Source organism: Phodopus roborovskii, unplaced genomic scaffold (genome assembly GCF_943737965.1).
Source record: "Phodopus roborovskii unplaced genomic scaffold, PHOROB, whole genome shotgun sequence".
In the NCBI taxonomy this organism is placed as follows: Eukaryota; Metazoa; Chordata; class Mammalia; order Rodentia; family Cricetidae; genus Phodopus; species Phodopus roborovskii.
In genome coordinates, this window is record NW_026125562.1 from 3,574,951 (window position 1) to 3,644,942 (window position 69,992).

A 69,992-nucleotide genomic window follows, 5' to 3' on the forward strand; every position below is an offset into this window, starting at 1 on the left:
AATCAGAAAATTCACACAGCCACCCTAAAGCCAGGGCACTGTCTCAGAGCTCAGCAGGATCTGGGAGAAGGGAGCCGGAGAATTGAGAATTGCCTTCAAGAGAGAAGAAAAGCCTGGAGAGCTAGAAAAGGGAGTGGGCAAAGAAGTGCCAGAGACCACTTGGAAGGTGGGGTACTGCAGGAATGTGACCATCCGTTCCCTGCCTGTCTGCTATTTCCCATCACCAGGGCTGACCCTGGGGCTACCTCCTGACAGAAACTGGACATGAGCTCCTGAGTTCAGAGCTGCCAGGCCTGGCACTATCACAGAGGAGCCCAGCTTGGAAGGCTGCTGATAGGGGTCTGTCCTGCAGGCTCCAGTGGAAGGCTCCCAATGAAAGAAGAAAGAAATCTGGAAGCCTAGGCCTGGGGCTTTACATCCCAGGGCTGTGGAGTAGGATGGGGGATGGGCCTGTAACAGGAAGTGCCCTGGGTGTCCTCTTTCGGCCCCATGGAGTCCTCATCCATCCCCCAGTCATCAGGAAACTCCAGTTTGGGAAGAGCTCTTCAAACTCCAGGTCCCTCTACGGCCAGCGGGGTCCCAGAGTTGGGGCTTCAGGACGTGGCTGCAGAGTCTGTGGCTCTCTTCTTCATGCTCCTGTTGGACCTTACTGCTGTGGCTGGCAACGCTGCTGTGATGGCTGTGATTGCCAAAACACCTGCCCTCCGCAAATTTGTTTTCGTCTTCCATCTATGTCTGGTGGACCTGCTGGCTGCTCTGACCCTCATGCCCCTGGCCATGCTCTCCAGCTCCGCCCTCTTTGACCATGCCCTCTTTGGGGAGGTGGCCTGCCGCCTTTACTTGTTCCTGAGCATTTGCTTTGTCAGCCTGGCCATCCTTTCCGTGTCTGCCATTAACGTGGAGCGCTACTATTATGTGGTTCACCCCATGCGCTACGAGGTACGCATGACCCTGGGGTTGGTGGCCTCCGTACTGGTGGGCGTGTGGATAAAGGCCCTGGCCATGGCTTCTGTGCCAGTGTTGGGAAGGGTCTCCTGGGAGGAAGGAGCTCCCAGTGTTAACCCAGGCTGTTCTCTCCAATGGAGCCATAGTGCCTACTGCCAGCTTTTTGTGGTGGTCTTTGCTGTCCTTTACTTCTTGCTGCCCTTGATCCTGATTTTTGTGGTCTACTGCAGCATGTTCCGGGTGGCTCGTGTGGCTGCCATGCAACATGGGCCGCTGCCCACATGGATGGAGACACCCCGGCAGCGCTCCGAGTCTCTCAGTAGCCGTTCTACCATGGTCACCAGCTCGGGGGCTCACCAGACCACTCCACACCGGACGTTTGGGGGTGGGAAGGCAGCAGTGGTCCTCCTGGCTGTAGGAGGACAGTTCCTGCTCTGTTGGTTACCCTACTTCTCTTTCCATCTCTACGTTGCCCTGAGCGCTCAGCCCATTTCAACAGGACAGGTGGAGACTGTGGTGACCTGGATTGGCTACTTCTGCTTCACATCCAACCCTTTTTTCTATGGATGTCTCAATCGTCAGATCCGGGGGGAGCTTAGCAAACAGTTTGTCTGCTTCTTCAAGGCAGCTCCAGAGGAGGAGCTGAGACTGCCTAGTCGGGAGGGCTCTATTGAGGAGAATTTCCTGCAGTTCCTCCAGGGGACCTCTGAGAACTGGGTTTCCAGACCCCTACCCAGCCCTAAGCAGGAGCCACCACCTGCTGTTGACTTTCGAATTCCAGGCCAGATTGCTGAGGAGACCTCAGAGTTCCTGGAACAGCAACTCACCAGCGACATTATCATGTCGGACAGCTACCTCCGTCCTGCCCCCTCACAAAGGCTGGAGTCATGATGGACACTTGGAGGGAAATAAGGCTTGGGACTGGTTTATGGTCTTAAGGACTGCCTTTTCCATCTGGCTGGGGTTTGGGCTGGGGTCTCTGGACTTAGCTTTTGCTTCGTGTTTCCTTGGTCAGGACCAGAGTCAACAGACTGGACATGTGGCAAAAGCCTTGGACTTGGCTGTGATCTTTGACTATTGGGGGAGGGAACCTGGGTATGGTGAGCCGGTGATGAGAGACAAGGGCCACAAAGGTGAGGTGATGCCTTTCTATCAGTGAACATGTCATGTCTCGGGAAACGGGAAATTTCCAAGGGTAGGCATTGGAGCAGCAGACTAGGAGCACAGTTATTCTGAGGACCACTGAGGTTTATTTACTTCCTTCTGGTAATAATAGTTCAGGGTAATATTTACACTGAAACAAGGCAAGGAATTGGCCCATATCTTCTCATTTGCGTACCAGGTTAAAAACAAAGACGAAAATACCAGGTTAAAAACAAAGACAAAACGGTAGCCAAGTGTTACCAGGAGTTAATAGATTCCTTTTTAAAAAATTAATGTATAAGGTTTCTCTTCGAGTAGACCAGTAGGGTGAACTCTTCTGGATTTGTCCGATAGCGAGGGAAAATGCAGTAAGAGCAGTGGAAGAGACAGAAAAACTCTCTGCAGCTCTCTCCTATTATCTTCCCTGCATGTAGGAGATCAAGTACGGGTCTTGATCTCAGCAGAGACAAACATGAGGCGGGCTGCCGCGTTCCTCCTCATCTTTTGAGTAACAGGAATGACTGGGGGGGGTCAGAGAGCTGAGGGTGGGGGTTAACCTTTGAACTGATAACATGGCTGGATACAGAAAGGCCAGGTAATCTATTCTGATCAATAATACTGCCAATCTTTTCTTTCCAGGACTGGCCTCCCTGATCTCTCTCCTCATGGCAGTGACCCACTTCCAGCCCCCTGGACAATCGGGTACAGGAGACTAAGGTCGGGCAAAGGGATGGGTGGGGTTTCCACAGCCCATGACATGCTTCCCTGTTCTCAAAATTAGCTTCTGTGATGAAGACTTAAAGGTGTCTCCTACCTGCATCCCTAGGTGGGAGCGAGGGCAGAGAGTTGGGCATTGCTGTTTACTGATTAAGACTATAGGAATCATATTGGTTAGTGTCCATGAAGGTATTTTCAATGGAGAGGGATTAATTGCAAGCTGGACAGGTTACCTATCTGGGACCTCCTGTCCATTCCACTTCCCTCAATTGAAAGGGTTAAGATAGAAATAGAAGGTGATGTGGTCTATATCTGAACAAATTTCTGGTTCATTGAACAACAAAGGGGGAAAGTGTGTTGGGGTGGAGTAGTTTCCCCTTTGGACAACTAATAAATTTTATGATAAAAGTTATATTGATATCAACATTGACTCCTTCAGTTCTATTCAATGCATAAATAGTTAAATGCCAGCATTCTCTGGGACACACACCGATGATGTGTGGTCTCTGCTTTCAAGGAGTTCATAGTCTAACTTGACCAGAAACTGATACTTTGGTAGAGCATATAGGTCTGATAAAGTAGTGCAGTATAGAGAATATATCCATGGTTCTGACTTCTGAGAATTCACTGAAGTGGTACATAGAGCCTCCATGCAGGTTGTGGAAAGTGTGGGGAGTGTAAACAAAGATCTCTAGAGAAGAAAACAACCCATTAAATTAAACTTGGCAAACAGCTTTTTCCCCTTTTGGACTGGGTACATTTCCAGGTTTCTGTTTTCCTATCTTTTGTGTGTTCTTCTAGTCTAGTGCCTATTACACTGAGGAAATCCTTAGAAAGTATATACATTGAGGAGAATCCTTTCATGTTCAAAACCATCTCCCCTCTCTTCTGAGATGAACTCATGCTGAGAAATCTTCTTACTGCATCATAAGGGAAAAACTTTCATAGACTTATTAATCCACCAATCAGCTAGTATACCCAGAAACTGCCAGAAGATGGCAGTGTGAGCCCAGTAGAAACAGGAAAGGCCTTAATGGGTGTGTGTGTGTGTGTGTGTATGTGTGTGTGTGTGTGTGTGTGTGTAAAACATTGCTTGACAGCCATTTTGTTAAATTTATTTATTTTTTGCTTTGCCCTCCAACCCTTACTTCACATAAAAGTTTTAAGTGCAAAGACAGTTCTAATCCATACTGAAATAACCTGATACTGAGATCTTGCTGTCATTAACTAATAAGTTGGGCATATAAGAAGTAAAACTTTCCCTGTTATTATGCAGACAATTTTCTCCACAACTTTTGCTATAACCACCTTCCAGGAATTTTCTAGTCACCAAGATGTATTGGTAAAGTTTAATATACAATCCTCAGTTCTTCAAAGGTGTTCCTGGAACAGCAGAATGAGACCATCATCTTGTCAGCTACTGTTGCCTACATCTTGGTATTGAGGTGACTGCCATCCTAGATAAGAACTTTAGATTTTCTGTTGTCAGGTGCCCTCAAACAATACTTTCTAGAGGCCTGGTAGAAATAGGGGTAGAGTTTAAATCGGTAGATGTTCTTACTGTGTGTTTATGAGAGAGCTGCTTAATTTCCCTGAGCCTATTTCCTTATCTGTGACGATGGGGACCAATATTACCTACCTCACAGGGTTGTTGTGAGGATTAAGAGATGAGACATGGAAGCACTTAGCCATACCTGGAAAATAGGTATTTAATAAATGTTGTGTTTTCCCTTTCCTTTTGCCCCCTTTACCCCCCAGAAGTGATCATAAAGGAAAAGCAGCCTCTTTGTTTTTTAATGGCCACTTGGAAATGAGTGGGGGACCTTTCAGACTTGGAATTGATAAGCATTATGGTGAAGTAGATGAGGTTAATCTTCTGATTAAATGGTTCTAATTAATTTTCACTGTATAGACCTTTCTGTTGGGAATTTGTATTTTAAGTTTAGTTTCTACTAGAGAAATAGTTCTAAATTTTAGGGGAAAGTTTCGGAGGCTGCAAAAAGGTGACCTTTCTTAAAAGTGGCAAGAGTCACTGCGGGACTATTTGTCAGTAAAGGTATTTTAGGATTACCTTCACAAGGTTATAATTTATTTACAAATCTTCAGGCAATACTAGAGAGATGACTTTTAGTAAATTTCCCTTTTTCAGTGGTTATATCGGAACTCTCGTTAAAGGAGGATACACTGGTTTGCTTCTGGGCATGGAACTACGTCTTGGTTTATATTAGAGAAAGGGAAACTTGGAAATGTTTGAATGAACGACACTTATCTTCCACGTTCTATTATTTGCCAGAAGTCGAGTGATCCTTTGCCAACACAGAAGTGCCAGGCAAATGTACAGCTCACAGAAATTCATACGTAGTTGCAGAAGGACTACTCCTAGGCCTAATGGGTGTAGCATGAGTCATAAATGGAACCCCGGCTGGGCAGTTTGTTCCCATCTCAAAGTTCAGACTGAGTCAACTTTGGATGAAGTGGCCAACACTCGGCTTTGGGCAGAGACCCAGGCTCCATAATCACAGATCAACGGGTTGCTTTTTCTTTTTTTCTTTTTCTTTTTTGGCCAGGGGGACTTTTCCCAGGTGAACTTTCCAGAGGGCTCTGAGCTCTCCTTTAGGAATCCAGTCTTCACCAAACCTCCTGTGCGACCTCAAGAGTGCACCGTGAGCTGGAAGTCCCTCTTTTTTTTTTACGCTTATCCAAGCCCGGGAGCTCAAGAAGTAAACGGGTGTTCAGGCTGGGAGGTGCGGAACGAGGGAACCTTGTTCCTCCACGGGAACAGCCCGTCTCTCGGCGACTTCCGCTTTCCGTACCTCTTTCGCTTCCCACCGCCACCGTGCTCTAACTGGTAACGGCCGCTGGGCGTCGCCGGAAGTGTCGTAAACGGCAGATATCCGGTTCTTCCGGGCGCTGGGGGAGCTGACGGAGGAGGCCACCGCCCAGCAGAAGACGCGTCTCAGCCGGTGTAGTCGTGGTTCCCGCGGTGTGTGAGTCCGGACCTGGTCCCCTCTCCCGCCGCCGTCATGGGCTGCACGTTGAGCGCCGAGGACAAGGCGGCGGTGGAGCGGAGCAAGATGATTGACCGCAACTTGCGGGAGGACGGCGAGAAAGCGGCCAAAGAAGTGAAGCTGCTGCTGCTCGGTGAGGGACTGGGGGCGGAGCTGGAGTCCTAGACTCCCGAGAGTCCGGCCCCGGGAGCAAGCTGAGCTGACAGGGGTCTGGCTAGGCCGTCGGAAAGGACCCCAGAGGGATCGGGAGGGGATGGATGCCCGGCATGGGGCGAGTTCTGGGCTTGGTGATCGAGGCCCCGGAAGGCGTGGGGAATTTCAGGTTGGAGAGGGTGTAACCGGACTGGCATGGTGCTTAGCAGAGTTTGGGAGTTTGGAGCTTTGAGGCTGGGTTGAGAATCCGGGAAAGGCTCGTAAAGGGAGGGACCAGTATAAGGGAAGGTTTCACACATTGGATCGGTTTGGGACGTGTTGAGGAGGATAGTGTATGGTGTCTGATGGGCCTGTCCGGGGTTTGTGTGAATATGATACTTGATGGCAGCATAAAGCTGGAAGGATTGAACGGTTAGAGAAGCCAGGACAGCGGGATCAAATAAAAAACAAACAAACAAAAAACCAAAATAACAAAAAAAACCCTACTGTTTGTACAAGAGCTCACGTAGTTTTTGTACTGTTATTAAGGTGGATTGTCCAGTAACACCGGTGAAACAAATGACAAAGTCTTAAGTATAGAAGAAAAGAACTTGGATCAGAGGCCGGCTATACTTTTTCAGCAAGGGATAGGGATGGTATAAGCTTAGAAAATTGAAAGAATGCCATCTTTGAGGTTTGTGATAGAGGATTAATGGGCAATAGATTACAGTGGGGACGTTCTAGGAATGACGTGTGTTGGGAATAGAGTAAGAATAGGATAATATGTGGGATGGGACATATTTACAATAAAGATTGCAATAAATTTGGGGGGATTTTAAAGTAAAAATATTGGCTTCCAGACTACAGCATGCTGTCTTATACCAAACTTAAGTGGCATATATATATATATATATATATATATATATATATATACATACATACATACATATATATATATATATATAGTCAGACCTGTTTTTAGTCAGAACAGTTTAGTTTTAAACTTTGATAGACCCAGTAAATCACGTATAAATTCTCTGGTATTAACTTACCAATAAATACAGCCACATTCATTATGCATATACTTGAGGAATCTGTTAGATGAGAATATATACAAGTTACAGGTTCTGTAAGCAGCAGAACCTTTAGGTAAATTGAGTTCCGAGGAGTCACTGTAGAATACCAATTTCACTTTGTGAAGGTCCAGAGGTCAGACACAACCACTGTAATCTCAGACTTACTTTATGCTTTAAGATGTACTGGGTGCTTGTTTATATATCGTGGAAGCTCTAAGGAACAGCTTGAATATAAAGAAAAGATTGTGCAGTGAAGTTTGTGTTTCCAGAAGATAGGAAGTCAAATCATAGTTCTAGACTGCCAGTGCCTATGTAACAGGTATCTTTTGTGGATGAACATGGTTCCTGGTACTTAGCAGATACTTGAGTATTTACTGTTAACCACCCAATTTAATCAAGCTGTGGTGGACATTGGTTCATGGGGGCCTTTCAGAAGTCTGGTATAAAACACTACACATGCTAGTTTTCTCCATCATCCTGTATCAGCTCCCCCAGTGCTGGAATTCTAGCATGTATCATAATACCATTAACATTAGAATTTTCTCTTTTTAAAAAATGATTTATTTATTTTTATTTCGCATGCATTGGTGTTTTGCCTGCATGTATGTATGAGGGTGTCATCCACTGGAACTGGAGTTACAGACAGTTGTCAGCTTCCATGTGGTTGCTGGGAATTGAACATGGGTCCTTTGCCAGCCCCTGACATTAGCATTTTCTATATTGACCAGTCACTTATGAAATTAAATATGTATTCTCATCCACTATGATTTGATTTATATTGACCATTGATCATTGAAGAACTTAGGCGAGCAGAACTATCCAAGTATCTGTAAAAATCTTTATTCAGGGCCTTTAATTAAGAAAATTAAACACAACATCGATTAGAGAATTTGAAGTTTTAAAGTCAAAGTACTGAAACATTTGTTTTTCATTTTTACCTTTTTTTTTTTTTAAAGCATTTTGTTTTGTTTTGAGACAGAATCTTGGTCATGAAATTCATGAGGTCCTAAGCTGAGATTACAGGTGTGTATCACACCATGAACTCCCCCCTCATATTGTTATGTTTTTTCATAACAATATTTTGAGCAAATTAAACCAGTAAGTTGAAGTAGGTTGCAGAAGCAGCTGTTCTTAACCTGAGTTGTATCATAATGCATATGTGAAATTTAAATGATCTTTCATGGTGTTGGAGAGATGGCTCAACAGTTAAGATCACTTGCTATTCTTATGGAGGATTTGGGTGAGGGTCTCAGTACCCACATGGCAGCTCACAACTACCTGTAGGCACGTACATGGTGCATAAACATATGTGCAGACTAATCCTCAGACATAAAATGAATAAATCTAAAACTTTAAAACATGATCTTTCATGATGTTTCTTTAAGTAAAATTTACCTATATGGTGTGTGTGTGTGTGTGTGTGTGTGTGTGTGTGTGTGTGTGTGTATATATATATATATATATACACACACAAAAACACCCTATATGGTATTCCAGTTACCCCTTCCCCTCTTTTTTTTTTTTTTTTTTTTTTTTTAATTTCAGAAAGCTTCCTTTGGTACATGTAAAGCCATTTTTACTCCAACACTATGGGACTATCCAATTTAGTTTAAATTGGAAATCTACTTCTCTTGTCTTTCTTGGTTTTTTTTTTTTTTTTTTTTTTGCCTGTGGCTATAATTTAAGTAGTGATTGAAGCATGGGCTTTGAAGTCAGAATGCTTCAAATTCTAATTCGTGTTTACTAGCAGTAACGCAGTAACCTTAGGAAAGTAATTTTATTTGCCTCCATTTCTTTACTTTTGTTTCTTTATTTTTTTTTTGTTGTTGCTTTTTTCTCTGTGGTTTTAGAGGCTGTCCTGGAACTAGCTGTTGTAGACCAGGCTGGTCTGGAACTCACAGAGATCTGTCTGCCTCTGCCTCCAGAGTGCTGGGATTGGCTTCAATTTCTTTACTTTCAAGGTATAGGAAGTAGAGATCCTTCAGAATTGCTGGGAGGATTAAATATGATAGTAATATAAACAAAAGCATATCCAGTCAATAGTAACTGTTTATTATTGTTAAAAGTCAGTGTTATAGATTAAAAGTCCTGTAGAAGTTTCAATTAGTAAGTTAGTATAAGCTTATTACTAAGGATTGTAATTCCTCCTTTGGTTTGAATTTCCTTAGATACTATTGGAAAGATCTTGTTATGCCAAATTGCTGTTTAACTAGAGTTTGCCACTGAATTGTATAAATATTCCCAGCCAGTGTGTTTAGGGTGGTTTGTAGATGTGCTACTTGGAATTATATGGTCAGCTTTAACTCTTGTTTTGAGACAGGACCTTATTGTGTGTGTAGCTTAGTTTAGCCTAGAACTCTGCTGTCTTAACCTTCCAGCATACAGGACTGTAATAAAAGTATGAGGCACCATACCTAGCTCTGGAAGCATTTTATAGCTTCTAAATTGATAGCAGTTGAAACTGTTTGGACTGTTTCGGTATGAGTTTCTCTGTAAGTTTCTTCAATTTGATAATTTGAAGAGAAAAATTATTTACAAGGTTTATACCAGTTCATTATTTAATAACCTGTAATACTTTACATTTCATTTTCATGGCATAATATTGTAAATAAAAATATCTTCTACCAAAACCTTCCTATATATGTCATGATGTCACAAAAGTTGCTAGTGTAATGAACAAAGACACTGCTTTTGGATTCTGACAAAACCAAATTAAATTCCCATCTACTGGTTGTGAAATTCAGAACAAATTCCTTAACCATGTGAATTATATTCACATATGTAAGTAGGGATGAGTTTTCCTGTTTCATAATATGAGATGACATTACATAGAATGCTTAGTGTTAGTGTCTAGATGATAACTATCGGTAATGGCAACCTCTGTGAGAGTATGTGTGAAATCTGTCACTTTGGTTTCTGTTCTTGAGGGGTATTTCAGACAGGCACTTGACATTCTTCCTGTTAATATGCAAAAATCTTTAATTCTAATCTCATGCTGGTAATTATTTTATGGCAAACCTAAGTTACATGCAATGAATTGGAATACTGTATTTAAATTTTATATTATACAATTGGTTATTCATATTTAGTTTGCAGATTACCTGTGGAATGTAGTTACTGAAAATAAGATTCTCAGCCAGGTGGTGGTGGTGGTGCATGCCTTTAATCCCAGCAGAGGCAGGTGGATCAATGTGAATTCGAAGCCAGCCTGGTCTACAGAGCGAATTCCAGAACAGGCTTCAAAGCTATGCAAAGAAACCATGTCTCAAAAAAAAAAAAAAAAAAAAAAAAAAAAAAAAAGAGAGAGAGAGAGAAAAGATTCTCCTTTGATCCCCTTGTAGGGTGGTAGTCATTATAAATTTTGCCACCTATTTAGGATAAGGTTTGTAGAAGCTGAATTTCTAGTCAGGATTAATCACAACTGAAGGGGAAAAAAAGAAACTGGAATTAAAAAGTAGAAATAAACATTGAAAAATTGTTTTAAATAATCTTATCTTTGTGTCTTTTAAAAAAGTCTTTTTTAGAAGCTGGGTGGTGGTGGTGGTGCATAACTTTAATCCCAGCACCCAGGAGGCAGAGGCTGGTGGATTTCTGAGTTCGAGGTCAGCCTGGCCTACACAAAGAAACTCTGTCTTGAAAAAAAACAACACAATTGTTTACATTAATTTTTTATGTGAGTGTTTTGTCTGAATGTATGTAGGTACACTGACTGTGAGCCTCGTGCCCACAGGGGTCAGATGAGGGTCTCAGATTCCCTGAAATTGGAGTTAAGGATGGTTATGGACATTTGTGTGGGTGCTGAGTCCCCTGCAAGGTCAACAGGTCTCCTAACTTGGTAGCCATTGTCCAGCCCCTTCTCCATGTCTTTTACATGAGTGTGTTCATCACTTCTGCGGCATGAAAGTATAGCACCTTTCCATGTCCTTCAGGATTCTCTTTGGCTGTACTGTTGTAGACAGTGATAAATATGGAGTAGGTGTTCAGTACTTAGAAGATTTACAGGGCATGTGACTTCCAAATTGAGGCTGCAACTGTGCTTCTTTTAAAAATAATTTCAGCTGATTACACTCTTAAGACAGTCTTTTAGCTTGGGGGCAGGTGTTTCTCTTGAGAATGGTTCTTGATGGAGAGATCTGTTTTAGGGTTAGTGAAACTGGAGCTGCTCTTACTGAAGTCCTGAAGTGGTTATGGTCTGTCCTTGACTTTATGAAACCTTGTGCTTTTTTAATGTCACCCTTAATGAACACACACACAGGTACATATATTCACATATATGTATATACACAGAAACACACACAACTTGCTTCTGTCTGGTCCTTTAGGCAGGAAGACTAGGAGTTTCTCTTTTGTTTCAGGACATACTAAAATCTAAAGGTTGCAAGGAACAGGAAGCAGTCACTAGAACAAGTAAAGGACAAGTCTTTAGACATGACATAAGTAACTAGGCAGCTTCATATACAGCATTTAAGGTTAGGCAGGAAACGAAATACAAGCAGGTTGCATGCTCAGGAATTGCAATACTGTCCTCACTTCTAGAGCAGAATGTCCGTGTACACTGCTTTGCTAGCTAAGCCACTTCTTCATGTCATCTCTTTCTGCTTCCTCCTAATACCCCTCATCCTCCACCACACACCAGCCTTCAGCTTTGGCTGTCCTGCGCCCTTTCTGGCTCACATACTGCCATAATTAGTAGTTGAATCTTATCCTGATTCCTGGGAAGTGTCAGAGTACTCTAACCAGAGTTGGTGGTGGGTATGAGGTAGAGTTGGTGAAGTATCACAAGTTCATGACCCTTTCATGTGTCAAGGCAGGTCAAGTTCTCTAGTAAAAAAGAATGGCTGGAGAAATAATGACTAATGAAGACAGTGTCTGCCTAACAGGTGTTCATGAAGTCTAAGCTGGACAGGGTAGATGAGGTGGAAATACTGAAGAACCAAGCCCACCCCTGCTTCAGTACCCTTTCATGTCTGCTTAGTCTTAGTATTAGTTTTCATTGTGTGTGGTTGGCAGAGAGGTTTGAATTCACCGGAGGTAGAACATCCTGTTGTTAATACATCGGACTCAGAGTAGTTAGTCACCTGGATTTAATTACTTTAAATTTAAATTAAACAGTTTAAAAAAATACAGATGACCAGTGTGCTTTTTCAGGGATCGTGCATCATCATTTCTGGTTTCTCCCTAACTAATGTTTCTGTCTGCTGCTTTTAGGAAAGAATGCTGAGGGGTGGGGAAACCAAAACCAAGGAAAGAGGTACGACAGACTGGGTTGTTAGCAAAACCTTTGCTTATAGGTTTTGTTAAGGAGTAGGTTAAAGACATCTGGCAGTGCAGTTTTAGGGGTACAGATAAGTTAGCTCCCTGTGCTGTCGTTTTCTTAAGGCGTTGAGATGGGCTTAGGTTTTTCCTCATGTGATGCTTCGAGGGAAGTGAGGAGAGAGATGCTTTAAATACTCAGGAGTTAGCATAGTAATAGTAAAGACCAGTTTAAAGTGGGGGCTCATACTATGAAGGATGGAGAGCCATGGATACTAAATTTTGTGTTAGTTTTCCTATCTATTTTGGTTGAAATTAGTTTAACATTCCAGACCTGCTTGGGGAGACAGTTAAAAACTAAAAACATGTAAATGTTCAGCAGAGTACAGAGAAGAAAAGTTGTTTCTGTATTTGATTTTCTCTGTATTGTCTTCATTTTAGTATAGCTCTTGTGTAGGCTCTAGCAAGTTGGCGTTATCTTTAAGCTTTTGTCTATCCCAGCTATTCTATTACCTGATTAGTGATCAGCTGTATCATTGCTGTAATTCAAACTGTTTGAACTGAATAACACTGTTAGGGACACAGTTCAGTTGTTCTAGTTTGAATATTGTACTTTGTGTAAGTGAATTTTCTTCTCTTCTTTGGCTGTAACAAATTAATATATTTGATATAAATTAAGCAAAGGAGATGCTTGAAGATCCACATTTGACTGTACCTGAATAATTGCTCAGGGCTTAGAAATAAATTTTAGGAGGAGCTAGTCTGTAGACATGAACCTCCTTTGACTTCCACATTGAACTTAAGGTTAAAAAAGGTTATAAAGGGCGTTGGAGAGGTGGCTCAGCGGTTAAGAGGACTGACTGCTCTAACAGAGGAGCCAGCTTCAATTTCCTGTGCCCACATGGCAGCTCACAACTGTAACTCTAGTTCTAGAGGGTCTGGCACTCTTATACAGACTTGCATGCAGTCAGAATACCAATGCACGTAAAATAAAATAAAAATCTTTTTTTTTTTTAAAAAAGGAAGATTATTAAGAATCGGCTGAGATAGTATTATGTTATCTATGATACATCACTATTATACACTATGGGCATTTTTTTTATTACTAAGTCCTATTTTTAAGTGGACAGTTTTAATATTTATATATGTTTTTTGAATGATGCTAGTATTTTACATCTCAGACTTAAAAGTAATTTTCTGCCAGAAGTGGTGGTGCATGCTTTACTTCCATACTAACACTTACTTGGGAGACAAAGGCAGACAGATCTCCGAATTCAAGGCCAGCTTGTACTTCATGGTGAATTCCTGGCCAGCCAAGATTACATAGAGAAACCCTGTCTTGAAAAGGGAAAGTGGTCTCCTTCCCTTCCTTCCTTCCCTCCCTCCCTCTCTCCCTATTATTTCATTCAATGTGTGTGTGTGTGGGGGGGGGGAGTATGAGTGTGGATGTGAATGAGTGTACACACCATAGCACACATGTGGAAAGTCTGAAGATAACTTGTGGGAGTTGTTTTCTTATTCTACCTTGGGGAGGGGGGCAGAGATGGAACTTATGTCATCAGGCCTGGTAGCAAGTGCCTTTACCTGCTGAGCCATCTCTCTGCCCCTAAAGATTTTTTCCTACTTGCTCGTGTAAATTTCTTGCTTTTGAATCCCAAATGTCACAAGTTTGTGTGCATGTTGAAGCTGTGCTCATATCTTTTATTCATGTAGTTTATTGTTAACACGACACTGGTCATATATAGAGATTATTTAAATCAGGACTACTAAAACTTAGCAAGATTGCTTGATTTCTGTCATCTTGTAATTAATCATCCTCTAGTGATTGTGTAGCCTGTTTATAGTGGGCCAAATAACAGAGACTTCCCTTTTCAAATTTGATTTTAAAATTTAAATAGTATCCCACCAAATCCCAAGACGTATGATGGTGCTACACTGGACTGTCCTTTAATTTGCTTTAGTGATACATTGATGCATGGGGTGGGTTACATTGCTAAGGCATACATATGGAGGGCTGCTTCAGGAGTGTTTGCTTCCTACCATGTTTGAAACAAGGTCTTTTGTTTCTGCTGTTGTGCTACGTACTGCAAACTAGTTGGCCTGTAAGCTCCCGTGATTCTCCTCTCTCTCCCTTCCATCCCCCCCATATGAGTGCGAGTGCGGGGAGTAAGAAAGATGTGTAGCTGCTGATACTACATCCAGCTTCTTTGTGGAGTCTGGGATCTGAATTGTGTGGCAGAGGCTTTTACTCACTAAGCCTCAGCTTACCTAGTATATTTATTTTAAAAAACAAATTAAGGATACCAATATAACTTTAGAATCATTGGATTAAAAGTATTTTAAAATCACTGAAGAAAAGGCAGGTGTGGTCACACACGTCTTTACTCCCAGCACTCTGGAGGCAGGGCCAGGCAGATCTCTGAGAGTTCCAAGCCAGCCTGTTCTATGCATGGTAAGTTCCAGGACAGCTAGAGCTACATAATAGAAACTCTTGTCTTCCCCCAAAATAATCATTAAGAAACAGCAAAATGCTTCTCTGTTTAAAAGTTTTTTTTTTGTTGTTTGTTTTTATGTGGGGCTGGAGAGATGGCTCATGGGTTACGAGCACTGGCTACTCTTCAGGAGGACCCAGGTTTGATTCCCAGCACCCACATGGCACCTAATTGTCTGTAACAGTTTCAGGGGCTAGGTGTCCTCTTCTGACCTCTCTGGGTTCTTAGACAAACACGTGGTACACAGACATACATGTGAACAAAACAGTCACACACATAAAATAAGTAAATGAAGATAATTTTTAGAATGAAATGTTTTAATAAGCTTTTTCTTTTGTAATAAAATAAATTTTACAGAAAACTTGCAAGGATAATGAATAGAGTTCCTGTGTACTCGTCTACTAGTTTTCCTTAGTGCTGGCTTTCTAAATAATAACCATGATATTACCATCACCAAGAAATTAATGCTGTTATGTAAATGTTAACTTCAGTATTTACATTTTATCAGCTTTTCCACTAATACTCTTTTTCTGTCCTCGGGTCAGTCTAGTATGCTGCATTGTATTTAATTAAGACTTTCCTGAACTTTGTGGTTTCCAATATTATACTCTCTAGCAGGAGATTATTTATGATTATGCATTTCTGATTGTTTTTCATAGACAAAGGTTCTCTCCTTCCTTCCCTTGTTCTCCTAAAAAAATTTTTTTTGACAGTTTATATAGCCAGGGTGGCCTTGAACTTGGGATCTTCCTGTCTCAGCTTCCCAGTGGTGATAATGTGTGAAATGAGTTTGATTAAAGGAGTTGGTTTTGAAAGGAAGTTGTAGAAGACCTGACATTTGAGATAAGAGGTACAGAAACTCCTTTGCCATGGTTTGTAGTGCTAGAGATGGAACCCGTACTGGGGAATATTTCTACCACTGAACTGCTTGCCAGCTCTCTAAGAAGTGGGCACAAAGGCATGTGGGTTTGATTCTGATTGGTGTAGAACAGGATGCAGGAGATGATTTTCCTGTCTTTGCCATCCAGGTTCAGGAATAACAGCTATGTACCACCGCATCTTGATTTATTTGAAACATTTTAAGATTTATTTTTTAAAGTGTGTGTGTGTATAAGTATTGCAGGTGTTAAAGGCAGTTGTGAGTTGCCGGAACCAAACTCTGACCTGCAAGAACAGCGAGTGCTCTTTAACTCTGGGCCATCTCTCCAGTCCATATTTGAAACATTAAAAACATTTGAAATTTGTAATTGTGTTGGAGTGAGTGTCAGGGAGAATTTGAATGCAGGTGTTACAGTGCACTTGTGGAAGTTGGGTTCCAGGGATCAAACTCAGGTCCCCAGTGAAGTGCTTTTCCCTGCGAGCCATCTTGCTGGTCCTTCTGACATATTTAGTAGTTGTTTTAAGCTATATTTTGTTATACACAGGAGTATAGAGACTTTGCATTGTTCTTATTGCCAACTTTTTTCTGGAGGTGCTACCACAATTAATACTGTCACAAAAGATAAAATAGAAGATAAAATAGAGGTAGTAAACGTGTATATGAAACCCAGACTTCTTTGAGCTTGCGGAGTATTTCTATGGTAAAGGAAGTTGAAGACTTTCATTTTGTAGGCCTATACTCATTTTGTAATGTTTACTCATTTGTTTTAATGTTAATGACTTTTTAAAATGTGGTATTTACATTTGATAAACAAGAATGTAGACATGCTCTATGCTGCCATTGTTTGAGGCTCTGACTTAGGCTATGATTCTACTATTTTAAAATATATGGGCTTAATGGATGAATTTAACAGGGCTATTAGCTTTGAAAAACATTTCCCACTATAATGAAGAATTATTTTTATGAATTAAAAGGAGATCTTTGGGCTACTGAAGCATTACAGTTGCTTGTGGCATTTCTATTTTCTTTAGTTCCAAATAAAAAATAGTTTTAAGTCACGGCATACATAAATACCATATAATTTAGCACCAAAATGGTTTTTTGTTGCCTTGCTTTCAAAGAAGAAAAAGGAAACTTACTCACTATTGGCCAAAATTAGAACTCTGAGGCAGCCAGCATAATCAGGCTCCTTGCTCACAAGTGACTGCTTCCCAGACATTCTATGTTCTGCAAAGGTGAGGAACAAAGCCACAGTCTGCACTTAACCAGCCAGGAGCCAGCTCTCTCTGGCGATGTTGTTCACAGCCTTAAGTGGTAACATTTTGGTAATATTTGAGGAGTTGAGTGTGCTTCCTTTCTTTTCTTAAATCAAACCACCAGTATCTTCCTTCAGTTAGTGTAAGTTAGTTGATCTTCCAATTTTTAAAAGACCTACTTACTCCGTGTGTGTGTGTGTGTGTGTGTGTGTGTGTGTCTGTCTGTCTGTCTGTCTGTCTGTCTGTCTGTCTGTCTGTCTGCCTGCCTGCCTGCCTGTTCGTCCGTCCCTGTTTTGGCCCTGAATTTCCTGTGTAACTGAAGATGATCTTCAATTCCTGATCCTTGACCTCCTAAGTGCTGGGATTATAAATGTGTGGTGCCATATCCAGTTTATACAATACCAGGGATCAAACTCAGGGCTTTACCTGCTAGGCAAGCACTATACCAACTGAGCTACACCCCCAGTCCCCTTTATTTTTATTTATTTGTTTACAGTGCTGGTGATCAAACCTTACATTTGCTAGGCAAGTGCTTTACCAACTGAGCTTTGAGTAGTACTCTCTTTTATGGTTTTTTGTAGGGTCATATCCATGTACTTGGTAAAAGATGTGAAACTCAATAAACCACATACTGTCTTGTAAGTTAGGGAAATATTGGTTAGGGTAGTGTGTATGTATGCACGAGTATGTGCGCATACATAGGCATGGTAGAATTTGAGAATACCTGCCCACCCCAAAATTGCTAGTAGCCTATGTATGTGTCTGTGTATGTATGTATATATGCATGCATGCATACATATTTGTCCCTCCAAGTCTGGCTTATTGCATTCAACATGATGATCTCTAGTTCCATCCATTTTCTGACTGATGGTGTAATTTCTTATTTGTTATGGCTGAGAATATACACAATTTATACAATTTTGTTCGTTTACCTTTTTTTTTTTTTTTTTTTTTTTTTTTTTGAGGCAGGGGTTCCAGTAGAAATGTAGCCAGTCTTGGAACTTGCTCTGTAGACCAGGCTGGCCTGGCCTGGCCCATTCATTTTTGATGGGCATTTAGGCTGGCTCCATACCTTGGTTCTTATGGATAGTGCAGCAGTAAACATTGATGTGCAATTATCTTTGTGGCATGCTGACTTCCATTCCTTTGGTTCTGTACACAGGAGTGGTATACTGGATCATGATAGTTTATTTTTAGTTGTTTGAGAAACTGCCACACTGATTTCCATAGTGGTTATGCTAGTTTACATTCTTATCAGCATTATATAAGGGTTCCTCTTTCCCCACATCCTTCCCAGTTTTTTTTGTTTTGTTTTGTTTTGTTTTTTTGGGTTGTTTTCTTTATGATAGCCATTCTGACTGGAGTGAGATGTGAATCACGATTCTCGATGTAGTATCAGTTTGCATGTTTCTAATGGCTAGAGACTTTTTTTTCCCACATACTTATTAGCTGTTTGTATTTCTTCTTTTGAGAAATGTTTGTTCAATTCATTTGCATATTCAAAGATCAGTTTTAGGGCATTCGATTTTGTGAGTTCTTTATAGTTATAGTCTGTACATGCTAATATCCTGTTAGGTATACAGGGAGCAAACATTTTCCCAGTTCTCATTTTTACAGTCCTGAGCTACTGGTGTCCTTCCAAGTTCTTTATGACTGGGTGGCCAGTGTCCTTCTTATGCTTTTGTGTAGTAGTTTTGGCATTTCAGCTCTATGTTAAGGCTTTAATCTATTTCTAACTGGTTTTTATGCAGGGTGAGAGAGTGGAACCTAATTGGCAGGTTTTTGTGGATCTTTTGTTGTTTGTTTTTTGGGACAGTGTTTCTCTGTATTTCTTTGGAGCCTGTCTAGCACTCACTTTGTAGACCAGGCTGGCCTCGATCTCACAGAGATCCCCCTGCCTCTGCCTCCCCATTGCTGGGACTAAAGACTGCACCAGTTACAGTTTTTTTGCATGTGGATATCCAGTTTCCAAGCACCATTGTTAGAAAGGCTGTCTTTTCCAGTGTGTGTTTTTGAAACTTTGATCAAGAAATAAATACCCATTAATGTTTTACAAAAATTTTCTCATAATACCCTTTAAGTCTTTTTGATGATGGGTAACTTTTTCAAAAACAAGAGACAAAAACTGTCTTAATTACAGCTTACTGCCATTTCTTCTTCTTCTTCTTCTTCTTCTTCTTCTTCTTCTTCTTCTTCTTCTTCTTCTTCTTCTTCTTCTTCTTCTTCTTTTTATTTATTTATTTTTTTATTTTTATTTTTTTGCTTTTTGAGGCAGGGTTTCTCTGTGTAGCTTTGGAGCCTGTCCTGGCATTCCCTCTGTAGCCCAGGCTGGCCTCAATCTCACAGAGATCCACCTGCCTCTGCCTCTTGGGAATAAAGGCATATAGAGCCACTGCCTGGCCATACTTTATTTTTAAGATACTCATTTATCCACTGGACAGATACTTATAAGTGTTGACTGTCTCATGTCCTCAAATGTTAGGATTGCAGTGATGGATAGTGCCATAGCAATCTATTCCATTGGACACAATAGTGGGTGCAAAGGGGCCAGGGAGAAGGTCAGAAGGAAATGAGGCAAGCACTGAGTCCACATTGTCATTTTGGTCCTAGGAGTTGAAAGCCTAACCAGGAGCAGGGTTTGGGGCCGAGTAAAGAGAGCAGGGGAGTGGAAATCTCTCTGTTAACTGCCCACATTGAAAATTCCATCCATTGCAAGTAGCATTTACAAAATGTGATTGGTCAACCACTCATTATCATGGATGCTTAAGTCATTCACCCCACAGCTAATTGCCTCCTCTGTCCTAGATTGTGCTCTGGGTTTGGAAGAGTGGGCCACAGAAAGAAGGCATTGTTTACTCTTTGTACTTTCAAGGTAGAGTTCTAAACAGGCACAAAACCAAATACTTAAGAAAACAACAACAAAAAACTAACCAACAAACAAGACTTGACCAAGTTCTTGTGTTACAGTGCCCTGTGGCCAGGTTAAGCCTGGTTAGGTACACAAGCAAGGGAGAGTTTTCAGGATATGCTGAAAAGGGTTTCATAGCTATATTAATCAGAACCAATGAACAGATTATGACAAGTCAGAGGAAACAGAAAAGAGAGTCAATACATACTTCAGAGCCATGCAGCAGCCAGGGGTAAATGATGAGAGTCGTGACAGGAACCATCCTGAGTTAATTTCAGATGTTAGTTCATGGACTGATGCTGACAGGGAGGAACCTTGGCCAGGCACACTGCTGTGCCTGGCAGAATTCAAGGAATGCCTGAGCAGGGACTGAAGATTGCCTTCAGTAGGTGTTTGGGGTGTTCACACGTACAGAGGCTTGGCATGCTTACAGGGCTAGTAGATGGGGTGAAAAACTATGTTCCTACTTTAGACTAAGGAAACTCTTCCCTCTAATGTCTCCCGCCAGACCAGAATTCCTGAACTGAATTGCATGTGAAGCCTCAATGTACAGTTAGGCACACAGGAGGTATTTGTTAAATAGAAATGAAGAGCGTGTGTGTGTGTGTGTGTGTGTGTGTGTGTGTGTGTGTGTGTGTATGTACACGCGTGTGCACGTGCATACACGCACCCAGAGACATTTTTCTTTTGTAATTCTTCTGACCTTTTGTTTATTTATTTTTCAGTTTTATGACATTAAAAAGATATATGTGTACGGATGTTTTACTAGTTTGTATATAGGTGTACTACATTCAAACAATACCTGAAGGCCAAAAGAGAGTGTAAGGTCCTCTGGGACTGGAGGACTGGAGGTACAGACAGTTGTGAGGCATCATGTGGATGCTGCTAATTGAACCTGGGTTCTCTGGAAGAACAGCCTGTGCTCTTAACCATTGAGTCATCTGTCCAGCCAGTTTTTATTGCACCCTATTTATTTGTTTCTGTGTCCTTAACTTATTTGTGTGCATGAGTGTCTGACCCAAATGCTCATGTGGAAGTTAGAGGACAAATGGAGGGAGCTGGTCTTCCATCACATAGGTTCTGGAGATTGAACTCGGGTTCAGCTTGGTCAGTATCTTTACTCACTGACCCATCTCTCTAACCCTCTAATGATAAAGGTTATCTTTTGTGTATCCATGTCCTTGACTATATGTATGTGTACCACAAGTATGTAGGTACCTGTGGAGGTCAGAAGAGGACATTAGATCCCTTGGAGCTGGAGTTACAGTTGACTATGATCCACCCGATATAGGTATTGGGACTCACACCTGGGTCCTTTGCAAGGGCAGTAAGGCCTCGTAACCAGTAGCAGTCTCTCCAGCCCCTTCTTCTAACTTTTGAATGAGTTAAGCAGTTACAGTACTTCAGCCCCTGAGGTGGGAGGGTCATGAATTGAAGTCTGAGCTACATGGTGAGACCCTGTCTCATCATCAACAACAACGAAACGAAACAAATCCAGAAGCAGCAACTAGATTTTGTAGTAAGTATAATGTATTGAAATCATTTTATGTGAAATAGTCTTCATATTGACCTAAAGTTTTACTGTGTTGCAGAGAGTGGAGGGTGGCCTGTAAGAGCATTCACTGCTTCTTCTGAGGACCACAGTCTGGTTCTTAGCCCTCATTTCAGGTGAATTACCTGTAACCATAGCTCTGCGGGTGGGGCCTTAGGTCCTTTTCTGTCTCAAGGTACCTGCATGCATGTACAGATAACATACTCCACACAGATGTATCACGTGCATACATCCTAAACAGATGAATTAGGGAGCCAACAAGATGGTACTTGTTGCCAGCCTGATAATCTGAGTGTGATTCCCAGGACCCACATGATAGAGAAGGGAATTGGTGGAAGCAATAGTTGTCCCTATTGGAAGTAGCATGGTTTGTGCTCTCTTGATCTGTAGTAGTAGGGACTCATAATCACCTCCCTCCTTACCTCCCTTCTCTGTGCTGTCCCTCCCCCCAACCCCCTGCCCTAGCCCAGCCCATCCTAACAGCAGTGTAAACTTGAGTGCTCTGCTAGATAAAGTCCCTTCAAGCATGAGTATAGGGGTTGGCATGTCAGACAGAAGTTGATGCTTCCCCCTGTCCTGTATGATGATAGTTGTTTTGAATTGTCGAGTTGTTAGGATGGTGTAGATTTGTGGTTTTGATTGGAGTCCTGTATTAGAATAAGAGATCAGTTAGCTTTGAGTGTAACTGTAGAGTACTCTAGGCCAAAGCTCTTCATCCTTTATAGATAAGGAGGCAGACATTGCAATCAGGTAACTAACCCAAGGTCACATGGTACACATGGTATAGTAGTACTAAAATTTATTGTCCCATTGAGTTCATTACTATATGACATCGCCAGCTAAAAAATTAAGATAGAAAAAAGTAAAATTTGTTTGTTGCTCATATATATGTCAGTAGAAGTCTAAGGAAAATTATAGCAGTAATATAATAAATAGGCACAGTGTCAGGCTCAGATATGTGAAGAGTCAGAGATTAATTTAAGTAACTTGAGAATTACTTGAAAAAGAAAATTATGTTACACCTTGGTAAGCTAGTGTGCTGGCTGGTTTTATGCTAGAGTGATTGGGAAGAGGAGTCTCAATTAAGAAAATGCCTCTATAAGATCCAGTTGTAGGCATGCTGGTAGAACTTTTTTTTCCTTTCTTTTTTTTTTTTTTTTTTTTTTTTTTTTTCAAGACAGGGTTTCTATGTGTAGCCTTGGCTGTTCTGGAACTCTATCTGTAGACCAGGCTGGCCTCCAACTCATAGGGATCCACCTGCCCCTGCCTCCTGGGTGTTGGAATTAAAGGCATGTGCCACCACTGCCTGGCAGGATATTTTCTTAATTAGTGATCATGGGGGAGGGCCCAACTCATTGTAAGTGGTACCACCTCTGATCTGGTGGTCCTGGGTTCTATAAAAAAGCAGACTGAGCAAACCGTTAGGAGCAGGCCAGTAAGCAGCACCTTTCCATGCCTCTGTCTGCAGCAGCTCCTGCCTCCAGGTTCCTATCCTGTCGGAGTTCAGTGATAGAGTGTGACCTTAGATTTGTTAAGATGAAATAAACCCTTTCTTTCCCAAGTTGCATTGGGTCATCATGTTTTATCCCAGTGATAAAAATCCCAAACTTAGACATCTAGAATAGTGAGTGGATTCCAAATGACTCAGATTTCAGGGTGTACTTGGAAGATGGGCAAAATGGTGGCACTTTTCATGAGAGTCTACAAGCTGAATGGGCTAAGGCCTTTTGATATAAAATATGGTTCATTCTTTATTATCGCAGATACCTGGTAACACACACTGAAAACAAACCCTGTAGGCCGTAAGGGTTGCCTTCATTTATGAGACGGATTGAACGCCTAATAAAAGCTAGGGGATACTTACACAGAGTAACAATAAAAGGAAGGCAAGCAGACATTTCTTTTTCTTCTTTTTGCAATCCAGGGGGTGAAACCCAGGGACTTGCACATGCCAGGTAAGTGTTCTACCCAGCTTCCAAAGTGATGTCATCTAGGGAACCTTTGAGAAATATAAGAAAAGTAGGACAGCATAGAGGTAGGTGTTGTAATGACAAAGTGCATGGGGAACCTTGGCAGATTCCGTGACAGGCAAGGGTGACTTGGGCAGAGGAACAAACATGCCAGGCAGACAGAGCTTAAGTGAGAAGTTTTATTAGAAAGGGGAGGGAAGGGGGAAGGAGAGAAAAGAGGTAAAGAGGCCGAGAGAGGACAGAAGAGAAGAGGGAGACAGTTACCCTGTCTGCCTCAGGGACACAGCAGGAGGGGAGAGCATAAGTGGGCAGGGGTCTTTTTTTAAAAGAGGTCCTTTGCACCTAAGTGCAGATTATGCAACCATGGAACCCTGGGCTGACTAGGGTACTGCCTGAGTGCATTCTGCCAGATGCAGGAGCAGGCCAGCCTAATGCCTGAATCCTTACAGGTGTGTGTGTGTACTTTCATAAAGTAGAACTTAGGGAGATGGGTAGAAATCAGTGGTGATTTTTATAATGCCTTTCAAAGTAATCAGACATGAGCAGTAGGAATATCAATTTCACTATTGAAAGGAGAGCATTTAGTACCTCATTATACTAATGTTCATGTGGGATGGTCTGGAATTTTGAGTTTGACGATTTAAAAACCATTCAGCATGCATTTCTGTTTTCCCCCCAGAACTGAAAAGTTTTTCTAGGTATGAACAGTGAAATTTATATTTTTGACAGTGTTATAAGATACTGTGCTACTTGAATGTTATAGTAAGAACAGAGATAAAGTCATATCTAGAAACATTTTTTTTTTTTAAGACTTATTCACTTTTTATGTACATTGGGGTTTTGTCTGCATGTTTGTCTGTATGAGGATGCCAGATCCCCTGGAATTGTTACAGATGGTTGTGAGCTGTCATGTGGGTACTGGGGATTGATTCCAGGTCCTTTGGAAAGTGGCCAGTGCTCTTAACCACTGAATCACCTCTCCACCCCATACAAAAATTTCTTGATTCTGGAAGTATGTAGTTATTTTGGGTGTTTATATTTAGATGCTATTTTAACTTAAGTTTTCTGTTGATAAAGTGAAGAAATATTTAGTGCATTATCATGCATATTAAATGCACTTTTGTCTTGGGCTGTGATGGTGCACGCCTTTAATCCCAGTACTCAGGAGGCAGAGTCAGGTGGATCTCTGAGTTCAAGTCCAGCCTGTTTTACAGAATGAGTTCCAGGACATCCAGAGCTGTTACATAGAGAAACCCGTCTCAAAAAGCCCCCCCCCAAATCAGCACATTTGTTCAATGTTTGATTAATTATTTGACTAATTGCTATCAGGCCCAGTTGGGGCCCCTGGGAATACAGGGAAGAACATCTTGGCAGAGCTTTTGTTTTAGTGGGAGATGAGAAAAGTAAGTCTGTTGTGAAGATACATGCTGTGAAGAAATGAGACGGTGTGGGGTGGGAGGTATTCAGGTAATTTCATCAGGAAATGTTCTGAGGGGAGCAGAAATGTGAGTGAAGAAGAAAATCTTGCAAAAATTATTTCAGTCCTAGGGAACAGCAAATGTGGAATCTGTGAGTCAGAATCTGGGCTGGTAAGAACCAGTTTTGCATGTTAGAGGACACACAAAGAAGCTGGCCTGTCAAGAGCATTGAGGATAGACAGACTAGAAATGAGGGTGAGGAGGTAGGCAGCGATCAGAGTACATTGGACATCATTGCCCACACTTTATAATTTGGGTATAAATAGAGGCCATGAGGCAACTCTCGTCAGTGTTGTGACATGATCCAGACAGGTGTGCCATACACTTGCCATCCCACAAAGAGTTCAAGGCCAGCTTGGTCTACAGAGAGAATTCCAGGACAGCCAAGACTACACAAAGAAACCTTATCTTGAAAAAAAAAAAAAAAAAAAAAAACACACACACAAAAAAAAAAAAAAAAAAAAAGCAAAAACAAAAAATACACCAAATTTAACATGTATTAACACTGGAGTCTTCATTCCATCTGTTTTCCTTCTATATCCCTTGCCAGTTTTTTTTAAGGTTTATTAATTTATTATTCTGCCTACATGTATGCCTGCAGGCCAGAAGAGGTTACTAGCTCTTATTATAGATGGTTGTGAACCACCATGTGGTTGCTGGGAATTGAACTCAGGACCTCTGGAAGAGCAGCCAGTGCTCTTAACCTCTGAGCCTTCTCTGCAGCCCCTCTTGCCAGTTTGACCTTAGCAAGTTAGTTAGATGTTAGTACCATTTACTGGGAAGAAAGACTAAAGGAAGAACAGCTTTGTTTGAGGCAGAAGTTGGGAATGAGTAACGGTCAGTATTGAGCATTAAGTTTGAGATGCTTATGGGACATCTACTGTGATATTTAAGGTAGGCGATGAATTTAAAGCCAAGCTTGCAAAGTAAAAGTGGAGGTCTGGGAATCTAGCACAGCTAGATTCAAAGCACAGCTTTGAAGTGAGACTGAGTGGAAATACCTATTTTGCCAGCTGCTGTATAACTGTGGTCAGTTTCCCTGTCCTTTCTGCTTCGTTTGTCTCACTATAAAATGAGGGTAATAGTCTCACTATAAAATGAGGGTAATAGTGTCTACCTTACAGAGGTGTAAGGATTGGATGAATTAATATTAATTAGCCAAGCACATAGAACATCCTGGTACATGTTACTCTTTGGAGGTTAACTTTTATTCATGAATAGTGCTTCAAACCATCAAATTAGGTAAGATAGGAAAAAGACAAGGATCGGATTGGGAAAAGCAGATTTGAACGGCAGGTGAGGCCTAGACATGGTCACTCAACTTGTCAAAGGTGCAAGTGGCTTGGAGACCTTGAGAAATGGTGTCAGGAGAGTGAGTGGTGGGAGTGACTTGGAGGTACTTAATTAGAGATTTTAAGTAGAGCTGACACACTAGGGAAATTTTGCTATAAAGAGACACAAAGAGGGGTAGCCAAGATCGCAGCTGCTCAGTGAGTAGAGCCACTTACTTTTAAGCCTGAAAACCCAAGTTGATCCCGGGGACCCTCATGGGGAAGGAGAGAACTAACTCATGTAGGTTGCCCTCTGACTTCCACATATGTTCTGTCTGTCACGTGTGTTGTTACTTCCTCTCCCCACGGCCATGAATAAATAAATGTAATAGGGCTTTTAAAAAGAGGCACAGCGAAAATGGAATAGCAGAGAGGAAAATGGGTGTGTGTGTGTTGGAGGGGTTCAGAGAAAGGTAGGGTGGGGTGTGAGTAAGGCTTTGTGGACTAAGGCTGACATATAAGTGATATTGGGCTCTCCGCAGGGCGCAGCCGCAGGGCGAGGGAAGGTGAAGGAGGTAAGTAAATAAGGAGAGCAGTAAGGACATTGAGGAGACAGACAGCTTACCATTGATGAAGCTAGAGAGTATCAATGGAGATACACGTAGATTAGCAGATTTGGTTATGGAAAAAATGAGGTAATGTTCCCTGCTTGTCCTTTTCTAAAAGGGGGGGGCAGGGTTGTCATTTAAGAGTCAGAAATAGCATGTGATGTTGGAGAGGTGGTAGCATTTTAAAAGGCATTTTGGAAGATGGAAGAATTATTGAGCAGGGAGGATCTAGCAAGCTGACTGTCAAGATCTGAAAAGTTTATTTGACCCTAAGTGATTCCATTTGGCTAAAGAGGGTGGTACAATCCTTCCCGAAAGAGGAGCTATATCATGAAAGGTAGAGGTAATGTTCTACTTTTTGGAACCTTTCTAGCCCTGTGACTGATGGTATTGATCTGGAACATTCCTCAGGTCCATTGGCAAGTCACAGAATTAATAACTATGAATAGGTCATAGGCCACAAATTCACAATTGCTCTTTTGCCTGTGTTCATTGAATGTCATGTTTCCTGATGTTACTAAAAATATGTGTCGTTGCCTTTGAGTAATGTCTGTTTTGTACAAATGATACCAATATAAAGAAAGCAAAATGCTCCATAAAAGCTCACCAAAATTTCACAGAACCTATGGTTTCCATTACCCCAGACTTACCAGTCATATTACTCCATACCTTCATTATACTACAAAGAAACTCAACATCTGTTTTTGTTGTATTTCTTTTCAGGTGCTGGAGAATCTGGTAAAAGTACCATTGTGAAACAGATGAAGTAAGTTCGCACAGGGCTACAAGACTGAATTTCCCTTCTTTATAGAAAGTTCATGTTTCCATTTCCATTCCATTATAGTATTGACTTGTGGTTTTCTTCTTTTTAAAGAATCATTCATGAGGACGGCTACTCAGAGGACGAATGTAAACAGTATAAAGTAGTTGTCTACAGCAATACTATTCAGTCCATCATTGCGATCATAAGAGCCATGGGACGATTAAAGATTGATTTTGGGGAAGCTGCCAGAGCAGTAAGTATTTCTCATTTCCTCTTCACTTGCTGCTCTGAGGATGCAGTTAAACCAAATTTGCGTCATGTTTTAGGGAACAAGAAGATAAGATGGTACAAAATACTGTGTGCTCATTTTTGAAGCACTGGCTCTCTGACTCAGTAGACACAAGTTACTGCTGCGAGCAGAGCCCCGGAAATGGAACTCTGTAGCTACACTGTAGGTTTCAGTGATGGCTCTACTCTGTCTCCTCCTTCACAATGTGATTGACGTAGTTTACAATAGTTGGTGACAGTAAATATATACTCTGAAAGGCATATTGCATATTTAGCCCTGCTGTCCGAGCTGTAGTGGTCAAGGGGGGAAAAACAAAACAAAAAAAACCCCACAGTTTCCCAAAATAAATTCTGTAAGGACAAATTCCCCAATTTTAAAAGAAATTTCAGGTATTCAAAAATATCACTATCTTACGTTGAACTCTGGGTTACAGAATTGGATTATTATTTACTCAAATATAAATCTTAAATGCTTTACATACATCAGAATTTAAAAGTCAGTTAATAGTAATAGTATTTAGTAGACTTTTAAGGCAGTTTGTGAAGAGGATGTTTGATGCCAGTGGAGAAAGGGCCAAAAAGAAGACAGGAAACCTTGTACATTATCACCAACTCAAGTTTAAGAAAGTGCTTGAGAAGTGTAGAGTGCATCAAAGGACACCAGCTGTGTTTGGTGACACAGTACTTAAGTGCCATGGGAAAATACATGAAAGTGACTTTGGGGCTTTGCCCAGAAAGACAAGACTGTATGCTTGTGAGAACCTTAGGGACTCTTATCAGCTACCCAGTTTATCAAGTGCAAGTTAATATATGATAAGTGGGAAGTTGAAGGGGAAAATATTAGAAGGGCCATTGTGGTTTCAATTTGTTCTTGAGTAGATATATCTTTGAGGTAAAATAAGGGAACAGGGCCTAGATAAAGGGTTATGAGAGAAAAGAATGGCAAAAAAAAAAAAAAAAAAAAAAAAAAAGGGAAAATGTGAGTGACTGTCATTGCCATATGACATAGTTCAGGGCCTCTTCCCTCCTAGGCATAGCAATGCTGGGTGAATAAGTGAACAACATTTAGCCCAGAGGCTTTTTCTGCTTCCCCCCCCCTCCTTTTTTTCTTTTTTTCTCTTTGAATTTTACTTAAATTATGAGTATCTGTGTGTCTGGGTGTGGATATGTACATATTCATGTGATGTGGATATATACATATTCATGTGGATCCCCTTGGAGCTAGAGGTCCAGGCACTTGGAAACTACTTTATGTGGGAGCGTAGACTCCAACTCTGGCTCTGCAGGAGCAGTGCATGCTCTCGACTACCAAGCCTTCTCTTCAGGACCCCAATTTTGGATTTTAGAGATAGTGTCTTACTGTAGTCCAGCTGGATTTGAACTCAATGGTAGTCTTCCTACACAAGCTAGTTTTCTGTTGTTAGGGAAATTTGAGAGTTCAAGAAAAGTCAAGTTTTTATTCCTATCTTAGTCCCTTTCCATTCTGTCTCTTGTTGACTTTTCTTCTTTGTACTAGAATTCTCTGTGTCTTTTTCTCTCTCCTTCTTGTCACTAACCACTTCTCTCTAATATTTGTTATATTTTATAGTTGGTTAACAATTCTGTGGTTATTGGCTTTTTCTTCTCTGTTGATGTTTTCTCCTGTTATTTATTCCTCTTACTTTCTCAGATGTCTTCCTTTTGCTCTCCTTACTTCTTCCCATCATCTGTCCACCTCTGTTTCTCTTGACCATTGCTCCCTTTCATTTACTTCCTTCATCAGATGTCATCAGGGCCTGGGGAGAGAGCTCAGTCAGCAAAGTCTTTACTTGCTATGACAACCTGAGTTTGATCCACAGAACTCATAACAAAACCAGGTGCTAATGGTGTGCACTTACAACTCTAGTGTTGGGGAGACAGAGATAGGATCCTAGGGGACTCTGGCCAGCCAGGCTAGCTGAGTCAGTGAGTCACAGGCCAAAGAGAGACCCTGCCTCAAACAGACAGACAGAGACAGCTGCTCCTTAGCAACAGTACCTGAGCTTGCCCTTTGCTCCACACATATGCTCATGCTCACGCACAGACACAGCTGGGGTCAGTAATGCTCATGTGTCACTGGATAGACCTGACATTCTTAATTCCTTGTGACTCCTGAGTCATCCATCTTTACAACATATACTTAGCCTAATCAAAAGTCCTCTTAAAATAAACTTGAAGTTTTAATCTCTTACAGTTTCTCTTTTTCTCTCAAAGCTAAGGGTTTATATTTGTATTTATCTTTTTTTGCTCTAGTTTTTAATTGTTAACTAAGAGTGAAAAGAATAGAGCTGGGACAGTTTTCTTTCATATCTGTTTAAGGGTAGAGTATAAAGTTTGTTGTAAGGGGGGGGCTCTAAGTTTACAGAGAAGGCTTTATTTTGAGGCAACTAGAGCAGGCTGGTGAGCAATTAAGAACATTCTCAGAGTAGGACAGCACCAGTGTATATTATTCTGAAGCTTCTAAAATTTGAATAACATGGTATTAAAAATATACCGGTGCTTGATTATCTGTATACCTGCTTGAATATAGGTCAAATTTCAGGACTTGTGTAATTTTCAAATGTTATATAAAGCAGTACATTATATATGAAAAAAGTCTTGTTATTTAGTGTGTTTGGCAATTTATATAATGCTTAAACATTTCTTGATCACTTGCTATCTATCTTCATCATCATCATTATTTTGGAAGAGAGAAGAGGGGCTGGAGAGATGATTAATTGTCTAAGAGTGCTTGTTGTGTAAGCATGAGGACCTGAATTCAAATCTTAACATTATCATTAAAAGGGAATCATGCATGGTCCTACGTATCTGTAGCCCCTGTACTGGGGGCAGAGACAGACACCCTGGAAGCTTGTTGGCTAGCCAGTGCAGCTAAATGGCAATCTTGAGGTTCAGTGAGAAACTGTGTCTAAAGGAAATAAGGCAAAGAGTGATAGAGACATTTTGATATCTTTCTCTGACTCTCGTGTATGTTCATACATGGGTGTGTGTACATACATATATACAATACTCCCACGCCTTGTGAAAAAAGAAAGGAGAGCATGAGAGGAAATGCAGATTGTTAATGAAGTTAGTTACAGAGAAGATCTACATTATTACCAGAATGAATATTGGACTGGATCTTGACGGCAGAGTTTGGAGTTCGGCAGTTAATTTAAGTGCAGTATGATGACTTTGTGAGTGGTTAGATAGATGTACAAATTATAGGTGTGACTGCATCTATGTTCCTGTGTTCCATAATGCTTTTTGCTTGCTATTTTTTGTTGTGTTAGTGACTACTTAGATATAAATGGACAGGCCGTGGTGGTGCACACCTTTACTCCTAGCACCCTGGAGGCAGAGGCAGGCGGAGCTCTATGAGTTGGAGACTGGTCTGCAGAGCTAGTTCCAGGACAGGCTCCAAAGCTACACAGAGAAACCCTATCTCAAAAAGCAAAAACAAACAACAAAAGACTTGGAATTTTTGAAGTTACAAATATTAGATTTATATAGGGAAATCTTTGAGATCTGGGTTCAGTTTTGTAGTTTTGAGACAGGGATTCTTTGTGTAGCCTTGACTGTCCTGTCTCAGTCTATAGATATTGAACTTAGAGATCCGCCTGCCTCTGCCTCCCTGAGTGCTGGGATTTAAAGGCGTGTACCACCACTGGCATGCGGGATTCAGTTTTACATTTTCACGTAGGCATGGATAAGATAAAACTATCAAAATTCTCATATCCCATTAAGATGTATAAACAATGGAACTCTGGCCTGAAAGGCATGACATTCTTACCACGTCAGTCTGTTGCCATTTTCTCTCCTGCTTCCATCTTTCCCCTGATGTAGAATGTTAATGGCGATCCTTTAGGAAATCTAGAGACTAAACCTTTTCCCCGAGGGTTTGGTTCCTGTTACTGGGCTTTAAGTGTCTTACATGCTTCATCACCTTCCTGTCTGCTGTCTGCAGAGAAGGGGAAGGAGCAAGCAACCTTTGCCTTAAACTTGATTAATGTGCCCGTGTTTACACTTTACTTCTTATGTGCAGATCTTTTCATTTCTATATAGAGGTAGGCAAGTGCTCTACCATTGAGCTACACCCCCAGCAGGTCTTGGGAGCATACACACATGCATGTATGTATGTGGACATGGAGTATGTGGAGACTGGAAGTAGACTTGAGGTGTTTCCCTCTACCATTTTCCACCTTACATTTGGAGACAGTGTCACTCCAAATGTGGAGCATGCCATTTTGGCCAGACTGGTAGGCCAGTGACCTCCAGGGTCCTTCTTTCTCTGCTCCTCCAGCATTGGGGTTACAGGCTTGTGCTGTTGCATCCAGCTTTTACGTGGATCTGAACTCAGGTCCTCATGCTTGCACAGCATATACTTTATCACTGGGCCATGCTCTGATCCTCATTAAGAGGTTACTTTAACAGAATGGAAATCTGTTACATATATTTGTCTTATAGACCAGTGGGTATCCCCCACCCCCACTCCATCATTAATCCTAAGTCATCAGGATAGAGGATTGTGAGTCCATTGGAAGGTTGTATGACATCTAAAGTATGTGTACACATGCTCAAGAGCATGAGTGTGTGTACAGTGAGACTCATCTAGTCTTGAAGAAGTGGGAACTCATCTGTCCCTCTCTTAACTCTTTTCCTCAGGATGATGCCCGGCAGTTATTCGTTTTAGCTGGCAGTGCTGAAGAAGGAGTCATGACTTCAGAACTCGCAGGTGTGATTAAACGGCTCTGGCGAGATGGTGGGGTGCAGGCATGTTTCAGCAGGTCCAGGGAGTATCAGCTCAACGATTCTGCTTCATAGTAAGTAATTTTCCCCCTTGAAACTGTAATAGAAAATGATTTGGTGACTCTAGAGCAACATTTTCTTAAAGGAAATACTGAAGTATTAGAAATGTCCAAAAGTATAGAATCCTTTATTACAGTTGTCTTACTTTTAGGCTATATCTGGTACATTTTGTAGCAAGCAAGTGAAGGTGAGTCATCTAGTAGAGATAAGTTCCCTGTGATAGGACAAGACACTGATAGCCAGCTAGAGAGGGAAGGTAAAATTGGACTTCTCTTCTCCTACACACACACACACACACACACACACACACACACACACACACCCTTGTTTATTATTGTTGTATTTGAGGCAAGATCTCACTGTGTAGCCCTGGCTGGCCTTGAACACACAGAGATCCACCGGCCCCTGCTTACCATGCTAGGATTAAAGGTAAAAGTATGCAGCACCACGTCTTGTGTGATAGCCCTTTTTATACTGTCTCTATTGGCTGTACTATGAATTTTTCTGGTAGTAGTCATTACCACTTAATTGTGGGTGTACACTAGGGATTGAACCAAAGTCTCACGCATGTTAAGCACATGCTTTACATCCTTAGCCCTCTTTTTTGTTTATATTTTGAGACACAATCTCACTCATATTGGCATTGAACTCATTCTATAGCCCAGGCAGGCCTGAACTTGTGATCCCTCTGCTTCAGCTTCTAAATAGCTGAGATTACAAACAAGCCTGCACTACAAAACCCAGCACCACTTACATCTTGTGCCAGACTATGGTAGTAGACTTCTGTAGAATAATGATGTTTTGTCATAGACTAGAGTTGACTCATTTCCTTGTCAAGAAAGTTTCTTGAGTATTAGTTTTAGAGAATTGGTAACCAGGACTCTTATTTTACTATTATATGTGATTCTGTTTTGGCCCCTGCATATTTACATTGTTTTTGGTTTTTTTTGTTTGTTTGTTTGTTTGTTTGTCTTGTTTTGAGACGGTTTCTCTGTAGCTTTGGAGCCTATCCTGGAACTCGCCCTGTATACCAGACTAGACTCAAACTCACAGAGATCCACTTGCCTCTGCCTCCTGAGTGCTGGGATTAAAGGCATGCACCATCACCACCTGGCTACACATTTATTTTTAAGACCTATATTCATGTTGTCTTTTTAAAATGTGCTTGTCATCTGTAACCCTCTCTGAACTAAGTAATTAGGGTATTTTCTACTAGTATTATATTTTCCTGTTCTCATTTTGTCACAGATTGTTATAAGAAATTAAATGGTATTTATGAAGCTTACTTACTCTTCCAGTGGAAATGATTTAGCAAACAGTAAAATAATTCTTGGTCACTTTTTAAAAACAAGATTGTTTCTATGTACAAAGTGATAGTTTAGGTAATTCAGTGGTCATCAAAGGTAGATTTTTAATTAATTGCCTCTTCTGTCATATGTTAGTTAAGCTCTGACTCCCCAGTTACATATTGTTTATGGAGTTGTCTCCCTTCATCTGAGCTTGACTCTGGTATTTGGTTTGTAGAAGACCTGAATGACACGCTTAAAGTAGTTCCACCTACTCTTCAGCCTTTTTGTCTGGAATCAATGAAGATTTAGCTCTTTGTCTCTTTCTCAACTCTCTTCCCCTTGTTTTGAAAGAGGATCTAGTTACATAGCCCAGGCTGGCCTGAAACTCCTATATGTATATATCTTCCCGGTTAATTCCAAACTTGTGGCCTCCTGTCTCTTCCAAGTGCTGAGTTTACAGGTTTACTGAAGATTTAATGTTTTTCTGCCCCTTCTCCGAGCTTTTTTTTTTTTTTTTTTTTTTTTTTTTTGTGGTTTGTTGGTACTTGGGATTGAACCTTGAGCCTTACACATACTAGTACCCAGCTAGTCTCAGAGTCTACTTTTTGCCAAGCATATAGTTTAGTCTGTTGATTTGTTGTGTTCTTGGTTGACTTTACTAAGTAAAAACCAATGCATATTTCATCTAGTTACCTAAATGATTTGGATAGAATATCCCAGACCAACTACATTCCAACTCAACAAGATGTTCTTCGGACAAGAGTGAAAACTACAGGCATTGTGGAGACACACTTCACCTTTAAGGAGCTATACTTCAAGTAAGTTACAAGCCTTTTTCTGCCTGTGCCTGGTATAAATGTCAACACTTACTTGTTTTTATTTTTGAGACAGGGACTCATGATGTAGCCCTAGATGACCTGGTACTTGCTATGTAGACCAGGTTGGCCTCAAACTTGCATACTCTGCTGCTGCCTGCTGAGTGCTGGGATTATAGGCACACCCAACTTGTTAGTCCCTCTTATTTAGCTTCTCTAGAAGGGTGTAAGTTTTTTTTTTTTTTGTTTTGTTTTGGTTTTTTTTTTGTAAGTAGTGTTCCTTGGTTTAGAAACTTCATACATTAATTGGCCATTAGCTTAATGTCTCATCTGACTGAAGACTACACATTAATTTACTTGTTTATTTATTTGTTTGTTTGTTTTCTTCAGGTAGCATCATTATTTATATCCATTTAGAGAAAGTTGAATGTAAAGTTAAATAACAATTTACCTACCATCAATCCTGTAATTGCCAATTTATGTTAGTTCACATTTATTTTGGGACTTTTTTTCTTAGTTGCCAAATAGGTATTGACTATTGCTAGAAGGATCGCAACAGTACTAAAGAGGTAGAAAATAACTTTCATAGATGATGGCTTTGTTCTGACATTGTGATACTAAAGTAGAAATATTTTCTCAGCAGCATCACTCCTCTCACTGGTCCTCTTTCCCTCAGCATCACTCCTCTCACTGGTCCTCTTTCCCTCAGAATCACTCCTCTCACTGGTCCTCTTTCCCTCAGCATCACTCCTCTCACTGGTCCTCTTTCCCTCAGCATCACTCCTCTCACTGGTCCTCTTTCCCTCAGCATCACTCCTCTCACTGGTCCTCTTTCCCTCAGCATCACTCCTCTCACTGGTCCTCTTTCCCTCAGCATCACTCCTCTCACTGGTCCTCTTTCCCTCAGCATCACTCCTCTCACTGGTCCTCTTTCCCTCAGCATCACTCCTCTCACTGGTCCTCTTTCCCTCAGCATCACTCCTCTCACTGGTCCTCTTTCCCTCAGCATCACTCCTCTCACTGGTCCTCTTTCCCTCAGCATCACTCCTCTCACTGGTCCTCTTTCCCTCAGCATCACTCCTCTCACTGGTCCTCTTTCCCTCAGCATCACTCCTCTCACTGGTCCTCTTTCCCTCAGCATCACTCCTCTCACTGGTCCTCTTTCCCTCAGCATCAATCCTCTCACTGGTCCTCTTTCCCTCAGCATCAATCCTCTCACTGGTCCTCTTTCCCTCAGCATCACTCCTCTCACTGGTCCTCCTTCCCTCAGCATCACTCCTCTCACTGGTCCTCTTTCCCTCAGCATCACTCCTCTCACTGGTCCTCTTTCCGGTTAAGTTTAGTGGGGTGGAGCTAAACTTGGCTTGGCTTTTGTATTGATGTATGCATAGCATCGTGCTCAGTTAAGTTTGTAGTGCAATGCAGATTAGGCCTGGGAATAGAGGTGTTTTACAATGGTATGATGACATAAACAGCAATTGTTTAAGAGGACATTCTAGTGTTTTAAAAGAATTTTCTCATAGCACCAGTAATTCTGAGAAAAGGCCTCCACTTCTCTTTTTGTTAATGGTCTTTTCAAATACTAAAACTGTTTTTAGTTCCTTTTTCTGTTTGGGACCTTTGAGGTTGGAAATAACCTTTTGTCCTTCAAGGCATGATAAGTTTTTAAGAAGTTACTGTTTGTGATTAGGGGGTGATATGTGAAAGTCAGCATTATTTCATACAAAGGGAACTACTACCTCAGATTCTCAAATGAAGAGTCAGAATTTGTGAAATCCACACAGGACTTAAACACTAGTACTAGTTGAGGTATTGGAACCTTGGGTTGGGGGTGGGAAGTTAAGACAGGGTTTCTCTATGTAGCCTTGCCTGTCATGTAACTCACTCACTCTGTAGACCAGGTTGGCCTTAAACTCAAAGATCTGCCTGGTTCTGCCTCCTGAATGCTGGCATTAAAGGTGTGTGCCACCACTGCCCAGTAAGGTATTATAATCTTAACACACTAAACTGGATTTGGAACCTGATGAATGGTTATAGGGTAAACTGGCTGCTTATCGTAAGTACTGGTGATTTAATTAACAAATCAAAAGGAACTATATGGATTGACTATAAAGCCATAGGAATGAGATGCTTCTTTGTGTGTTATAAAATTAGCAATTCATTTCTAATTAAATACCAAGACCAATATTCAGTGTGGGAAATATTTCTGGCTAATGTCATAGATTGATCTTTAGCAAGGTTACCTTTCTATGAAGGATCAGTAGCCAAGTCAGATTAAAGTGCCACATCCACTTTATTATTGGCATGTAGATATCTGATTATGAAGTACTATCACCTCTCCTTTTCCTCTTCTCTCTAGGCAAAAGCACTATCCATTTATTCAAACATTTATTGAGCATCTACCATATGCAAGGCATTGTGTAATTGCTTATTTGCCTCTCAATTATGAGGTAATGTTTATAAAATGTTGATTTGTTAGTAAATAATACTGTGTTACTATGTACTAGAAGCCAGCATTGGGAGTTTATAGCATTCTGCTAGTTTTATGGACTTACAGGAAATGGGATGTAAAGTAGAATTCTTGGTATACTAATATGCCTCTCTTCAAAAGATTTGTATGTCAACCTTTCTAAAATCTTCAATACAACTCTGGATTAAGGCCAATATGTGATTAGATCAATGATCAGAGGTTGCAAAGAACTGTAAGACCCTCCAAAGAAGAGTTGAGTCAGGAAGAGACAGGGTGAATGTTCATGTCAAACATAATTAGAGAAATCATGTGAATCTTACTTCTCTTATCTTTAGAGGTGAAAAAAACCCCTGGAAATTTAGGCTCTCTCTGAAATTTCACTCTTTAGACCAGTGCAGCAGACACTAACCTTTAAAAATTTTACCATTGCTATCAGATACAGATGTTGGGAGTGTGTGAGCATTTCACTGCTGATCCCACCAGACTCAGATATTGACTAAAAGACAAAGTAGGGCAACTGTCCTCATCATTATAGGAGGTGAAAAGGAACACTGTTGACACAAACTTAGCACATAGAGGTCTAAAACAAATCTGGAGTAGAACACATGTGTGAGCAATTGAGGCTTTGCTGTTGCTCATTAGGTCAAAGCAAGGTAAGGTGTTGGGAAATACTGATTAAGTTTATTTTTGTGATAGTCTCACTGTGTAGACAGGCTGGCCTTGAACTTGCCATTCTTCCTCAGCCTCCAAAATGCTGAGATTATAGTCATTGACCCCAAACTTGGCATAGATTTTAAGAAAAAATTTTGGTTAAATTCTTAGAATCCTAGTATAAAATTTATTTTTTCCCATAATTTTCTTTCTTTCTTTCTTTCTTTCTTTTTTTTTTTTTTTTTTATTAATACAAGGCAAATAAACTTGGGAGTCAGAATGCAAGACGGGTATGCAGAAACAAGCCAGTTTGAGAGGCAGCATAGTGGAGCTGAGGAAGGTCTATAGAAACTGGAGTTAGAGTGCCAGATGCTTTAGGGTAGTGCCTGGCACCATGGTAAACCCCAACAAACACTAGTTGTTATGGCTGCAGTTATCTTAAGCTGTATTGTTCAGCTCTTCATTTATCCTTTCTTTTCCTTCCTTCCTTGAATCCATTTTTAGTTCTTCACTGCGCTGACATTTGGCACATCCAGTACATGTTTTAAAAGGGAGGGAGGCTCAGCCCAGCTGTGGGCTCTACTTTTAGCCAGTGACAATTATTTAGACGTGTTTGATTTGATCCTTGTCTTTCCTGTTATAAATGGGTTCAAGTGTGTGATGGGGAGGTTCTTAACCATGACAGTTTAGAGAAAAATATGAATGTGAGTTTGCTGAATCTGTGCTTTCTTTCTTTTCGCAGAATGTTTGATGTAGGTGGTCAAAGATCAGAACGAAAAAAGTGGATTCACTGTTTTGAGGGAGTGACAGCAATTATCTTTTGTGTGGCCCTCAGTGACTATGACCTTGTTCTGGCTGAGGATGAGGAAATGGTGAGTTGAAACTTTGGACCCATCTGGTACAGCTAGGAAACGAACATAACTCAGGAAGATGGGTTGCTACCATTTGCTCACAGAAATCAAAGCTTACTGCCTTTTATTTTCTTGTCAATGAGGCTAGATTTCCAAAAACAATTGCTTCATTCCCCATTTGCTCTTGGTAGCCACATTATATGGACAGGATTGCATCTTGTCAGCCACCTCTTTCATCTCCTAACCCCAAGAATTACACAAATCAGGATTGATTCAGCTTCAAGTTATACTAGTGCCTGACCTCCATGAGTTCATTTTGCTGTCCTAAGACCTCTTGGTATATAAATGAATCTGCTTTCAGTTTGATGCTAACCAGTCATAACCCTGATTGTTTTTTAGAACCGGATGCATGAAAGCATGAAACTGTTTGACAGCATTTGTAACAACAAATGGTTTACAGACACGTCAATCATCCTCTTTCTTAATAAGAAAGACCTTTTTGAGGAAAAGATAAAGAGGAGCCCATTAACAATTTGTTACCCAGAATACACAGGTAAAGGTCGTGGGCTCTGTTGTGGCTATGTCTTGGGTCAGCACTGAAGGGTCACACATTTACTGACAGCGACCTCAGCATTAAGCATCTGGTAAGATCCCTTAAGTTCAGTTACTGCAGAGACTGGTGACCCGATTTTTTGGGGAAAATTAAGTATAAAAATGAAATTTTAGCGTATGTCCAAAGAGATACAAAAGCAGGATTTCTTAAGAAACTCATATTAGTTCCAGAAAGAAATTCACAAATAGCTTTATAATGTAAAATATATATTACCAGAAGTAGAAGTAGTTCAGCCTTGATGGAGTCAGTGTGTCATCCCCCCCACCAGGGGCAATAACGGTTATGTGAGTTATTAAAAGGATTAAAAGGATGATGTGGAAGGCATCAGGAGAATAGAAGCATCTCAAGAAGGACAATTGGATGTGAGACACTATGGAGGCTAACATGTGGCCTGGCATGTTCTGAATATGGCAGCACTGGGATTTAAAGTGGTTCAGAAGGGAGGAAGCCAGCCTTATGTCTTACACTGTGGCTGTGAGGACCTAGTGAAGCATTTCAGTGGGTACATATTGGAGATGAGGAAGTGACCAGAGAGAATATAAAATGAGGAGAGAAAAGGATAAAGAGAGAAAAATGCTAGCTATTGACAGGAGAGAAATAAAGGGTTATAAAGGGTATAAAAGGACAGAACCAGAGTATCTTAAAAAGTAAGGGCAGTAAGCCATGTGAGATGGCTCAGTAGGTGAAGATGCTTGCTACTAAGCCTGAAGGACCTGAGTTCAGTCCCTGGGACTTATGTTACAGAAGGAAAGAACCAGCTCCTGAAAGATGCCCTCTGACTACCATGTGCACACTGTGACATGCGTGAGCCCATGTACATACACTCACAACTGCTCATAAAGAAGTAAGTGTAATAATGAGTGTGCAGACAGCATGGTGAGAGTAGTGCTAGGTACAGTAGATGACTAAGAGAGAAAGGCGAGCCTAGGCTACCTGTGAGCAGAGTGGGCAGAAGGGGAAGGGGGATATAAAATGTTCATAGGCTGAATAGTAAAATCCCGTAACAAAAGAGAGGCAGAGGTGGGAGCAGAGCAGTGGTGGCACACGCCTTTAGTCCCAGCACGCGGGAGGCACTTGATAGGCACATCTCTGTGAGTTCGAGGCCAGCCTAGTCTACAGAGTGAGTTTCAGGACAGCCTCCAAAGCTACAGAGAAACCCTGTCCTGAAAAACCAAAAGAAACAAACAAGCAGGTGGGAAAAGAAAGAATTAAGATTCAAGTTATCGTAAAGGAATAAACAAATTGTAGCATATGTGCAGACTGTTAACTTAGTCATAAAAAGAACTAAATACTAGTAGGGGCTGCATGTTGGCTAAATACTATACTAAGTAAAAGAATCCAAACACAAAAGTCATATAATGTGTGGCTCCTTTTATATACTATATATAAAATAGGCAAATCCTTAGAAAAAGGAAGCATATTTTGTGTGTGTGGGAAGGTGCATGTTACTTAATGATAAGAGTATTTTTCTCAGATGATAATTTTGAAACTAGGATGGTAGTAGTAGTATAATGTCATGAATATACTAAATGTTCTAGAGTAACATACTTAAAAATGATTAAATATATATTTGGTGAAATTTCCTTATTATGGGGGGCACTAGAAGGATTGCTCAAAGGTAAAGATCACTTTTTACAGAGGACTCAGATTTGATTCCCAGCACCCATATGGTGGGTTATAACCACCTCTAACCCCAGTTGCAGGAGATCCAGTGCCCTCTTCTGGCTTCCATGGGCACCTGCACACATGTGCATGTACCTATACATAAAATTAAAGAAACAAAAAACTTTACCATTTAAGAAAAGTCTTTTACAATTTTAAAAATGTTTATTTGGGGCATTGTTTCCCCCTCCTGGCCCCATTGTTGAAGAAGTTGCCAGCACTGGGCCTCACCATTAGAGCCTCTGGTTTTCTTATCGGCTTAGAAGGTACCTCTTAGACTAGAGAAGACATACTTGAAGGGTAGTTTAAGCCCTTTGGCTTTAGAAATGTTAAAGATGTCATCTGTTCAGAGTAAGGAGGTTGAGGATGGGGAAAGAAATCTTGACTAGAAAGGTTGACATTGATGTTGAATGGCTACACACACACACACACACACACACACACACACATACACACACACACACAGAGGAAAGATCTTTCAATATCGTGTCATCTTGTTGTGAACTTTAAGACTGTTTCCCACAGACTTTATTCTGAGACTTGAGCATTCCTACAGTCCTGGTATCATATGTGTTCTTGCTGGATAAAATTCCCTTTTCAATGTAGAAACTTTCTTTCAGATTTCATGAAACATGCTTTAGGCACCTACTGAGTATTCTTCCTTTAGTTCTTTATTTTATGTGGTATTCTTTCTTTCATGGTCTCCTCTTTGTTTCCAGTCTTCTTTATTAGTTGATACTCCTTGTCCTGCTTGATCTCATTGGAAATAGCCTCTGGTTTATAGAAACAACTGCATGGTGTCTTTGTAGTTTACTTGGGTTAACCGGCAGTTTCTAAGTTTGTCCTAACTAAAGGCTTCCCAAGGCCAAAAGATGGTGTAGAGGGTAGCCGGCCGGACTAGTGCTAATTATAAGTATTAAAATAAGGCTTACTGTTTGTCTTATCTTGTCCTTACTCCTTAAAAAGCAACAACTCTATTGAGGTAGACCTCATCCTAATTGTGTTACTAGTTGTGCATGGTCATGCCTGAATCTCAGCACGGGAGGATGATGTAGGAAGTCATGTGTTTGAAGCCATTCAAAGGTGAGAGTGACCTTGTGGCAAAGGATGTTACTAGGCTCCCACTTGTTTCCCATCTGCTAGTTTGTCTTTGCCTGTGCTTCTTAAAAATGGGAATGATTTTGAAATGAATGCTTTACCTTTTTGGAACCCTTATTTCAGATTCACTCCAAGGGGCAAAATGTGCCGTTTTAAACAGCTGCGTTCTCTAGAAACAGACCCACCTATTATTCTGGTTCTTTTTGTATACTAACTAGATTTCTTTTCCAGCTGAAAAATCTAAATGAAGAGGAAGTGAAACTTGTTATTTTTCTCATTCCATGTGTGTAATGATTTTATTTTAGTTACAGTGGTAGTCTGTTTTCATGAAGATTCTAATGATTATAGAAAATCCTAATGACAATAGAAATGGGGGAAGAATTCTGTCTGTAATCAATTGTGTTGTGTTGCCTTTCTTAAGTAAATACTGATGACCTAACTTAGCTGTAATAACTTGAGCTGACAAAGTTGGTTGTGTTTCAGGTTCCAATACATATGAAGAGGCAGCTGCTTACATTCAGTGCCAGTTTGAAGATCTGAACCGAAGAAAAGATACCAAGGAGATCTACACTCACTTCACCTGTGCCACAGACACCAAAAATGTGCAGTTTGTTTTTGATGCTGTTACAGATGTCATCATTAAAAACAACTTAAAGGAATGTGGACTTTATTGAGAGCAGGGCATTAGTAAAAGGTAAAACTTTACACAGTTTAGTTGCAGTGGTGTGTTTTGCCTTTGTAAATGTTTTTCTAATTAACAATGTCCTTCTTTTCCAGTTACTACAATGAGAAGTGTTGAGACCAGACATCATCTGCTGTCTCTTGGGTCAGCTACAAGCATGGCGGGACCAGGGAATGTCAGCAGCATGCAGAATCTTAGCACTCTTTAGCACAATCTTCTGTTTTAGGGACTGTTTAGTTGGCATGAGATGTTCAAATCAGACATTGGAATTGGAACACCTGTAAACTATGGTTGACTCATCAAGGCATCACTTGGATTTTATATTCTCAAATGTTTAGGGCATATTGAAATCGAGGTGCTGCATTCCAGAACTTAAATATGTAGCTTACATTTTTTTCCCCTTTTTTAACAAATCACCCGTAGTTAATTTCTAAGGTTTTTCTCGTCAGGAGAAGAAAAACTTAAAAAATCTTATTTGTTTGCAAAAGAATTTTGAGAACTCAGTCTTAACTATGCACATGATGTGACCAGACATCTTGAAAATATTCCTCTTAGTAGGAACTGTTTGTTTTTAATTCTTGGTACAGTCAGGCATAATATTTCTGTAATTAAAATTCTTCCTGGTTATTGGGACTACATTAATACAGCTTTTCTGACTGAAACTTATGTTACTGTTAGGTTTAAAGTGCTGTGATGGTTTCTAAACAGCAATTACTTTGGAGAGTTCTTCAGTATGCTTCTAGCTCTCATTTCTTTAAGCTTATGGTTGAAGATTAGCCTTGTTTATGCTGATTACCAAATTACTAGATGAATACTGACGTAATATTGTAAACTCTGCTTCCTGGATATAGACACACCCAGGATAGCCGTCAATTAGACTTGCAAACTGCTAAATTGTGAACCAATGACTTGCTGCTACAGATCTACTAAATTGACCACTTTGATTCTTGTCTGTTTGTTTCAGTCATGGGGAATCTTGTATAAGGTGTCCCTTGTTTTCCATCTTCGTGGCCTTTTTGGTTGGGAGACCTCTAAAGTGTATTAACAGTGCATGCTTTCCCTTTGTAAATGTGGTGCCAAACCCCTGTTTGCCATTGTTTTTACTGTAGCAATGTTAATTGTGGTAGTGAATCTTAGTCATTACGTTCTTTTTCTAAAACTTGCATTTTGGGACTCTTTTCCACTTTGTCATGTGTACAGATTTTATCTGTTACAGCTGGCAGCAGTATTAAAACGGTGAGTAAAGAGTCCAGGATTGCTCTGCTTGTAACTAGTCCTTTCTGGAAATCCTGTCTTCTGTTTCCTTTTGCCCCTGTTGAGTATGCTTTGGCCTTTGTCTGGAAGTGGGTTTAGGTAGAGAGGGATCTCTGAAAGTGTAGTTCTTCAAATCTAGGACTGAGGGCTTTATGTCCAGTCTATGTACAAGGGATATGAGTCACAATCTAGCCTCCCGATTTACATTCTGCTTGTGCTGAGAGTGACAGTCCTTTTGTACAATGTATAGAAAATGTCATTAAACACTGAGTGAACCACTGAGGGATGGCAGACAGAATGCATTTTGAGCATTTCAGATCAGTAGTTTGAGCAGTGCCTTTTGAGGTCCAGTCTTTTCAGATTGGATCCATTTCATCTTTTGATGTTACCTCCTACTCATTTAAAAGGTTGGTGGTCAGACCTGCTTTGGAAAGCAAACCACAGAGACCAGTGCCTTTGCTGGCAGCTTTTAAAATTTTTAATCTCACAGAAAATCATTATTATGCAGACAGTATAACTATTATCTGACGAGTATTTCTTTAGGCCTAGGAAAATACCATCTGGAAGGATGAAAAGTATTGATTTCAATCAGCAATGGACTTAATTCCCACAGTGTAGGGGTTCATAAGTCTTACCCTGAATTTGTCTTTCCTTTGTTGTATTCTGTAATACAAAAACATCTGGGAACAAGAACTAGTGAAATGTTTTCATAACTTTTCTATACTTTGGGGTTAGTAAAATGGTGTTGATAATTAAAATAATAGATAATCCAAATTTAATTTTACTTTAGAATGCATTTTGTATTTTCATTTGAATCTGTCTATTTTTTAAACCTTTCTGTTAATTAAAAACACAAGTTCTCCACTCCTTGCCTCTACATACCACTTTTATTTGCTTTCTGTTTACATGAAGTCATTTTCACCATCCAGGTACCTTCCTTTAGAACAAATGGGAGGCGTTTTGAGTTTTCAACGGTGACCTGAGGGGGAAAACATCACCTAAAGCTGTCTGAAGAGATTGACTTTTTAGCTGTGGACTGTTAAAGTGTTTTGTTCAGCTAGGCTTTCAAATCGATAATCTGTATTTTGAAGAATATTTCTTAGGCAGAGTCCTGGAGGAAAAAAAGATGGATTCTTACAATTAAAGAAGCCAAAAGTTAGGAGTTTCCTCTGGAAAATGCTGGAGTTTTATGATGAATAATGTTCACTTTGAGGTGGCCAAACCTTTGGACCATCTAAGAAGTCAGCTAAGAAAATTAATGTTGGATTAATAAAACACAATAGATAGACTTTATCCTTGGGAGGATGGCAGCCATGGCTTTTGTTGTTGACAGCCACATTTTCTCCTGAGTGAAACCTTGGGCAGATAGGAGACATTCCCCTAATGGACTCTTTCCTTACCTAATCAGTTCAGGCTTGTAATAGACTACACCTGCTGTGAAATTCCCCAAACCATTACAGGTGCTTATCACACACCCACCTACACACACACACCACACACACACACACAGACACACACACACACAGACACACACACACACACACAGAGTGAACCATACTTTAGAATTTGTCAGGGTAGTACAGTTTTGTTTTTCCCACCCGATATGCCTGACGCTGGGGGTACGTGGTTGATTTATGCAGATTCCCAGACTAAACTGAACTAAATTAAAACTCACAAAAACATCCTGGGAAAATGTGGGTTTTTTGTTTTGTTTTGTTTTGTTTTTCTGTTACTTTTTTGGTTGTTTGTTCGCTTGTTTTACTAAATTCCTTAAGCAACTTGTGCCAAAAGTGGAGGGCAACAGAACAGACTAATATTAACACGCTTGTATCCATTACCGAACATGTGTAATATTAAAGTCACTAGTGAATGGCAGGGTTTTTATGTGTTAGGCACGTGACTCAGTGGTTGAGGGCATTGGTTGCTCTTCCAGTACACATGGCAGCTCCAGTCCCTGGGGTTGACTGGGGTGTACAAGTGGTGCACATACATAGATGCAGGCAAAACACTCATGCACAGAAAATAGAAATGCCTTAAAATTTTTAAGTTTATTTTCACACACACACACACCTTTAAAGTGCCTTTCACACAAACCATTGGTGTGAGGACTGGAGGCTCAGAAAACATTCCTACATCTTAGGTGCAGAGTATCTAATTTTATACAAAGTTTCAAAAGAGACTTAAGGCACCCAAACATTATTTCATTTGTTTGTAGTATTTATGCAGTGAAAGGTTTAAAAATCTCATTACAAGTGACCATTACATGTGTTAACAGATGAATGTGCACTTATGGGGATCACAAGGTGGGAGAAGTAATAAATAATTAGTGGTACATTATTGCAGTGTATTAACATTGATTTTGTGTGGTCTGGCTTATCCTGTCATCTTCTATCTCTTGGCCCACCTCAATATTCATTGGGCTACTCAGACATTTGAACTTAGAAGTTTGTTCTTCTGTGAGATTCCCCAGAGAGAGAATACAAGAAATTACTTTTTATCTTTTCTCATGTAAGACAAAAGTCCTGGGACCTCTTAGAAAATCTTAGGAGCCTGAGACTTACTGGGCGTACTGAGTTCTGCTCTTTTCTCGGATTTTCCTAAGCCATGAACTTTTGAACAGGTGGCTTTCAGTCTTACATTCCTTTTGTGTTGTCCAAAGATGGCCTGCATGTAACAGGGCAAAGACCTGCTGTTGTGGTACCTTGAGAATGCAGGGAATACTGATTGGACAGGTAAGTGTTGTGGTCAGAGTAGGAACTCTGAAGTATGTGTGTCTCATTCCTTTATCTGCAGAAAGTGCACCAGCACACTGCTAATCCTTTTTCCCATTATTTTTATTGCAGGAAAGAATACATAATAACATCCAAGTTTTATAATTAAGTAGAAAGCTGAATAGCATTAACTACTGTTATTAACCACTTACTGTATTTCCATCACCCCCATCCATCTCCAAAATTTATTTCTCCCAGGTCTCTCCTCCTTCCAGGCCCTGATAACCACCATTCTCTTCTGTTTTTCATGTTTTAAGTACCTCAGATAAGTGGGTTTATACAATATTGATCCTGTCGTGTCGTCATAGTATTTAAATCTCATCAGATTTATGTGACGTTTTAGCAGCAGTCGTTATGCCGGCTGTCACCAGTGTTAAATTGTGCTGTGACAGGAAGTGCCTCCCAGTCTCACTGCCGTCTGAAGGTATAAACTGGAACTTACGCTCTCAAGCAAACAAACTCATTAACACTGTCATACTGCTAAGTTCAGTTTGGGAACCTATTTATCTTAGTTGAGTTCCTTTTGAATCAGCAAATCCTAAGAACTAAGGTCATAGAAGACAGGGCAGGCCATCAAAGAATATGACATCTAACAGTAGTGACTAATGTCAGTTTTTAATGAGACAAAAGACAGCAGAATATATGGTATAGATTTAGTTTTCGGCCTTCCTGTGTTTTCTACACAGAAAGCTTTTCGAGTACTTAATCAAAAAGGCAGAGATAAAAATAGGCTATTTAGTCTGGTTGTTCACACCTTTAATCCCAGCAGCTGGAGGCAGAGACAGGTGGATTTCTGTGAGTTTGGGGCAAGCATGGTCTACACAGTGAGACGGTGTTTCAAAAAAACAAGCAAGCCAAAAAAAAAAAAAAAAAAAAAAAAAAAAAAAGCGGGACCAGGCCATTCATGCAAGAGTAAAAATTGACTTTGACTTTCTCTGTGCTCTGAAGAGTAGAGTGGAGGGATAGTGTCAGCCTGCCAGGCTAAGCTGGAGTAAAGATTCATGGCAGCACCAATGGCCTTCCTCCCTGTCCTTGGTGACTGGGGCCCACCGTGTTAGGCAGTGTAGCCAGTGTATGTAGCCACATCCTAATGTCAATTGAAAAGCAGCTGGGATCTGGCCTTCAAGAGTCACTGTTTCTCCTCTGCCTGCCAAGAAAATAATTTTGTGAGATGCAAGGTACATTATGTGAATTTGTGAGCCGGTTAAGCATTAAAATATCTGTCAAAAAACAGCAGAGAACTACAATGCAGCTCTGGTTTTGGCTTGAAAATTTTATTGTTCTGCCAGAAGTCCTGTTCCATCAGCTCTTAACAATAGAGGGCAAATTTTGTGTGAATATCAGTAGCCAAAGAGATAAAGAGGGGAGGCTCTCCAATAAGAAGCAAATGGGGTAAAATTGTTTTAGGGCCTGAATAGACAACCGTACTCTGGGTTCTGTTCTTTTGAGACAGAGTCTCGTGTGTCCCTGGCTGTCCTGGAACTCACGGTGATCCTCTTGCCTCTGCCTTCTGAGTGCAGTGCTGAAATTAAAGCTGTGTGGCACTACTCCTGGCTATAACTCTGTTTCTTAAGTTGGGGGTTCAAAGTCTACAAATAAAATCGCTTATTTTGCTTGTCTCTTTTGTAATTCTGAATTGTATGCATTTTAAAGCATTTTGAGGGGCAGAGTGCTGGCTCAGTAGTTTCAAAACACTGGTTGCAGCCTACAATCCACAACCCCAGAGAAGCTAGAACCTTTTCAAGAAACAGATGGAAGCAGATGCAGAAATCCACAACTAACCACTGGGCCAAGCTCCTGGACTACAAAGTGAGGGTGGAGTGATAATTTGAACAAAGGAGTCAAGAGCATGATGGGGAAACCCACAGAATCAGCTGACCCAAGTTAGTGAGAGATCCCTGGCTTAGGTCTGACCATGGGAAACCTGCATAAGACCGAACTAGACTCTCTATTATTAATATAGGTGGCAGTGGTTGACTGGGGCAGTTTATGAGACCACTGGCAGTTCGTCCAAGTTTTAACATTAATGCACAAACTGACTTAGTGGAGTTCGTTCTATATGGACAGATACCTTGCCTAGCCTAGACACAGGGGTGTGGGAGAGGTGCCTTGGTCCTGCCTCAATGAAATGAGACAGAGGACAGGCTGCTTAGACTTCTTAGGGGAGGCTTTACCCTCTCTGAGGAGCAGGTGGTGGGGGGAGCGGGAGGAGGGAGGGAAGGGGACCTGGGATTGGAATGTAAAAAATAAAACACTGGTTGCTCTTCCAGAGGACCTGGGTCCTACTCCCGGCACCCACATGGTGTCTCACAAATCATGTGACTCTAGTAACAGGTTCTGATGTCAGTGGACAAGTAGTATAACAACAAAAACAAAAATTCTGAGATGGGAGTGCAGGTGCATGCCTGTAGTCAGTCCTCTTCACCAGATCGAGGCAAATGGATCTCTCAAACTCACAAACTCAGGAGCAGTTTTGGCAGTACAATGAGACCCCATCTCATAAAAGCAGAAAAAGCAAACAATATTACTCCAAAGAGAAAGATTCATATCCTTTCTCATCCTGCTTTAGGGGTTCGTGATCTAAAACACTCAGAATCACCGTATACTTAGAGAGGACAGATGGCTGATGGCTGGGGCGTACCATTCAAGGTAGCTCTTCCATTATCTTTCTGCAAGTGCTTTGCCCAGATGGGGTTTGTTTATTTTTGTTTGAAGGGGTTTTTGTTGTCACTAGCCATACCTAGAGTAGTACCTATGGTGGTTGTGGCAGGTTGGGGTGTGTATGTATGTGTCTATGTTCGTTTACTTGTTCAGGCTATTAAGTGAATCTTCATTTCAGTGGTCGCAGGTCGGTTCTTTGGTACTTTTCAAGCTCATGAGGCTGGCTGGCTCTCTAGTACTAATATTGCTGGAAGCAGCTAAGTGTGAATGGGTGTTTTTTGGCAAGGAACAGATTTTCATTTTAATTGACACTTTCTTTTATATACTAAACCATGGATGCCAAGTGCTTTCCTCACTAGTAGTTGTAAATGCTAAATCTATACATGGCTTCACCACCTCCTGTCAAGATAAATGCAAGCTTCATTTCCCCTCAGAGGAGTTCAAAGGAATAATTTACCCCTGGTTTGTTTGGAAAGATCTTTGCAGCCAGCCTCATGTGGACCCAGCTGCAAAAATTTCCAGTGCCTAAAGCAAGCTCAGCAGTCTTTGTTCCTGTAAAACATGTAGCAGTTGGAATGAGAATTCAGATTGCTTGCTTGTTCAAATTCTGTGATACAGAGGTGTTGGTAGGAAAGTCTTAAGTGGGGGTATGTTGATGTCCTCAAAGTTCAGCCAGACACTGTTACATTATAGCTAAGCAGTTATTTATAGAGAAAGGAAACTGGGAACCCAGGGTAGGGGAGAGGGATAATAAAGACTGTCATTTCTGAATGAGTGCCTTAGAAATGAGCAGGTTCACATGGTCTCACCAGTGATCCAGGTCTCTGAGCTGAGGCATATTGACCTGCTAATAAAAACCCAGGGACTGGTTTACCGCTCAACGTAAGGAAGGTTTGCTGACACACTTTGAGATAGTTTATTCTAATAACCAAGTGTGAGAGTCCATCGGTTGCAGCCTCATGGGCTTTCTGTGACCAACCACAGCAGCTTCCATGCACTTGCCCTTCAGTTAGGTTTGTGCTCTTGAGAATGAATGGCCCTGTGAGTAGGTAAGGAAGTTACCTTATTATCTAGGCGAGGGAGTTTTGCTGCAGAAAATCTACTGTGCTAAGCAGAAACAGGATTGGAATCTGGCTCTTAGGACCCTAGGCCACACATTATTTAAACTGTACTAGCCACACTACTTCAAAACAGACTGATTTTCTGCATGCAGCCTCTCAGATTCTAAGCCTGCTTGTAGAATGTACACCTGAGGACCTGAGCATTAAAACAGCCCACAGTCCTTGAGATTTTCTTTGATGATAATGTCTGTAACTGCATCAAACACAAATTTGACATTCTGTGTGTCTGTAGCACAGGTCATGTGACTGTAGATTTCTTTGACATCTTTTCTCATGTTGAGGTCAAGGAACTGGCTCTTGATATAATTCCCAGCATCTTCATAGGAGTTGTTCCCTGGTTTAAAAAAAATTAGTAAAATGGAATAAGTTAACCTATAGTGCTCAATTTTCAGGTGACTAATTGGCTTCTTGGAACATTGCACTAGACAAATATGGTCAGGGACTGGTGGGGGAGTGAGGACTGTCTTTCATGGAGGTGGCTGTTGGAAGTAAGGGCTCTATGGTGCCTGCAGGTGACAGGTGACCATCAGGGGCATGGGGGCTCTAGCATTCATGCAGGTGACTGTCAGGAGTGAGGCTCTGTCAAGCCTGCAGGTACTTCTCACTTGAGTGAAACAAGGCAATGGAATGGAAGGTCTCTGTGTCTCCTCTGTGTGCACTTGGCCTGTGGGATGAGGCGACTCCATCACTGCATCGCTCTTGTCTGCAGTGGTCGACACCTACCATCATACTCCGGGAAACAAATGCTGAGGTGGACTTTTTTAATTTTCTCCTCAAAGAGGTCCTTCTTGTTGAGGAAGAGGACGATGGAAGTAGCCGCAAAGAACTTGTGGTTGCAGATGCTGTTGAACAGGTGCAGAGACTCATGCATGCGATTCTGGTGAAGAAACATTGTGGAATAGCAGATCAGCTTGTGGGATGTGTCTGTTTATTCCTGTTCTAACTGAACAGACCCATGTTCCAAATATAAAGGGAGAGCAAGGGAACAGATCATCTGTTTTTAGTGTGGTGGGGTACAACCAAACATTCAGATTTCCTTTCTGTCATATTAATAGCTCTGATTTGATGATTAGCATCCCAGAGTCTTGGTTTTCTTACAGAGTTATGAATGCTAAAGAGGGCGTGTCTGTGGTACGCATGGTAGTAGCTGGCTGTAAGAATACTTATATGTGGAGATCTTTAGCTGCCAGAGTCCAGGTAGCATCCATAGTGCTGCAGTTAGACTGAAACCAGGCCCAAATTAGCTCTTAGTTACTTGCTTTTGCTAGGCTTGTGTCAGGGGATCCCAGATTTCAGCTGGGGCATGACTGTAACATGGATTCTTTGGCCCCAGTGCCATAGGTAAGGACTGGAGGATTCCCAGTGCCATACCATCAACTCTTCTTCCTTCTTCTCTCATAGCTACTTTGAAAGAGAGGGAGGAGACATGTGTCTGCGTAGTCCAGCACTAGCCAGTGCCCACATCAGGTGAGCGTTTAGGGACCTGAAGTGTGCCATTGGCTGACTTGAATTCATCCTTGTCATCTGATTAGGGAAAACTGATTTGTAGCCTTTCCTCGCTGTCAGTGCTCCTGCTGTTGATACCTGGTAACGTCAGGGTAAAATGGAAGTGATCTTGGGTGTATATGATGCTATAAGACATTTTGGTTAAAGGTAGAGTGCTCTACTGTGAACCCTACCAGTTACGGAGAAGGGAGGAGAAAAGAAGCCGGGGTGGCAGTGGGACAAAGGCTGTGTCTTCTGTTGAGCAGCTGGCCAGCATGGGAATTAGTGTGTTCATCTTTTATCTCAAGAGAAGGGAACTGACATATAGACATCTTAAGTCCATCCTTGCATGCCTGTTTCATCTCTCTGCTTCCTTTTAGCATCACTTCCTCTTGAGCTCTGTGATGGCTGTAAAATGCTTGGATTCCTAATCTCAGATCGAACTCACCCTCAGTAAATTTGGAGCTTTGACATGCTAACCTAGCCTACAGCAGAAAAGGAGTTTTCTGGGGCTACTAATAAACTGAGGTAGAGATTGCTCTGCCAGATGTCTAGGCTGTCAGTGTTAGCCAGTTGGGCAGTGAAATGACAAGGTTTGGAGAAGGGGCTGTGAAAACTGACCCCCTGAAAGTGGTGTAAACACCACTCACCACTTCGTCATCTTCCACCAGCACCGTGTCGTAGGCACTGAGAGCAGCACAGAAAATAATGCAGGTGACGCCCTCAAAGCAGTGGATCCACTTCTTTCTCTCTGATCTCTGCCCGCCCACATCAAACATCCTACGGGAAGAGACAGCTGTTCTCATGGGTGTGGACAACAAGTGACTCACTTGTCTTTGGTATTCACCCCGAGAGGCGGCTGCTTGGTGAGGGCCAGTTAGTAGCCAAATCAGAAACAAGCAAGAGGAGGAGGGCAATAATTTGGATTGGGCTTTGGCAAAGGTAAAGAAACATGCTGTGAGACCTGCATTGCCCCAGTGAACCAAACGCTGACCTGAAATTCAAATCTTTAACAGAAAACTTGGTTTCGATGATGCCTGTGGTTTTGACTCTGGATCGAAGCACGTCTTGCTCATTAGGGAGGTAGTCAGGGGCTGTAATCCGGTCCAGCTGGTTCAGGTAGCTAGCAAACAGAGAGTAGCATTGGTGATGTTACGGTCTTCCAAGTCAAGACTAAAGGAGGCCAAGGTTCAACCCCTAAGTCACACAGCTAATACAATGATAGACGTACGACTGGCGTTTACAGCACTGAATCCAGGATTGTGCAAATGTTCACGTCCTTAGGAAAGAAAGAGGACAGAGGGCCACACCCACATGAGGGGAGGAGGGAAGTGTTCTGTCCTCCTGACTAAGCTTTTCTAGACCCTTGAATAAGACTTGTTTAAATGTGTCCAGAGTTCCATCAAGAGAGGAAATAGATTGAAAGAGACGCTGAAGACACAAGAAGGCAAGGCCATGCGTGGGCTTTTTCTCCTGAGCCTAACGGGAATGTGAACACACTTTGATATTTGGAGATATTAAGGAATTATTAAATATTTAGGTTTGATTATATGAGTTCTTTGCATTTTAAATACATAATGAAATTGTTAGGATGAAGTGATAGCTGCACAGTATTTTAAAATAACCCAGTGGGAGGGGTGTAAAGTGAGCGAAGGCCATGGACCAACCTCGAACTGCCTGGTCTCCTGTGTTCCACTTTTGTATGTTTAGAAGTTTTCATAAGAACAGGAGGAAGTTCACGAAGGGTAGAAAGAGGGCAGATGTGAAATAAAATGACCTAATATGGAGAGGGAAGGAAAATGGACATTTCTGGTACACACCATCTATTCTCAGAAGTAAATTCTCACTAAATCTTAGAAGACTTGGAGATCCATGTCTGCACTTTGTAGATAAAGGAGAACTTCAGAGGATTACTTGGGAGGCTGAGGCAGGAGGACTGAGTTTCAGGCCAGCTTTGGCTACAGAGTAAGACCCTGTCTTAACCCAAAATAAGAAAGCATGGAGGCATACCATAGAAACTCAGCATTGTGGTTGTGTGGACCTGGACCCAAATGCAGCCTCTGTTGTTTATGTACACAGTCCTTGCCAAGTTATCTAACTTTACCTGACTGCAGATCTTCTACTAGAAAACGGGACTAATATACCTTGAAGGCTGGTGTGCAAACAGGGGTCCTGAGATAGAGTGTATGTTGTGCACCTAGCAGGAACAGAACCTTACTTAGGAAGAAAGGATTCCAGAACTAAATGATAACATTATTGCAAGATGAGGTGGCAGAGGGGGTAAACATGGGTTTGCTTGGCCTTACAGCTCATGCCCACATCTGATACTGTACTGTAGAGGGTTGATAACTGTGTCTCTTATCTTTTTGGAACCAGCTTTGCAAAGTTGATGGTCTCAGTCTGGCCATCTTTCTCTGGTTTGCCTCTTGAGATAGGGCCAAGGACTGCTAAGCAGAGCACCTGTTTTGAATTTTGTGTCTTCAGCTTCATAGACTGCAGAGAGGCAGCATAAAGGAATGCAAAAACGGGAACTGGCAGATGTCTCTGTAGCCTTAAGTTCAGTTTGTGGGTCTGCAGCTCCCACGATCTAGATCTTAAGGCTGGGTAAGTTTTCTCCTGAGCACCATCCCCCTCTCTTCCCCAGAATCTTACTAAGATGCCGAGTCATTGAGCTGGAACTCTGCAGCTCTATCAAAGCAGGCTTGAACTCCCCTGTCATTCCACAACTTCCTGATGACCTCCACCAGCTCAGGAGGCATGGTCCCCTCCTCAGTGGAGTCAGCCAGGTTGTCGAGCTGTCGACCAGCATCCTGTATAATTCAGAAATGTGGTTGAGAATGGGCTAGGAGAACTTTAGTGACTTCTCAGGAGGTTTCTGGGAACTTACTGAATAGAAAGCATGTTGCATGGCTACCAAAGCCTACAGTAGAACCGTCTGAGTGAAGACAGAGTGTAAGGAAAATGCTAATTTACTTTGAGCATGCTCACCAGATATAGCCAGCCCTGGGATGCCTAGAGGATAGTCCGGGATGATCCTTCAGGCTTTAGACTTCAGATTAGGCTGAAAGTGGATAGCTAGAAAGTATAGGTCCTTTGCTGCAGGGACTGGAAATTTAAAATTGGCCCTGCAATACATAACCTAGTGTGTTTCAGTGTATAAAAGGCTAGTGTATTAGCTTATAAAAGTTCCATGGCTAGTGCAAGAAGCTCAAAGAGAGTATTTAAATAATAAAATGAGGTTAGAGGGCAAAAAGATGCTGGGAGTCGATTTTGGAAGCATTTGTTATAAAGGTAGAGGTTGTTTACTCTCCTAGGACTAAGATGGTCTGAAGCTTAGCAGATGTGATTTGAGTTACCCAGAACTTTTTCTTATTCGACTTTCCTTGTGGTTTGTTGGTTCTCTTGTCTATTTCTTCTCCTGCTTCCACCCTGAACCAGGTAACATTAGTCACATACCGCACAACTTGGTTCAGCGTAGTCAATGTCTAGTGTGGACATGGCTCTGATGATAGCCAGGATGGACTGTAACACATTCCCGTAGATGACAGATTTGAACTCTAGGCATTCTTCTGGTGAGTATCCATCCTGGTGAATGATCCTTCAAGGAACAGACACCAAACTTAGTGGGACCTGAGGAACCAGCCTTAAGGGATTGGGACTCTGGGGGGGATACAGGAGTCATAGAAAGCCACTGTATTTCTACTGCTGTCTCCAAGTGGGGGGTGAGGAAAATCTGGTCCTTTGGAGCTAAGGACTCTGCTCAACATCAGCACCGCCTCCTTCCCCCACCTCACTCCTCCCAGGGTTGTGTGCCACTCACTTCATCTGTTTGACGATAGTGCTCTTTCCTGACTCTCCAGCACCTGCAAGGGAAATGTCCGTGCCATCAGCTTCCACCAGTTCTCCTCAATGGTCCAGAAGATGGTGTGTGAACCGTGCTTTCTGGGAGACTTACTGAGAGACACTATGAGTTCAGGCCATCCAGCCTGGACTTAGAGCAGCTTTGTCCCTGTTGGCACTGTTTGCATTGGGGACCATTCCTTGTCTCTACCCACTAGAGGCCACTAGCATCCCACTCTTAGTTGTGACAGATGTCTTGTTCCCATTGGGAACCACTAATAGATTAATAGAAATTCCTTTCAAAATTTCACACTGCCTATTTTTGACACAGGCAAGTAATCCTGGTTAGGATTGGAAAGAGCTGGGGCTCTTCACTGAGATACTGTTTACCCTACCATGATGGTGTTTGTCATTGGCTAAACCTTCTAATGTCCTTATTAGGCAGTCCCATTGCCCATCCAGAACTCACATTCCTTCCAGGCCTCTACTGCCCTGATCCCTCAGTCTCCTCCCATCTTGCCTGTGCTTGTTTCCTCTAAGCTGCTTATCCTGAACCTAGACAATCTGCTTAGGCTTAAAAGATCTATCTGTCAACTCTGTTCCTGTATGTGACTGCTGAATTCCTCGGTCTAGGCCCATCAGCCCCTGTTCCTGTGTGGGACTCCTGAATTCCTTGGAGCCTGGGTCCAGCTTACAAATAGGCCCATTTAGTGTGTGTTTGGTCTTTACCACTCCGGTCCCCAGGTTCTTTATGGAAGCCTGTCCCAGGCAGCCAGGTTTCTGCTACACAGATCCAGTGACCCCACTTCAGTAGTGACATTGGTGTTTTTGTTTCTTGGGTTTTTCTTGAGCCAGGTGTCAGCTTCTTATGTTCTGTTTGAAGCCATGATCGGCTCCCATGAGTGACCCACGGAGGTGCTTTTATCATCTCTGCACCCACCAGTGATCCGCTTAGCATGTGTCAAGTTGACAAACCTTCCAGATGTCAGCGGCTTTAGACCAATTACTTACTAGAAAGCCAGGAGGGCATTGTGTTGTTAATGATGCCATCTCTCCTATGACCCTCCCCTCCCCAGGATCCAGTCACTTGGCAGAAACCAGTAGGCTTATCCTTGAGACTGTGTTAGGATCACGATTATGTCCCTTTGTGGCTCTGTAGCTGAGAGTCCTGTTTACTTACTGTATGCCACAGTTCTCTGACTGCAGATTTGGTGTGTGCCTGGTGGTTCTTGGTAGTTGCTGAACCAAAAGAAGGCATTGTTGCTGTTGGGCAGCCCAGTTTTGTCCTTGCACTATTCATAGTTCAAGGAAAAGTAAAACAATTCCAGTGACCCTGACATTCCGGGTCCCCTTGTGGTGACTGTGCAGGCTCCATATTAACTCAGCTCTAAGCTCTGCTTGGTTTCTTAGCTTGAGACTGGACCAGGATGAGAAGAACACACCTGGCCCGCCCTGCCCTGTGGGATTGGCCAGACCCCATCAACCCACCAGAAAAGCAAAGATGATGAACCACTAGTTCACCTGCTCATACCACTCACCGAGCAACAGCAGCTTGACAGTTTTGGCTTCTCTGTCAGCATCCTCCTGCAGCTTCTTTTCCAGCTCCTTGGACCTCTTGGCAAGTTCTTTGTCCTGAGCACTGACTCCACTCCCCATCTCTGTTGTCTCCTCAGAGAAGAAGGGCTTTCTCTAGCTCTTCAAATTTCCCAGTACTGTTCCTGTCTGTGAGAGAGAGAGAAAGAGAAAGGACAGGATGGGATAGAGTAACATTCTCTTGCTCCCATAAAAGCTGGATGACAGTGAGGACTGCCAGTTCCTGCGCCCTGCCTACCGTGGCTTGGGACTCTCTACTTCTAGAGAACTGCTTCTTAATCTAGGGATTGCCCCCTTTACATCTAGCAGTATGACACAGCAAGCCAATTAGAAGCTCTGCCAGTTAAAGGGCAAAGACTCTGATGGTCTATAGGGAGGGAAATGATCTGGGTTCCGACACAGCAGGGTAGAATTCGGGCACTGGAGCTCTGGGAGGAAATGGCCATCTCCTTCCCCTTCTGAAGAGCTTATCCCTAAAAGCCTCTGTTCCTGTGGATCCACTTGCTTTGGAGAGCTGATGGTTAAGGGTACTCCTCAAGTTGAGTCTTCAGGTTATACAAGGTCTTGGTTTTAGGCAAGACGTGTGCTGCTCCAGGGGCTATTATTTTTTCCTTTGTGCTGGTTTATCTCTCAGGATGCCTAGCATGAGAGAGAGAGAGAGAGAGAGAGAGAGAGAGAGAGAGAGAGAGAGAGGAAGTCTTTCCTTTTTGTTGTTTTTTGTGTTTTTGAGATGGTTTCTTTGTGTTTCCTTGGCTGTCCTGGAACTCACCAGCATGATCTCTGCCTCACAGAGTGCTGGGATTAAAGGTGTGTTCCACCACCTCCTCACTCTTTTCCTTCCTTCCTTCTTTTCTTCCTTCCTTTCTTTTTTTTGGAGACAGGATCTTACTATGTATCCCTGGTTTGCTCTGACCAGGCTAACCTTGAACTTAGAGACCCACCTGCCTCTGCCACCTGAGTGAGTGCTGATACTAAAGGCATACGCCACCGCATCAGGCTCAAGCACTTATCATTTCATATTGTTCTTTGTTTTCCTAGATTATTTACATCTGTTACATTTCTTCCATTCACAGACTAACTCTGATTTACCTTTGAATTTGTGGTTTACTAGTGGGTCCTGATCAAATAGTTGGTAAATGAAGACAAGGAAAGGGAGTATGTGGTAGAGAAGTTTTGTTTGCTTCCCCTCACCCCACACCAGCTTCGCTTGGTTAAGTGAACTTCGTTGGTATTTTGTGTGGGCAGTGTGTCGTGTCCCCTTACACAACAAACTTCTCCCTTGGGCAGTTAGACTCTGCCTACGGAGAGGCTGGGATAGCCCCGCCCCCACGGCCTCATCTTGGCGGTTGTTCTGTGGGAGTAAGGGTGCAACCTAGCAGTTGCTGCACAGACACTGAACACACCTCATTGGCCAGAGTTTCATTTAATTGAGTCTTCCCAGTGCAAAACCCCCTCACCTAGAGAGACTTTAGAACAGTGGTTCTCAACCTTTCAACTGCTTCAACCCTCTTTATATAGTTCCTCATGTTGTGGTGACCCCCCCCCCCAACCAAAAAATTATTTTCAGTGCTTCTTCATAACTGTAGTTTGCTACTGTTATTATAATGTAAATATCTGATATATAGAATAACTGATATACAACCTCTCTGAAAAAGCCGTTCAACCCCTCAGAGGGGTTGTAACCCATGGGTTGAGAAACCACCTTTTTAGAACATTGCTACCCATATGTAATGCAAGGAGCACATCAGATGCCTTAGCAGTTTGCTAGGAAAACAGTCTCAGACCTCAGCTCAGAAAGTCCAATAAATAATCTGCATTTCAGCAATACCTTGGGTGACCTACAGGGCTTTAAGGTTGGAAAAACCTGCCCTTGCCTACTTGCCTACTCCTTATGTCTGTTTCTTGAAAAACATGCTTGTAAGATCACCTGGCTTTTCAAAAATGTTAAAATAGTTTAGAATACTGGAAAGGGTGTGTTTTAGAATCTATGAATTTCAGTTACTATTAATTTTGGAGCCTGAAATGAAGCTAATGTATGTGGTTATTATCATCTGACAAGTTTAAAAACTTCACCCTACAAAAGTACAATGTGGGATGTATACATTGGCAGTTACTGGAAAGATTTTTGATGTTGTTGTTGTTGTTTTTAGCTATGTCTCATGTAGCCTAGGATAGCCTTGGACCTGTGTACTGAAGGATGACCTTGAATTTCTAAACCCCTGCTTCCAGGTACCATGATTATATGCTCTCAAGCCCAGTTTATTTGGTGCTGGAGATCAAACCCAGGCCCAAGTACATGCCAGGAAAATTCTCTACCACCTAAGCCACATCCCCAGCCCCAAAGTTTTGTTTGTTTTTCAAGATTTATTAAATCTTTGAAGTCCAGTCCAGGCATGAGATTTAAATTTTCCTCCAGGTGATTCCCAGGTAGAGCCAAGGTGGAAAAGAACCCTTAAGATAAACAGACTAAATTTGCACATTAGAGCCAAAATTGTGTGGCAGTCGGGTGAGGAGAGAGGAGGAGAAGCTAGCCCCCCCCCCCCCCCGCCACACACACACACACACACTGGACCTCGGAGCCCTGGTTTCTCATCTTCCTTTGCCCACCTTCCAGTTACACTCTGGCAAACTGATGAGAAATAGCTTCTGAGGTGCCTGGCATGGCAACCCTGCTTTCCCAGTCGAAGATTGGCAAGTCCTAAGTAACTTCAGGGCAAACAAGAATCTCTGAAATTGTGACTGTTTTGGAATCCTAGCTAGAAGGTTCCAGTAATTATACCCCCAGCACTGCCCTGCCCTGGTAACTTAACCACGACCAGACCTGTGCTGAAGGCCGAACTGTTCCAAAGAAGGAACAGCAGAGGATTGTGCTGGACCGGTCCTGTGCCTTTGCTGCAGGTGGCTCTCCAGCTTATTTCAGGCCACATAGGTTAGTAAATAGAGAAGTCGATAGTCTTCCTTTTCCTAACCCCCATCCCACTGGGCGAGAAAAAGAAGCGAACCCTTGAGCAAACGGGAAACCACAGACAGCAGGTCTGTGCTTGAGAGAAACCCCCAGTGTGATTCACACATGGGGGAACACTTGCATACTCTCTCTCTTGCCAGCTGCCGCTGCTGCGAGCCATCAAGCTCTCCACTCTCACCTTGAGCTGAGAGACTCTCAGACCTCCTGCCTCCCTGTGGTTGTCTCATTTGATTCTTACTTTTAGAGACAGTGTCCTGGTGAAGAAGATAGGGCACGGGCAGTGCCTGCTTTAGAGATGAGGGAAGTATAGAGTAGTGACTCCCCCTCTGCATGAAGGTATGTGGACAAAACCCGGGTGTTTGGCTCACAGCCCTAGATGGCCATATCATTTCAGGTGAAAGCAATCCCTGTCCCCGAAGAATTTGGACACGTTTCCTAAGTGAAGGCGATCTCAGGATCTGCCACACATTTAGTAAGAAGCTGTGCCCCAGATGGAGTGTGGGACACTGACACAGGAAGAATTACTTTTGGGAACTTGCAGTCCACATGAGGAGGCAAGGGTAACAGTTAAAGGGCTGATGCTAATGTTGGATTCAGAGCGCTTGAAAATACATCTATTGTGATTTTTTTTAAGTGTGTGTGTGTGTGTGTGTGTGTGTGTGTGTGTGTGTGTGTGTGTAAGCCAGCAGCTCATGCCTTTAATAGAGCATCCAGTAAGTTGAAGCAGAAGAATTCTGAGTTCTTGGCTAGCCTGAGCTACAGAAGGACCACATTTTAATCACACTAATATTGAAAGCCAGGGGTGATTGTGAAATTGACAGTTTCCACAGGGAGCCAGGCCAGCAGAAATGGAGGATATGAGTCTGGGGAGAGGAAAGGATGAAGGAGAAAAGGTGTGAGGTAAATACAGACTTAGGGAGACTGTAAAGCTTGTGACAGGACATGAAAGGATGGGAGAGCTGGGAGATGAGGACAGGAAAGGGAAATTGAGACTATCTGGTGAAGGGCTCTGAATGTCAGGCGGGGACCTGACCTGCAGACAGAGGACAACTGCATGGAGCTATTAATGGAGTGTTGGGTGACTGAGGTGAGGGAGTAACAAGATGCTGGGTCAAGCTTGATTCTAGAACAGTCTGGGAATAGGCTGGGGCTTAGAAAATTGTCCTGGGCCAGTATCCCTGGGAAGCTTCAGCTGTTTTCTCCCAAGTCTAGCATCTGCTAGCAGAGGTCTGTTCCTAGCCAAGCTGGCATCACCAGGAAGCTGAAGGCTAGAAAAGCAGGGAAGCTGTTCAGACAAGCAGGAGTGTCCAGCTGAGAAGCTATGGTGGAAATTGGTTAGGAGGAGGAAGCTGTGTTTAGGGGCAGGGAAGTCCCAGAGGCTGAAGCAGCATTGGGCTACCAGACCCACACCTTCATTCCCCAGGCTCTGCATCGACAATGAAACCCTGCTGAAATTCTGTTTGTATTGAGTGGGTTGGACACTGATGCTTAGCTGGAAGCAGGGTGGACTTCTCAACAACCACTACGAACCATGTGACCTGAAGGTAAGGGAGTGGGGGAGAGGGATACAGTGAAGGGTGTGTTGTTGCTGGTAGGACTTCAACATGAAGACATTCCGTTCATGAACTGGTTTGCCTGGGTTGGGTGGAGAACAGGATTGCCACCTATTGGCTGGGGAGGTAGGTAGGTCTTGACATAGGCCTCGCAGTGTAAGGCTGTGACCCTTAAAATTATGTCAAAATCTGCATCTTACTAGAATGTAAATGAGCATCTATATGGTCACATGGTACTTGATTAATTTTGAGATTTATTTTGTTCATCCTTGGAAGCCAACATTCTCACAATGTCTAAGGGCCATATTCAGAATAGCCCACTTTCTAAGTCTGGGGAAGACTGCAGATGATTCGAGATCTGCAGGATTTTTGTTGGTTTCCAACCTCTTGATCATACTGTAAATTTCTGTGTGTTTCTTTTCTGTGTATATCATATCTATCACAATTAGGACTATTCTATTTGTGTAGTTCTTTGCATACTTCCTTTCACCTAACTTTATGTTGTAAACATTTTCACATGATTAAAAAAATTCTCCAATAATAGTATTAATGGTTGTATTTCATTGATTCGTTTAAATATTCCCCTGTTTAGCTGGGAGGTGGTGGGAAGGTAGAGGCAGGCAGATCTCTGAGTTTGAGGCCAGTTTGTGCAGAGTTTCAAAACAGCCAGGGCTACACAGAGAAACCCTGTCTTGAAAAACCAAAAACCGACCAAGCAAGCAAAGCCATAACCTGTTGTTGGGTCTTTATGTTTTTCAGTTTTTCTGTGGTAAACATTGCAATATTGGACAACTTTGTGGATAATTTTCAGACAACCTTTTATTTTTTATTATTATTAGTTTGGTTTTTTGAGATAGGCTTTCTCTGTGTACCCCTGGCTGTCCTGGAACTCACTCTGTAGACCAGGCTGGCCTCTGGCACCGAACTACAATCCTGCTGGCTCTGCCTCCCCAGTGCTGGGACTGCCCAGGCTCAAATAACTCTTTGCTAAAAGAACAGTTTTGTGATCCCCATTCCCTGAAGAAATCCCTAGAAGCTGCCATGAGATTTGCTGGGTCTGCCCATCCTCCTGAGTCCTGATTAAGAAAGGTACAACTTCTTCTTTCTTTCTCTTTCTTTTAAATATGTCTTCCCTTCTCTTCTAGGCATCTGCTGAGAGGCTGAGAGTCACAAGTTGCATGCCCTGGGCTTTTCCTTTAAACACTAATAAAATTATTTTTTGATCTTAAAAAAAAAAAGACTTGTTAGGAGTGGATTACTGGGTCAAAACAGTGAAACTTGAGACCCTTGATTATATTTTGCTAAATGGTTCTTAGATTATATTAGTGTTCATGGCCACAAAACATGTGTCCCAGTTCAATATACCCTCATCTGTATTGGGATGCTTTTAGTGGTCCTGCTTTGATATTTAAACGTAACAAAGTAAGAACAAGCTATCTCTTGTTCTATTTTAGCCTTTGACACTCTGTGAGCTGGATTTCCCCCACTGCACTCCCAAGTTTCTGGAGGCCACTGTAGGGGGTTTCTTGTTTGTGTTTTTGTCTTTTTACAGTGCTGGACATTGCTGTCTCACATGTATGATAGAGGGATACTGCCATTGAGCCCTCACCCCATCCCAAGTTTAAGACTGGTGGACAGGAGACACCCTGGAGATATAGAGAGAATGGGGCTCAACCCAGAATTCAGGGTGGGGGCAGGAAGGAAGGAATGTCGTGTGGGGATGGTGAGACCTTTACAACAGCTGGATGTGGGGGCAAAGGACTCCCCAAGGGCAAGGGTAGGGAAGGGACCAATTGCTTCTCATAAAGGTAATTACTTTCAGTGAGGGGGCTTTCCCTTACAGGATTCCTTTAGGTAAGACTGGCCCTTGAATATGGAATGCTGGTTTGGGAGGGCCCTCTGTGGCCCTATGCAAACACTTAACCCACAAGGATTGTCAGTGAGTTGCAGTAAGGATCCCAGGCCAAAGCAATGTTACTTGAACACTGATTGGGTAGTAACTTGCAGGTGAGACACAGATCTAAGCACTTGTAATTAACTCATTTATCTTCACCAGTATCATATAGAGCAGATACTCATTTTACAGAAATAGCACAGAGAAGTTCAGCATCAGTCAGGAAGTAGGTGGCAATGCCTGACTTTGAACCTAGACATCTGGCTAGTCTAACCTCAACATAGAAACTAATGTGGGATGAGGAAGCCAGCCTTCCAGGCCAATGACTAATAGAAGGAAACAGACTCAGGTGGGAATGCGGAGAATGCAAGGGCAGGGCTTCTGCTTAAAATGGATTCTGGGACCCTAATAATAGCTTCCTGACTTTGTGCCAGGCATTGTGCAAAGAGACTTTACATTCAATCCTCAGTAACTCCTTTGAATTAGATACTGTCATTATCTTATTTCATCTTACTGATGAGGAAACCGACACACAAGTCACCCAAGACGGAAGGGGCCAAGCCAGGCCAACCCTGGCCCGGTGGCTGCCCACGTGGCGTTAAGGCAACAGGAAAAACGGTGGGGGTGTGGCCAGATGGCCGGAGGCGTGGCCGAACGGGGCGTGGCCGCAGACTTGGCGGGGCCTGGGGCAAGCGAGGTTGGCGCGCAGCCGGCAAGGTTTAGGCGGGGGTCGCACCTGTTGCGTGACTCCCCCGCAGCCTGGCCACGGGATTCGGATCTCTAATTGATACCCAGAAAGTAGTGAAAGAACCCTAGGCGAATTCCGGGTTCGGTCTTCTGTGGAGCACGTGGCCTGCTTCCTCTTGAGTGCGGGCTGGGGGTCGCGACACCGGGTCTCCTGAGGTCAGTCTGGCCGCTGAAGTCCGCAGGAGTCCGCCTCCGTCCAGCTGGCCATTTTGAAAAACTGCCTTCCTTCCCGCTTCTCAGTGCGGGTACAGGGGCCAGTGGCGCGACTTCGCCCCTGTGGGGCCCTCTCCCCTCCTCAGCCGTGCTTCCCCGCAGTGCAGACTAGGCAGCCTTCCTGGTACCACTCGGGACTGGCAGTATGGCTTCAGGTAAGCGTGTGGCGCGTGTGTTGGTGTTAGAGGGATCCGGGACAAAGGTGCCTTGGTCCGGGTGACAAGAGGGTAAGGGTCTTGGCACAGTCTGCAAGACCTAGAGGGTGTAAGCAGACCCTAGAAGGGTCTAGGGAAGCAGGCCTTGAGTGTGCAGGCAGAGGGACAAGCCGAGGAGGCTGGGGTCTTTCCCACAGACCTCAGCAGGACCCTGCCTCTACTCTTCCTGTCTTCTAGGAGGCAGCTTCTGCCGGTCAGTGGAATTTTCCCAAGACAGGCCCCTCCCTTCTGGGCTCGAATTCTCAGTTCAGCCTCCTTCTCCCAGAGCTGGGCTGTCCCTAGAGCTGGGGTCAGATGGAGAAGAAAAGAGTGGGCTCTGCCCCAGAGGCTCTGGGTTTTCATCAGTACGCTTGCCCTGTCCCTGGAGGAAATGGGTTTTGAGGTTGGAGGAGCTCAGGCTGTACTCTTGCTTATTATTTTTTCTCTCTGGCTGGCCGGACCAGCCTAGCCTGGACTTTGGCTTCTTTGCCTTGAAGCTTTGGCAAGGGATGAGGGTTCCTGAGATGGGGTGAGGGTGCTGCAGAGCTGAGGGTTGGCGTTGCTCCATCTGTTTTCTTTGCGCCCCCACCCCCACCCCGGTTCCAGCCACCATCAGTCACGTCACTCTAGGGACTGGAGTGGGAAGGGAGGGAAAAGGGGCAGGATGGAGGCCCCACTCCCCGAGGTTGCCTAGACAACATCAGAAATCGTGGCCAGGGCCTCTTCCGCCTGCGGGGCGCTGCTTCCTGCATCAGTCACTCCCGCTGGGGGCGGGGCGGAGGAAGGGGTTGGATGTAAGAGAGCTTGGCCCCAGCCGGTGAGGTTCCTCCGCTGTAGCCTTGGCCCCAGCCATGGCATCCTATCCCGGCCCGGGCAAGTCCAAGGCCAAATATCCCTTTAAGAAGCGGGCCAGCCTGCAAGCTTCCGCTGCTGCTCCAGGTAAGTGTTCTTGGCTTCAGGCATGGGGCTCCTCCGCCTCCTGTCCAGGCCACCCAGTGCCTCAGAGAGGGGCCCCCTTCTGCAGCACCCTCTCTGCAGTGATGCCTCTCTGCCTTGGTTCCAGGGCTGACAGACTGGTTTGGGGGGCACAAGGAGGGAGGTGGTGGTGGGGCGTTGAGGAGTCCATGTCAGGGATGCAGCCCTCTGTAACAAGGAGTGGGTGTGGATGTGGGTGCAGAAGAGGCGTATATGCACACGTGTCTGCTTGTGCAGATGCTAAGACTGTGTGTGAAGTGTATGTGAATGGAGTGGGGAGGGTGTGGGACTGACTGACTGTTTTGCGGACTGGCTACCCTGTTTGGTGCCTATGCCTACACCAGGCAGGCTCAGGTTGTTACTCTTTCCAAGACCCTAGATCTCAGACCTCCCTCCCTCCTTGGTGAGTGAGGTCTGACATCTGGGGTCATGCATTGCTGGCACACACACCAGAGCAAGGGCTCAGCTGCTGCTCTTCTTGCTGTTTGCTTGTGCCTGGCCTGTGTTGTGTGTCTCCTTGGGAGAGTGGAGGGTCCTTGAGATGGCTGGTGGGCTATGTGCCTGGCAACCTTGGGTTCGGCTCCTTCTTTGTGGGCACCTCTGCACCATCTGCAGCTGGTTGTGTGGTGGCGAGTGTCCATCCAGGTGAGGACTTAGCTACTTGAGTTTGTGGGTGTCTGCAGCTCTCAAGTGTTCTGGCTGAAGAAAGACCTTTTGGTGACTGGATGTTGTTAACCCCTCATAGCTCTATTTACAACCTGACTGCCCCCTCTAGCTTGTTTTTACGCTGCCCAAAATGCCTGGCTAGGGCTTTGTGCTATGCTTGGATCTGTGTCTTAGGTTGTGAGCTCCCATCTGAGTCTTCCAAGTGTGTGCCCTGGGGCTAGCTCTGTGCTGGTTACTCTATTGCTGAGCCAGAGACCCTTAGGTGGAAGGGCCCTGAGAGCATCTTGTCCTGGGGTCAGGCCTAGTGAGGAAGTCTTGATTGCGAGTGAGGGGGCTCCTAGTCAAGAGGAGAGACTAGGCACCAGAATCTTGGAGCTGATGGGGTGATCCCCCCCTTGACTTTGGGCTGTATATATGATGTTGGGATGCCAGCTTTTGGCATTGGGAAACCGGACCTGGCCTGAGGAAGTATGAAGGTTGTGGTTGGTGTGTCACCTCTGGTGAATCGAGCAGTCGCTTGCAGTCAGTGTGGCAGACTAAGAAGATGGCTGGCTGCTGGAACGCTTCCTGCTCACTCAACACTGCTCTGTAGGTCCAGGGTTACCTGAGAGGAAAGGGTTTTTTGTTTTTGTTTTGAGACTGTATTGTTTTGGAGCCTGTCTTGGAACTAGCTCTGTAGATCAGGCTGGCCTTGAACTTACAGAGATCCGCCTGCCTCTGCCTCTAGAGTGCTGGGGTTAAAGGCATGCACCACCAATACCCGGCCAGGAAAAGGTTTTAAATGAGGGCTTTTGACTTCATTTCTGCCGCTCTGTGGTTTGCCTTTGGGGACTTAGAAGTGGTTGGTAGCTGGGCGTAGTGATACACACTTAGAAAGCTGAGGCAGGAGAATGGTGAGTTCCAGGTATACTTGGACTCTTAGTAAGATCTTACCTGAGAGTAAAACTAGAGGACTTCCTTAGCACACACAAGGCCCCAGGTGGTCCCAGGAATGCAAAGACAGAAAACAAAACTCCCAAATGGTCTAGAGCTGTCTTAAGAGAATGGATAGGTTCAGGGTTCTTTTTGTTTGTTTCTCTCTGTTGCCTTGGCTGTCCAGGAACTCGCTCTGTAGACCAGGCTGGCCTTGAACCCAGAGATCACCTGTCTGTGCCTCTCGAGTGCTGGGATTAAAGACGTGCACCACCAATGCCTGGCCTATGATTTGGGTTCTTGATAATCAAAGACTTGAGACTCTGGGTTGGGTGGATGGGTATTGATCTTCACTGCTCTCTCCAGTTCTGCTGTCATCACCCCTACAATATTCCTTTCTCTTCACTGCTCTCCCTTACTTAGCAGCCTTGTCCCTGCGCTGGGTTCAGAGGGCCTCTCTCCCTCCTCACTGAAGAGTCTCCATTTAAGTGTTTGGAGCATCCCAGGAATTTCTGATTGCAGCCCCATGGGCTCAGAGTCCTAAACTTTACTGAACTCTTGTAGGTCATTCCCCTGTGAGTCCTGGGGCTGTGGCCAGATAGGACAAGGCCACTTCTCACCCATTTATAGCCTGTGTCCAGAGCTTAAGACAAGCAAATAAACAAAAGTAGAGTCCTATGTGTCTTCCAAATGCTGCTCCCATATTCCAAGGTACTCTTCCTGAATAGCTTTCCTGACAATGGACTTGGGACTGGTTTGTAGGCTGTGAAGCCTCTGTAACTAGCTCCTACCCAGATTAGGCCAGTGGCTCAACTACCAGCCAGCCTCTGCATGTAGCAAAGGCCTTATCTCTCCTCAAGAGTCTGTAGTGTAGTCAGGGCCCAAAAGACAATGGTGGACAGAAGAAGCTGCCCAGAGGGGTAGAGCTCAGGGGAGCATGGCAGGTCTCCCTCCTTGTCTCTTTTTCTACCTTTTGGCCAGAAGGGCTGTGTCCACTTTCTGTCCCCTAGGGCTGTGGTTTTAAGGAGACCTGGCCCCTCCCTCCAAGCTGCCTTGGCCGCATCAGCCTGTTTTGTGTCTCCCTGTTGAGATCCCTGGATCTAGATGGATCTCACTGGCACTGAAGAGGTTAATGCCCTGTTAGTTCTTCTCATTTCCCAACTCCTGCGCCTTCTCTGGGTTTCTAGACTCCCCTGAACTCTCCCAGCCCCCTACTTGGGGCCATCCCAGGGTCTCCCCTGCTTATAGCTGCACTTGGTACAGCCCATGCCAGCCCCTGAGCTGTCCTGGGGGACTGGCTGCAGCTTCACAAGGCAAACAGGCAGGCAAGGGGCACAGGGCTGCTGACCAGAGCACTCTTGAACTCTGCAGGTAGGGTTCCAGTAGAGACCAAGGCGAGTCGGTAGCTGGGTCCTGATCTAGGTCAAGCTCCTTTTTCTTTGTCCAGCTTTGGGACTGCACCTGGAGCACTAGAAGTGGTGGGTGCGGAGATCTTAAGGCGTAATGCCTAGACAGAGCCTGAATCCTTTTCTAAGACAGCGGAGGTGGGGGAGACGCTCTGGGGGGATTGCATCTCCTACAGCTGGCTGGAAGAACCAAATGGTCTGTGGACAGCTTCCTGTAGGAGGAAGCTAAGACTGTTGAAGGACCCAGAAGGGTCCTTCCTGGTAGCCTGGGAGCTTAGGAGTCCAGGAGACTAGCAACTTCAGACCTTCAGGGTTAGCCTCATGGTGGGGCCATGTAGAGTTGTTCTGCCCTTGTTGAAGTAGAAAGACCCCTGGCTTCTAATTCTCCCTTTCCAAGGGCCTTTCATGGGGCTTCCAGCCCAGATTCTAGGGCCTCCAAGTGGCGTAGACTGTGGTAGCTCCTTTCAGAGGAGCAGCCAGCAGTGGGAGGGGTAGCCTAGGATCAGCCCTCATCCAGGCAGCCCTGGGGTCCTGGAGAGAGGACAGGCCTCCAGGGGAGAGAGGGCTCCTTGCCAACCAGGTCCTCTTCCTTCATAGTTGCTTCTCAGGTCAGAGCTGAGTGGCTGCTGTACTTTGCCTGTGCCTCGAATGTCTAGGAGAGTAGACTGCTGTTCTGTTCTTCTCAGGGAAGGACCCGTTAGGTCAGGGGCAGATCTGACCCTGGATTAGTGCCCTAGAAGCTGATGGTCCTTAGTGTGGTCACTGGTCCTAAATGAGTGCCTGGTGTGTGTGTGTGTGTGTGTGTGTGTGTGTGTGTGTGTGTGTGTGTGTGTGTGTGTCAGAGAGAGAGAGAGAGAGAGAGAGAGAGAGAGAGCATGCACACCCTTTCTGGAAAACATTCACATGCAGATAGATTCTCCTGACCTAAGGGAGTGGGCCACCCCTACCTCAAGTTCTTATTGCAGAGTTAATTCATTTTTTCCCCAGGTGGGCACAGGACCTCATCCCTGAGCTTGGGGTAGTGAAGGGCCTCCGTGTGCATGGGGGTGGGTTCCCTTGGGAGCC

At 43.0% G+C, this 69,992-nt stretch overlaps 4 protein-coding genes across 7 annotated transcripts in view; 3 read left to right on the forward strand and 1 right to left on the reverse strand.

Annotated features, from left to right (window-relative positions):
• The first annotated feature begins 296 nt into the window (after window positions 1–296).
• On the forward strand, window positions 297–5,439 carry Gpr61 (G protein-coupled receptor 61). The gene is made up of 3 exons (XM_051177734.1): window positions 297–2,078; window positions 2,728–2,805; window positions 5,373–5,439. Exon 1 carries the CDS (start codon window positions 490–492, stop codon window positions 1,834–1,836), a length of 1,347 nt encoding a protein of 448 aa, XP_051033691.1. The 5' UTR covers window positions 297–489; the 3' UTR covers window positions 1,837–2,078; window positions 2,728–2,805; window positions 5,373–5,439.
• Window positions 5,440–5,688: 249 nt separating this feature from the next.
• Window positions 5,689–44,795, forward strand: Gnai3 (G protein subunit alpha i3). The gene is made up of 9 exons (XM_051177735.1): window positions 5,689–5,946; window positions 27,413–27,455; window positions 27,564–27,705; window positions 32,403–32,560; window positions 34,525–34,653; window positions 38,514–38,643; window positions 39,022–39,175; window positions 42,479–42,689; window positions 42,773–44,795. Exons 1-8 carry the CDS (start codon window positions 5,829–5,831, stop codon window positions 42,667–42,669), a joined length of 1,065 nt encoding a protein of 354 aa, XP_051033692.1. The 5' UTR covers window positions 5,689–5,828; the 3' UTR covers window positions 42,670–42,689; window positions 42,773–44,795.
• A 5,666-nt stretch (window positions 44,796–50,461) lies between these two features.
• Gnat2 (G protein subunit alpha transducin 2) lies at window positions 50,462–57,515 on the reverse strand. The gene is made up of 8 exons (XM_051177736.1): window positions 57,348–57,515; window positions 55,790–55,832; window positions 55,426–55,567; window positions 54,622–54,779; window positions 52,964–53,092; window positions 52,620–52,749; window positions 51,208–51,361; window positions 50,462–50,818 (listed from the first exon to the last, which is right to left on the reverse strand). The coding sequence occupies exons 1-8, from the start codon at window positions 57,463–57,465 to the stop codon at window positions 50,628–50,630; spliced, it is 1,065 nt and encodes a 354-aa protein (XP_051033693.1). The 5' UTR covers window positions 57,466–57,515; the 3' UTR covers window positions 50,462–50,627.
• Window positions 57,516–64,575: 7,060 nt separating this feature from the next.
• Window positions 64,576–69,992, forward strand: part of Ampd2 (adenosine monophosphate deaminase 2) — a 12,501-nt gene continuing 7,084 nt past the window's right edge. The window contains exons 1-2 of one of the 4 annotated variants that reach the window (XM_051177738.1): window positions 64,576–64,717; window positions 64,802–64,929. In XM_051177738.1, the coding sequence (XP_051033695.1) occupies window positions 64,920–64,929 (10 nt within the window). In that variant the 5' untranslated portion in view covers window positions 64,576–64,717; window positions 64,802–64,919. Of the gene's footprint in view, window positions 64,718–64,801; window positions 64,930–65,263; window positions 65,908–68,871; window positions 68,893–69,992 lie in introns of those variants that run through there. The other 3 variants (XR_007834048.1, XM_051177737.1, XM_051177739.1) reach the window with 3 other exon arrangements.

What these genes read in the sequence shown, in the direction of transcription:
- Gpr61 (XM_051177734.1), top strand. Translation starts at nt 490, where the DNA reads ATGGAGTCCTCATCCATCCCCCAGTCATCAGGAAACTCCAGTTTGGGA.
- Gnai3 (XM_051177735.1), top strand. Translation starts at nt 5,829, where the DNA reads ATGGGCTGCACGTTGAGCGCCGAGGACAAGGCGGCGGTGGAGCGGAGC. An exon ending in CTCAACGATTCTGCTTCATA is followed by an intron (nt 32,561 to 34,524) that starts GTAAGTAATTTT and finishes TATTTCATCTAG; the next exon opens with TTACCTAAATGATTTGGATA. An exon ending in TTGTTACCCAGAATACACAG is followed by an intron (nt 39,176 to 42,478) that starts GTAAAGGTCGTG and finishes GTTGTGTTTCAG; the next exon opens with GTTCCAATACATATGAAGAG.
- Gnat2 (XM_051177736.1), bottom strand. Translation starts at nt 57,465, where the DNA reads ATGGGGAGTGGAGTCAGTGCTCAGGACAAAGAACTTGCCAAGAGGTCC. An exon ending in ACTATCGTCAAACAGATGAA is followed by an intron (nt 55,568 to 55,789) that starts GTGAGTGGCACA and finishes TGTTCCTTGAAG; the next exon opens with GATCATTCACCAGGATGGAT. An exon ending in ACGCTGAACCAAGTTGTGCG is followed by an intron (nt 54,780 to 55,425) that starts GTATGTGACTAA and finishes TGAATTATACAG; the next exon opens with GATGCTGGTCGACAGCTCGA.